General features: G+C 38.7%; 2 protein-coding genes across 7 annotated transcripts; both read left to right on the forward strand.

The window, feature by feature from the left end:
- Nucleotides 1-2,362: 2,362 nt before the first annotated feature.
- On the forward strand, nucleotides 2,363-7,686 carry LOC120494778 (peroxiredoxin-6). Its single transcript, XM_039694109.2, has 5 exons — nucleotides 2,363-2,478; nucleotides 6,070-6,226; nucleotides 6,300-6,446; nucleotides 7,097-7,243; nucleotides 7,336-7,686. The coding sequence occupies exons 1-5, from the start codon at nucleotides 2,387-2,389 to the stop codon at nucleotides 7,477-7,479; spliced, it is 687 nt and encodes a 228-aa protein (XP_039550043.2). The 5' UTR covers nucleotides 2,363-2,386; the 3' UTR covers nucleotides 7,480-7,686.
- Nucleotides 7,687-11,505: 3,819 nt separating this feature from the next.
- On the forward strand, nucleotides 11,506-57,708 carry LOC120492437 (NACHT, LRR and PYD domains-containing protein 3). Of its 6 annotated transcripts, none has more exons than XM_089122933.1 (16): nucleotides 11,506-11,774; nucleotides 12,569-12,652; nucleotides 17,032-17,139; nucleotides 17,313-17,397; nucleotides 17,649-17,844; nucleotides 17,939-19,835; nucleotides 20,149-20,319; nucleotides 28,035-28,208; nucleotides 33,595-33,765; nucleotides 47,524-47,697; nucleotides 48,173-48,346; nucleotides 51,736-51,909; nucleotides 52,371-52,544; nucleotides 53,003-53,176; nucleotides 55,433-55,587; nucleotides 56,985-57,708. In XM_089122933.1, exons 1-16 carry the CDS (start codon nucleotides 11,650-11,652, stop codon nucleotides 56,996-56,998), a joined length of 4,050 nt encoding a protein of 1,349 aa, XP_088979059.1. In that variant the 5' UTR covers nucleotides 11,506-11,649; the 3' UTR covers nucleotides 56,999-57,708. The 6 variants fall into 6 exon arrangements, 5 of the variants coding, with proteins under 5 accessions (XP_088979059.1, XP_088979070.1, XP_088979083.1 ...); XM_089122940.1 differs by having other exon boundaries at nucleotides 11,686-11,774; nucleotides 12,536-12,652; XR_016147381.1 differs by lacking the exons at nucleotides 51,736-51,909; nucleotides 52,371-52,544; nucleotides 53,003-53,176; nucleotides 55,433-55,587; nucleotides 56,985-57,708 and adding an exon at nucleotides 46,951-47,089 and having other exon boundaries at nucleotides 48,173-48,264.
- The last annotated feature ends 14,381 nt before the right edge of the window (nucleotides 57,709-72,089 follow it).

Consider the following 72,089-nt stretch of genomic DNA (forward strand, 5'->3'; position numbering starts at 1 on the left):
GATGCCTGGAAGATCAATCCTGAGGCGGCTGGAGACAGAGTTGTGTTTCCCCATCATTGTGTTGCAGCCATCTGACCCGACCCCCACAATATTTTCGAGTGGTACACCTGCATCAGTGAATGACTTCATCATCTCGGCGTAAAGTCGTTCTGCAGTGGCTCCCTCTTTAGCATGTCTGTGGTCGTCTGTGTTCGAGAAGATTTGTACCAGTTTCCAAAATTTGGTCTGAATCTTCCTTGGTCCCTCATCAAAAAAACGAACATCTACACACAGCGTTTTTACATTGCCTATGTCAGTTGATTCGTCAATCAGAACACTGAATTTCTTTCTTTTAAGAATTTCTGTTAGACTTTCAGAATAACAATCCCCAATGACATGCTTGGTTATAGCAGTCGTCTTTGTGCGCCCAAGGGTCATATTTTGGGCTATTTGTGAATCGTGGAAAATATCTTTTAACACCAAGACCAAATGGTCTGAGATTCTCAGAGATACGTTGTGCTCTGCCATGAACCCTGTTAATTTGATTTCAGCATTCTTCACAGATTCATCTAACTTTTGTTTTTCAGACGGTTTCTGTAGGCATTGTGCTATGGACCTTTGTGATGGGGCAAGATTTTTCTTTTTTTTCTGTATGTTTCTTGGACTTTTCGTGGTTTTTTAAAACCGTGATCTCTGCCACCATTTGGATGTTGCAACAATGACAGACTGCTTTCGCATCGTTTCCTGGGACCGGTTTTAGCCATCCTGCAAAAGTTGGATCTTTTTCCCACTCGGTCCTATATGTTTGTGGCCTATGCTTACTTTTCCGGTGCTCTTCAGACTCTGCCTTTCTCTTCGCTCCTCCACTGTCCTCACCTTTCCTTTCTGAGCTCATTTTTTTATCACTTCACTGCTTCGTTTTGTTTAGACTGATTTAACTGAACTGTCTTCTTCAGCAAAACTGTAGTGTAGTGTTGACGTGCGGGCGGACACCGTGTGGTGTGTGTGTGTGTGTGTGTAGGTGTGTGTGTATTACGTGCTTGCGTGCTGACAGGGGAGCCTGCAAAATGATTCGGGGTCAGAGAGAGAAGCGGTAGGATGTGTGTTTGGACGAACGACTGAAAACTCTGAAATTATCGTACATTATGGGATTTTTTTCATTATTGATCGTACATTGTACAGAGGTCAAAATTATCGTACAAATACGATAATTATCGTACATCTGGCAACACTGATCAGTGCGCGCCCACTTCAAACTCCTGTTTATGTTCAAACTTCGGCAGCGCTGTATCCGGAAGTGTCAATATATAAAAACTACAAACCCATGAAGCATTGCGGTTTAGGCGCGCTGACCTGATTGGTAAAACTTTTCTTTTTTTTTTTTTTGGCATATTAGGACGTTGTAAGAAAGAAGAAACGATTGACATTCTTGTGCATGAAATGAGACAATCAAACAATTAAACTTATATTGTATATTTAAAATGTATGGTGTTTCATAATTTAAATTATTATAAATTAAACCTTGTTAATAGAGAGCAATGCTGCAAACAGGAATAGGGGAAACAGCTATGTTTATGATAATATTATCAATTATATCAATTATAAAATATCTGAAATTACATTTTAACTGTGGGATAAGTCTGGCCAGACATATGTGGGCCATATTTCTATATTTTATGTGTGAGCCAAATAAAACATTTAAACATGGCCCATTTTCTGTTTGTTTTCCCATACAGCCATGGCCCAAAAGAATGTTTTCCCATACAGAAAAGTCATATATTCACAAATATGTGAAACACAGTAAAATATATTGAAATACATTTTGAAAATATATTTTTGTTAAATAACATGTTAACATGTTCACTGTAAAATATATTTTACAGTGTTTCACATAATATATTACTTTTCTGTATGGGAAAACATTGGGATTTTACTCAAAAACATTTTAAAAGGATTTTAAATGTGGCTCAAGATTGGCCATATACGTATGGCCCACATATCTATATTTAACATCTGGGCCAAATACTCCATTTGACATCTGGCCCATGTCATGGGTGCCGTCTTAAATCCAGTGCCATCTCTGCCAAACCCGGGCCATGTTTGGCCCACATGCTGTATGCCAGTGCCGGATGAATGCCAGCTGTGCCAGACACATGCCAAATCTGGGCCAGAATTCTTTGCTACCTGGGATGCTTCCCCTGTTGAAGATCGGTAACACACGGCCCAAACCACACCAAAAACTACCACAAACTAAAAACAAACAAAGACAAAAAAGGCGGAAAACACAAAGATATTTCGACACAGAAATCAACTTCACTCACCACACTCACAATACAACACTCACACACTCAACACCCACACTGGAAGAGAGAGAGAGAGAGAGAGAGAGAGAGACAGATGCTGCAAGATGCCGGGGTTGCTGTTAGGAGACATCGTTCCCAATTTTGAAGCCGATTCCACTTTTGGAAGATTAAAACTTCATGATTTTCTGGGGGATTCGTAAGTGATGCGATCATGTGTGCTTGTGAAATGAGTGTGTGTTGTTTGTTATGTGTTGTTCATCATAGATTACAATACCGCAGTTTTATTCTCAAGAGCAACTTCCTGAGGTCACATCCAATATTCCCTCTTTTCTCTCCTCCTCTGAGTTCTTCTGATTATTCAGTATTGGTTATTGGTGAATTGTGTGGCTTTGGATATAAGATGCGTTTCTCTCGTAATGTCCTCACAATGGACAACATGTGCTAGTCAGGACGCTTTGATAAAACCGTACATGGTCAAAGCCGTTGTGTATTCCTGTGTGGTGATTGTGTTTGTAGGTCAGGCGTACGTGACTCGAGACGCCACTGTTACCGCATCTTCAGCTTCATGCAAACGCTGACACGGCTTGACACACATAAAGAGCAGAGTCAACAAAACACTCTGTGTTGAACGCTATTTCTGAGAACACACACACACACCTGTTTCTCATTCCCTGGACTAGCGTAGCACTGAGCATGCTTGGCTCACTGAAGTTTTGTCTTATCACGGCTAATATTTGCAAGCATAGTTTCACCTGTGTTCTGCCCCTTGGACTGTTTATGATTCTTGCTGGCTGTATTTTTACCCTCCTCTGTTTGATATTGACCCCGTTTGTTTGATCCCTGCCTCAATTTTTCTCCTGTTATGTCCTCGATTGCTGATTTGCACACGCTGCTGCTTGTAGATCTCTCTGTTAATCTGTATTACAGAGGCCTGCATATGTCCTCCGAGTCCTCGTCACAGTCTGACAAACTGAATCAGCTTTTGGCCTGTCCTCACTTTCTGAGACCCTGTTTCAGGGTCAAGACTGAAACATCCAATAATGCAGAATATGCAATGATAAATATTTAATTGATGAGTTGTTAATATATATAACAATACAAATATATGTGTATGGTTTTACAGCTAAATTCAGCATATTGACACACAATGATAACTGCAAATCCACCTTTCGCTGACTGGAGTCCAGTTGTTTCTGTGAATTGCAGCGATCCATTTGCTCCTCTTTCTATAGCAGTCTGTAAAAATATACCTCCGATATTTTGTCAAATCTAGTTGTACAGTAAATCGCAAAGCTCTCTCCCACTTTATATGTGTTGTGTTTGTTTTTCGCGGCATTCACGCTGAAAACAAATACAGCCGCTCAGTCTTTTTGCCGCTCACTGTGAGGAACCGCAGGCACTGACGGTGACGTCATGACCCTCTATAGGTAAGCGTTTGGGACTAAGTTTTGGGTTTAGTGACATCAGACTCTGTTATGCTGAATGTTTTGCAGTGATGGTGAAGCTGTAAATGATGCACTAAACAGCTGCTCTTTACTAGAGTTACTGAAACAGAGAAACTCAGTCACAAATGCTCATGGTGTTTTTATCTCTCTAAGCATGTGTTCACAGGCCTTTCCGCTTTTATGACATTCTAGGAATCTTTTATTAATCAATGATCTTGGGTTGGTTATTCATGTATTGAACATCAAAACACTCATAGTCATAAGTCACTGATAAAATGTCTTCAGCAAATGGAAATGGACCCACTTCACATTTCAGTTCTCAAAGTTGTAGAAACTTCTATAGTGGCGAAAGTAAACTACAACAAATACGATTTCTGAGTTCCCATTTGCTCTAGTCTCTATGACATTACAGAAGAGGAAACTGTGGAGAGATTGATTGTGTTGGTCAGAGGAAAGAAAGATATTTCTGTCACTCCCTCAGCCGCTGTGTTAGAAACACACTGCCAGCGTTAACTACTTTACTGACATTTAATACCAACTTTCAAAAATAATCTTTTGTGATTTCTTTATTTAAAAGATACAACGCACATTAATCAACATGAGTACAAAGTCCAACATGTAAATGTGCCAGATTTAGCCATACAGGCTAATTTTCATCGGCAGTCCCTATAGCAGGTTGATGATTAAAACAATAAATGCACTAAAACAATACAATAAATACATTATATATATATATATATATATATATATATATATATATATATATATATATATATAAAATAGACAGAAGTAAAAGTGTATAGACACACATTAGAATGCATCAACAACACATAAGCACACTATAGCGATGAATACAAACACATTATTCTGTATTATGGCAGCTGTTTTATTCTGTATATAATAATCTTTTTACGTAATTATATAATTAATAATTATTCTGAATAATCATTTAAAAATGTAATGTACATTTATAACACAAAGTATAGCGTTATAAATGCACATTTATACATCAATGAGTCAGACTGAAAACTCCTGTAATAATCTAGTGTTTTCTATACAAACAGTGTATATGTGTCTATGACTCTAAAACATGCAATGCACAGAAATCCTGTAATTCTTAAAATGTGTTTATGACTCTTACTCAGATATGTATGAATGCTAGCCTGACTTCGTCATTGTCACGAAACTGCTCAGAGACACGGCGGTTAAGATCCAAATGCAGCTTTAATAGGGACAATCCAGACACGTAATCCAATAAACAGGCAAAGGTCAAATACACAGGTATTATATGGAAAGAAGCGTAAATGGATGGAGAAGCATAATTTACTACAAAGTTACGTCTTAGTTTGTGCTTATCTTGGTGAAAGCCGATTACAAATCAGCATGAAGTTTTAACATCTACTCTCGTGTAATGGAAATCAAGCTTAGAGATAAAAGGCAGTTTAGAGATCGGCCGATAGTTAGTGCACATTTCTGAATCAAGATGAGGTTTCTTCAACATAGGTTGCACAATTGCTGGAACGACACCTTTGGCTAAAGAGCTGTTTGTGATAGCGGTTACCATTTGACAAATGGTAGAAAAGCATCCTTAAAAAGATGAGCCGGGATAATATCTAGAACCAGATCAAGTAGAGATTATATCAGCTATCTGAGTTGTAGAGACTGGTTTAAAGTGACATGGTTCAGAGAAAACAATGGAGCTTCTAATATCATCATTTTTTGAGTGACATATTTTTAAAAATGTTCACAAAGTTCAGAAGAGATAAAATATTCCTAGTTGGTGAGTTTAGAATAGAGTTATGAATCAAACAGGACTTTTGGTCGCTTTGCGTTGTCAGAAATTAGTTTAGAAAATAAATTTTGCCGCCTTTTCTGCTGTTTGATAGTTGATCAAACTTGATTTTAAAATGTCAAATGAAACCTGTAGCCTATCTTCTTTCCACTTTCCCTCCACTTTTCAACACTCTTGTCTGAAAGCGCTGGTGACATCATTTAACCACGGCTGGCCAACAACCTTCATCTTTTTACGCTTATCACAATTTTGACTAAGTCATAATCATGAGATTAGAATCTAAATTTTGAAATTAAAAGACAAAATTAGGACATACTAATTATAAGATTATAATTTGGAATTATGAGAAAGTCAAAAATATAACATCAATTTATACTTTTGACTTACCAAATAATTGTACTACATACTTGTATACTAAATACACACTTTCGATGTCGTAATTTCATATTTGTGATTTACAAAGCATGATTTATTGTATTGTTATGTGGCGTAATGGGCTTCTGTCCCAGTTCTGTCATTCCCCTTGAGTGACCTGAGTTCTCCTCGTCAGCTGGGGCGTCCTGTTCTCTCATCCTCGAGACTTCACTCCTGTCTGCACCACTGAACTCGGCAGAGCAGCTCAACTCAGTCCAGAGTTCAGCAGACGCAACGTCAAGCTGATGGCGCTCTCCGTCGACAGCCTGGAAGACCATCACGGCTGGAGCAAGGTTCGCTTCCTTCAATCTGTAGCGTCTCTCTCTGAATGAAGCGCTAATGATGAGTCTCCATGGATGATTTCAGGACATCTTGGCTTACAATAACGCGGAGTCCGGAAGCGAGTTCCCTTTCCCACTCATAGCGGATGCTGGGAGGCATCTGGTGGAGACCCTGGGCATGCTGGATCCGGAGGAGAAGGATCAGACCGGGATGCCGCTCAGCGCGCGATGCGTAAGTGCTCTGCACATGTGAAGAAAGCTTCAAGAACAGAGCAAATTACAGTAACACTTTAGTTTAGGGTCCAATTCTCACTATTAACTAGTTGCTTATTATGTCTATTATTAGGATATTGGCTGTTTGTTAAGCACATATTAATGCCTTATCCTGCATGACCATATTACATCCTTAATTCTACCCAATACCCAAACTTAACACCTACATTACTGACTATTAATAAGCAGAAATTAGGAGTTTATTGAGGCAAAAGTCATAGTAAATAGTTCATTAAAATTCTGATCACAATCAAGGACTTAATCAAACCTGCACTTTCAGTCCGTCAGTGTCTGGTGTCCAGAAGCATTCAGACTCTTGTCTCCATTGCTGTCTTCATTGAAAAGGTCCTGTAAAGGCATTATAATTATCTCTGTGAAGGCCTATTTATTTTATATATGTATTATTATATATATTATTTCTTCAGCCCATGAGATCAGACTAACCGAGGCTCCTCCGCCATGTCTACTCTCCATCCTGCTTCGCATGCTTGATGGTTTACTGTATCAGAGTTGAACAGAACTGAGAAGGCTGGGTCATTGGTTTGGACAGAGCCATCAACCCTTCACACTGCACCGATTGATTTCTTAACGTGTGCATTTTTCGTTCAGGTATTTGTGATTGGTCCAGATAAGAAGTTGAAGCTGTCCATTCTCTATCCTGCAACAACGGGACGTAACTTTGAGGAGATTCTGCGTGTGGTCGACTCTTTGCAGTTAACGGCACACACCCGTGTGGCCACACCTGTGGACTGGCGGGTGAGAAATGTCAAGCCTGGTGTGTGTGGAGTGTGTGTGTCTGTTCCTTCATCAGTGTGTAGTGAGTGACGCTCATCTGCTGTTGTTTGAAGCCTGGAGACAGTGTTATGGTGCCGCCCAGCATCCCTGAGCAGGAGGCCGTGACGCTCTTCCCCGCTGGAGTTTACACCAGAGACCTGCCCTCCGGGAAGAAGTACCTGCGCTACACACCTCAACCAAACCCCCATCAGGAGTGAATGTGCAGACGGCGGATGTGTGGCTTCAGTAATGCTGTGTGTGTGTGTGTGTGTGTGAGCAGCTGTTCGTAAAACACCAGCGCTGTTCTCAAAGCAAGAGGCAAAGTCCTCACATGTTCCAGACGCAAATTACAGGTTTAATAAACATCACTGACACTTACAACAAAATAAAAATAAACAATACAATTAACATTTTTTACATTTTAAATGTTATGTTTTATTTATTCAAACTATGTATTTCATCAAATTTTGTATTTCATAAATAACAAATTCTACTTGAAATAGTTAAATATAGTTCAAGTATAGATTTTAAAATGCATATATCTCACATATACGTACAGTATACATCTCGTGTGTGTGTCAGGGTTCTCAAGTGCCAATGATTGAGCGTGATAGTCACTCATTTCGGTGTTTTGTCACGCACTCTCGCCACATATTGTATTTCTCACGCAGAAAAACTATTTATTATTTAATATGACTGCAGCGCCCCAAATGTCTCTGGCTGCTTCTCTCGCTGTGGACCCGGCAGGAATCAAGCGCGTCTCCCTGGAGTTCTTACTCGAGCCTGCTCAGCCAATCAAAGAAAAGAAAGGGGCTACACAATAGAGTGCCGAAGTTACGACGTCACTCTGTAGGCCAAAACGCGGAAGTGAGTTAGCATTTTAGCACTACGGTTCCCTCGCTCTAAAGCCTATGGGATTTTTGAATGGGTTTTTTGCTAAATCACCTGAAATAAGGTCTGTGGTGAACAAAGCCTCTAAATATTTTCACGTTTTGATCTATGACATAAAACACACAGTTATAACCTGCTTGTGGTTTTTTAAACTTTATTGTGTCTGATTGTGTTTTTTAAAATCTTTATATATAGGCTTCAAAATGCATAAATTTTGGATTAACTTGTAAAGATTATCTTGCTAGACAAAACCTGTAAGGGTCACAACTCTTGAACACAGATCTTATTTTTTGCGATTTTCCAAAAGTCTATGGGGAAAATGCATTGCTTTTCGACCGAGGGAACCCATGCGCCGCTAGCTTCCGAGTTGTCCTACAAAGTGACGTCATCACTTCGGCACTCTATAGCCAATCAGAAAATAGCACTATTGTATCTGGGTAAGATTTAACCCAACAACCTCTGAAAAAAAGCATATCCTGGAATTGTTCACGTGATTCTACTATAACATCTTCGAAAGTTTCGTTCCCCCACAGAGGAAACCACTGGAGCTCGAGCATCACTATAGCACTGAGTCACTCATGATCTCCTGTTTTAATGTTACAACAAACTCACAACCTGTTTGACACAAAATGTTTCCCAGATAATTAGCATCAGTTTTTCACGAGTATCTGTAACTTAGCAAACAGTTTTACAGCCTGTTCACTGACAACACCTGCTCAGAACTAGTCATATTTACATTGGCAATCGTTGACTGAAATATTATAAACATATCTCTCCAATTAGCACTAAATAAATTAAAGTGTCGATGTCGATGTTATAGGTCACTTATAAAATCATGTCATATTTTATAATTATATCCTGGCCATTGTAGGATTGAAAAGAATCCAAGACATTTGAAATGATCTTTACTGTGTTCCACCCCTTCTTTTGTTCACAAGGACCATTGGAGGATCAAAGACAGAGGAGCTGATAGTGATCAAGGCCTGTAGGCCAAGATTGTGTACTTTGTGGGGTCAATGAATTGTCACACCTTTAGAACACTGGGGGAAGTGTAATTATCTGATTGGTCAGTTTAAATGTCTCACATTTGGGTTTTAGTCACATGGTCAGGGAAAGGATAAAAGAAGACTGTAACTGTTGCTCTGTCTCTCGTAATGCTCTGCTCTTTCTATGCTCTGGCTCTCTCCCTTTCTTGGGGTTCTCTCCCTTTGCCTCCTCTGTTCTTTCCCTCTCTCTTTCTCTCTCTCTCTCTCTCTGTCTCTCTCTCTCTCTCTGGTAATATTTTACATGCTGGGTAAGATTATTGGTATAAGTTATCATCATTTCATACATCTATTTTGTAACAATTTTAAGTGTAACCATAACCATATTTTGTCATTAAACCTTTTCAATTACAACTAAGATGCTATCTAGTTTTGATTTGGTATTGACTTTGAAGTGCTACCTATTGCAATACAATACTGTCACTCTCTATAGCAAAGCTCTCCCACATATTAAGCTATTGTAACTGCGCTTATTTCCGTCGTTGGTATAAGTTGCAGTGGGTGGAATAGACAAGAAATGTGCATTTTTCTACCATCTTGCTAATAACGTTTCTTTAGTCATTCGGCAGTCTTGCAGCCTGAACCCCTGCAGGAAATCCACCCTTACACCATGGATGCATTAATCAGGGCATCTTTCTTTCAAAGATGTCAGGTAAAAAGCAATTAAAGTTCCCATGAACCGGAAGGTGCAAACGACGGTATCAAGAGAAGATAAGCTTGATTGGTGTGTGGACCCACATCAAAATTAAATAATAGCATTAAGTAAAGATCCGTCCTTATTGCCAGCCGTAACCTATCCGGATATTTATAACGATCTCGTTCAGTATCCGTATAACGTACAAACTACAATTTACCTCAACAAGGCAACATGAACGACACTCGTCTCATTCGTGGAGGTGGAAAAACAAGTGCTTTGTGACATGCAAGATTTGTTGTATTAAAATGTAAGTGCTAAAGAAAAGGCACGAGAGTCGGTTGTTTTTGTCAATTTTAAGTTTTCGTTTAAATTGTTTGTGATTTTAATATAAGTACATGGTTACATATTTGACCAATTGCTTGAGCAACTTAATATATAGCACATCAAGTTAATTGTTAAAAATAAGCAATGCACAGAAATTGAGTAAAAATAATGTCCATCATCTCATTTAAATAAACTGTACACAACTTAGTTTTTTCATTTAAAAATTCATAAAATACGTCATTTAATTGAACTTCGAGGAGTGGCTCTGTCCCAACACCTCATCCATGAGGACAAATCAGGGCCAAGTTTCAGCAGTGTGTTTCCCACACACACCCTCACCTGTCCCAGGACACTTGCAGTCCTTCAGACACAGCTTGCATGACAGCACTAGACAAACACATAAAAGTGAAACCGCATTGCCATAAGACGATATAAAATAAAAATAAATAGGTCTGGACATTGATTATTTAATGATAAGTGCAATTTGCAAAAAAAAAAAAAAAAAAAAAAAAAAAAAAAAAAAAAAACACTTCAATATATATATTCTCATAACATTTGAAAATTAAAATAAATACTTATATAGATACATACGAGTTTAAAACTATTCACAACTTATGTATCATCTGAAATGAAAAAAAATTCAATTCATTTTTTTAAAACAGCTTTAATTAATTTCATAAGACACCATATATGATGATTTGTATTAAATCATAAAACATAGAATCAAGAAAAATATAATATAATAAAAAAACACAATTTAAGAGAAAAAAAAAATGTTGGTGCCTAAATAAAAGCTTACTCTGTGAAGTTTAATTGTGAACAAACAGATTAGTTAACTACATTAGTTAACATTAACTAAGAATGAACAATACTTCTTCAGCATTTGTTAATCTTTATTAATGTTAATTTAAACATTTACTAATACTTTATTAAAATTGTTAACATTAGTTAATGCACTGTGAACTAACATGAACAAAACAATAAACTGCTGGATTCGTATTAACTAATGTTAACAAAGATTAACAAAAACAGTAACAAATGTATTGCTCATGGTTAGTTCATGTTAGTAAATACATTAACTAATGTTTAATAAATTAACCTTATTGTAAAGTATTACCCAAAAGGATTGAATATAATAAATACAAACCTCAGGATGTCAGTCATTTACAATATCCAGCATCTTAGATAATAGTCCAGAAACAGGGAATATAGCAGATGCACGGTTGAAATGTCTAAAGAGGTTTTAAACAGGATTTAGAGATATACATGTGGTATATTATCCCGCTCCAGTGCAGTAGGTGTCACTGTGACACTGTTCAGCTGTTCCAAACCCTCCTGAAAAACACACGAAGAACAGCAAAACGAAAGGAACACCTGTCCTCACCTTAAACTGTCGGTCACTGGATTTGATTTCATCTATGATTCAGAAAACATGTCTATAGATGTCGATTTAGCACAATGCCTACCAAATCTAATAAAACTCGCGGACATTTATGTGTTTAATCCACAATCCATCGAGACCAGCAAGAGATTCTGAGAACGACGCGCGCGGACTGACAACAAGCGTTACTGAGTTTAAAATACTGATAAATTATCTTCTTAGTGGACAAGACTGCAAGTAAGATTATTACATTCTCCATTACAGTCATTATTTATTATTAGTAACTTCATATTGTATATTAAGCGAGATGTAAATGTGAAGTTACAGAAGGCTGTTCTTCTACTACTCCGAACAAAAGAAGAATCTGCCAGAAATTACAATCTTTTGAAGTAAAAACACAAAGACTTTTATTGAGAAAGGGTTATTGAAAACAAAAATGTTTTTGAAAGTTTTCTCCCATTTCCTCTTCCGTGTTAGGCTGTTGTTGTTTTTGTAATGTGAAATCGAAAGTATTTTTGAAGCAGGCATTTACAGTAGACAGAGAGATGAAGGCTAACGTCAATCAACAACAATCTGCTGTTATTAAACTCAATATTTCAGTTCATATAGCAATTATGATTAGTAGTATTACAGTATGTATATTATAATTGAGGTTACTTTTACTTAATCAGTTATTTTAGGATAATTTGAAAGTAATGAAATCAATGATTGTGAACTTGAATATGTTTGTAAAATGATATTATAATAGAAAATATGTCAAATTGAGTTCAGTTTTCACAGCACAGTGTACATTTCTGTTCCCCAATGAATTCATATTTAGAGTCAGTTAAACTCATGATTAAACAATCAGAAATGATTAAGACCATTGGGTTATTTTCCATGGCAATATATTTGTTTGTAACTCCCTTTATTTGATAGATTGTTTTTGCTGTTGTTGACGATAAGTCTTTATTCTTCAATAAGATGTTGTTGATGTGTGTAAATGTTGTGATTTGCAGGTGATGCTGAAGGATTGAGTGTTTTCTGATCAGTTTTCAGGGTCAGTTTAGCTGCAGTATGTCAGAGGAAAGAGGAAAGGACTCTCTCTCTCAGATGAGTCTCTCAGAGAAACACAGGTGAGACTGCGTCTGTTTTCACACTCTCACTTTAAACTCCACTGGACTTTGTGTTTCTCTGTCAATAACACAACTTTAAGCATTGCGCTGTATTTGCAAATGTTTTGAACAACTTCAATTTTAACTTCTTAAATTAAAAGTGACATTATTTATAAAGCCCTGTTTGCTCTATAGAAAATATCACAGTTAATAGTTTGTTAATAACCTTCTGACGCTGAAGTAATCCAAATAAATTAATTTAGCATTTAGATCATAAAATTATTGACAGATATTAGAAAACAACTTTACTTACAGGTCCTTCTAAAAAAAATTAGCATATTGTGATAAAGTTCATTATTTTCTATAATGTAATGATACAAATTAAACTTTCATATGTTTTAGATTCATTGCACACCAACTGAAATATTTCAGGTGTTTTATTGTTTTAATACTGATAATTTTGGCATACAGCTCATGAAAACCCAAAATTCCTGTCTAAAAAATTAGCATATTTCATCTGACCATAAAAAAGAAGTGTTTTTAATACAAAAAAAGTCAACCTTCAAATAATTATGTTCAGTTATGCACTCAATACTTGGTCGGGAATCATTTTGCAGAAATGACTGCTTCAATGCGGCGTGGCATGGAGGCAATCAGCATGTGGCACTGCTGAGGTGTTATGGAGGCCCAGGATGCTTTGATAGCGGCCTTAAGCTCATCCAGAGTGTTGGGTCTTGCGTCTCTCAACTTTCTCTTCACAATATCCCACAGATTCTCTATGGGGTTCAAGTCTTACCCATGATTGCGGTTTTGAGTTATGAAACAGGCTGGGAGTTTTTAAAAGCCTCAGGATCTTTTGAGGTGTTTAGAGTTAATTAGTTGATTCAGAGGATTAGGTTAATAATTCGTTTAGAGAACCTTTTCATCATATGCTAATTTTTTGAGATAGGAATTTGGGGTTTTCATGAGCTGTATGCCAAAATCATCAGTATTAAAACAATAAAAGACCTGAAATATTTCAGTTGTTGTGCAATAAATCTAAAATATATGAAAGTTTAATTTTTATCATTACATTATGGAAAATAATGAACTGTAGCACAATATGCTAAATTTTTGAGAAGGACCTGTAATTCAATTTAATTCAAGTATGCTAACAAAACTGTTGCACAGACATTTCTGTTCTCTATTCTGTCAATAAATAAAAACTTGAAATGTTCTCTTAAATTATGGTCAAGTATATTATATATTCTTAACATATTTAATCTCACTCATGTATATTAAAGAAATTGTTAAAGGGACACTCCACCCATTTGCATTAAGATTTCCTTTGTTAGAAACCCAGTTATACTATTGAATGTTCGTGCAACACTCTCTCATTTTCCCGAGACGAGAGAAATCCACTATTTACCTTTTTCACTTCCTCCTACAATGACGCAACAATCGTAATTTTACGTCATTGTAGGAAGTGTAAGGGGGGGGGGGGGGATTTCTGTAAAGACTACAAGCACTAGTTCCCACCCTTTCAAACCCGCCCATAGGGGGTTGGGCCTAATGCCTTAACAGACCTATCACAGATCAGTGCCAGTGCATTTGATTTCACCAAAATATGGACAACAGTACTGAATACATAGACTGATGCATTATGGATAGGATTGGGTACCGAAACGCGGTGCCAATAGGGAACCGGTTCCGTCGTAAACGGTAATAACCAGGCCGAATAAGAATGAAAACCTCTGTGTCCCGAGGTGCACACACGCAAAGTCTCTCGCTCTCTCACTCTCTGCAGTGCGTGCATTATACGGTTTGGAGCACAGTCTGATCTGTCTCGCATGCACACTCTTGCTCACTCGCTCTAGATTCCCGGAGATTTTAACTAATTTGCGGGCATCAGGGAGCCTTTATCAATATGCAGGAGACTCTTAGCGAGGGGATTAATGAAGATGCCGAAGACGGCTGCATTTCACATGTAAAACTACGCATCAGAGTAAGTGTAGCGATTGAAGCCCATATAGAATCACGCCAGTTCATTGACTGATTGGGTGGGCGCCGCCTTGACGCTCTTACATCGTCATATTATATTAGCATACATTATCTGATTTCATTGTGCGAAATGATTTCCAGGCGGTAGCGTAGAGTGGACTCTCTCAACTCTAGTCTACATTGATGGGTGGAGTAGTGGGAGTAGGGCTGAAACGATTAGTCGACATTGTCGACAACATCGTCAATAAAAAATTGTCGACAAATATTGTTGTTTTCGAGTAGTCGTTTGATCTCACTTGACCTAATGTAAGGGCGTGCAATATCGCGATATGACCGCTAAGGCGCTAGAGTGTTATGGGGCCCTTTACAAATGCTATTGCGGTAAAAGAAAAAACAGTGCAAATGAATCCGAACTAGCAAGGTTTGGGAAAGTTTCACAAAACTTAAAGCCAACAATGCTGTCATGTGCATTACATGCAAGGCAGAACTTGCTTTTCACGGGAGCACAACATGCATGTTGGAGCACTTAAAGAGGAAACATCCCGTCAAAAGAGGAGCCAGTGAGAATTGAGTGTTCTCCAGCTGGAGCTAACTAGCGGTAAATCTCTTTATTAGATAATGCAATACTACTGATAATATTAATAATATTATCAATACTAATATAATTACACTAACGTGATTATTTATTTTGCATGTAAAGCTTGATCGAGCTTAGGAGTCCTGGCTGTTTTTATTATTGTAACACTATTAGGTAGTCTTATCACTCGCCTGTATTTTGTTCCATAATAATGAAGACTTACAAAAGATGTTAGGAAGAATCTCATGGCAGGTACTTTTTCTTTTTCATACTGTAAATTAAAAGGTAAATGAGAACAACGTCCTTGTCAGCTCAATTGTCATGTAAAAAAAAAAAAAAAAAGAATAATTTTTTATTTATAATAAAGGTTTGCAGATTAATATTTTACCATTTTTTGTCCTGAAGTAAATTACCCTTTTTCTGTTTCAGTTCTAAGAAAAGCAGTGGGCCTATTAAACATTTAGAGAGCATTTGATCTTTTGGATGTGATTTGAGTTGGACCAGAATCTGAAACTTAAAGAGAATGACCTGTTTAGTTGGCTCTAAGTTAATTAAAACAACTATTTTAAAAGCTGAACTGATTTTCTTTTTAATATTATAGTAAGAATATATATAACTCAATATTTTAAGTAATTGAAAAAGCTGAATAATCGTTCCAAACTTAATGATTAGCCGACAAAATAATCGACGATTAGTCGATTAATTGTTCTAATAATCGTTAGATTAATCGATTATCAAAATAATCGTTTGTTGCAGCCCTAAGTGGGAGTGGCCTGCGCAGCTGAGCATTGCAATGCACTATGGGGATTGTTGTCTACAATGCACAAGTAGGGCACTAACAAGTCATTTCTGCCTTTTATCGGACAAGAAGGACCCAAATTAGAAATTTATGAAATTATTCTACTACTGTACATAAATGACCCACTTTCAATACATATTCATGTCTCCATCGGTGGAATTACCCTTTAAACCAGGGGTCACCAAACTTTTTTCTCTGGGGGCCACATTATCGTTCCTGACTGTGATGGGGGGCCGGGGCTATATAAAATAGAATTGTGTGACCAAGACCAAACTGACCACCAGCAGGCCTCATAGTAGAGATTACTAGCCTGGCACAGCCATATTTGTTTATCATTAATAGTTGTTTGCAAAAGTAGTAATCGAGTCTTCACACTTTTTTTTTTAATTTGAAATACCACAGATTTTCCATTTATTTATTTTCGAATACAAATAACATCAAACCTGTCAAGGTAAGAAACATCTGCCTAGTTGAGGTGAGTGGCACTGGTAAGGATGAATGAAAAATTATAAATTATAGGTAGGCCTGTTACTATTTATAATAATTGCGTACAGCACTTAATAAAGGTAAAATAAATAGGCCTATAAAATAAATAAATAAACATTGAAATTATAACAACAACATGAGTAATAGAACTAGTCAGCTCTTATGCCTATCCAGGTGAGCATGCTCAATAAACAACAAAATACCAAATGCAGACATGTTATTATTTTCCAAAAAGCAATTTAAAAAAATAGGCCATGACGACTTTTGGGGATTGCCGGTTCAAGTAGTGGGGGGCAGAGGGGTTGGGGGGCCAGTCAAAGGGGTGTGGCGGGCCTGATTCGGCCCGCGGGCCTTAGTTTGGTGACCCATGCTTTAAACTATAGTTGCACATTACAATGTGAGCCAGTAAATAAAATGATGGTTAACTATAAAACTGTAAATTGTGTGAGTGTTTGTGTTTCTGTGGAGGATTAGATAAAGACACAGGTGTGTTTCAGACACAGTTGATCCTCCTTTACTAAAGTGTTTTCTCTCTCTCTCTGTTCTTTGTGTCATCAGTGTAAGATCAGGCTCACATGTGTCCAGCTCTGTGTCTCTGAAGAGTGATCGGTCTAAAGGTGTTGATCCACCAAACTTCAGTGAGAAAACACCATCATCTAATGAAAGGTATTTTGTGTTACTCATTGTGTGTCACGTGTTGACCGTTTAAAAGTTGTATCAGTGAATACCAATCATGAAACATGTTTAGATCAAATATTTGTCAGAGTATTTACAGCTAATGCTTATTTCTCTTTCTGTAAAATATCAGTTAGTATTTTATTTTACTAATGTGATTACAGGCTTCAATATGAGACATTAGACTCAGACTTTCAGACTCACAGGAACCACGAGAATTTCAAAGACAATCTTCTTGGGATCTTCCAGGTAGGAAAAAACATTTTTATAAATGTTTAATATTTATAACAAACAAATATGTTATTGACCAAAGAAATTTAATTAATCTTTTTTTTTCCTTTTAAACACATTTTGGCACAACTTGGTTAGCATGTTATTCTTTTAACTGGATTTTTTATATATATGGATCATAATTATTGAATAAATTGTTGATACCAAATGTAGATGAACAATTTGGCTTAAATTGGGTATTCTGCCTTTTCTTTTACTTTTGTTTGTAGGATCTTGAGAGGAAAATAATCACATTTCTGAAGAATGAACTGGAGAAGTTAAAGAAAATATTACAACATGAGAACACACAACACTTTGTGAAGGACTTTAATGAGAACAGATCCAGTATCAAATCAGCAGCTCTTGATCTCACACTACATTACCTGAGAGAGATGAAGCAAGATGAAGCTGCTGATGCTCTAGAAGGCAAGAGACTCGTCATCATCTGTCTGATTGTCTCTTATAAATGTAGGAGAGAAAATGAAGACTAAAACTATCTATTTTGTGTTCCTGTGTTTAGGTGAGCTGTTATTCATTCATCAGCTGAAATGTGGCCTAAAGAAGAAGTATCAATGTGTGTTTGAAGGAATGGCGAAGCAAGGTGACTCCACACTCCTGAATAACATCTACACAGATCTCTACATCACTCAGGGTGGCAGTGAACATGTCAATACTGAACATGAGGTCAGACAGATTGAAGTTGCTTCCAGACGTCATGAAGCACAAGAGATACAGGTTGAATGCACACATTTGTTTGAAGCGCCTAAACAAGACGAGGAGATCCGAACTGTACTGACAAAAGGAGTCGCTGGCATCGGGAAATCAGTCTCTGTGCAAAAGTTTGTTCTGGACTGGGCTGAAGGAAAAGAAAATCAAGATATCAGCTTCATATTTCCTCTTCCATTCAGAGAGATGAACTTAAAGGAGAAAGAAAAACTAAGTTTGATGGACCTTATAACTCAGTTTTTCCCAGAGACAAAAGGACTGAACCTTACAAGAAGGAATCAGTTCAAAGTGCTGTTCATCCTTGATGGACTGGACGAATGTCGCCTTCCTCTGAAGTTTGATTATAATGAGACGTGGCGTGATGTATCGTCACCAGCCTCTCTGGATGTTCTCCTAACGAACCTCATGAAGGGAAATCTGCTTCCTTCTGCTCTCGTCTGGATCACCAGCAGACCAGCAGCGGCCAGTAAGATTCCTCCAGACTGTATTGACCGGCTGACAGAGATACGAGGATTCAGCGACGCACAAAAGCAAGAGTACTTCAGAAAAAGATTCAAAGATGAGAAAATGGCCAATGAAATCGTAGATCATGTTAAACAATCAAAGAGTCTCTTTATCATGTGCCACATACCAGTCTTCTGCTGGATTTCAGCCACTGTTCTCCAGAACATTCTGAAGGAGAAGAGAAATAATGATGTGAGAAACACTCAGGCTGATGAGATCTCTAAAACACTGCAGGAATCAAACACTGAAGACACTCCCAAGACTCTGACACAAATGTACACACACTTTCTCCGCTTTCAGATCCAGCAGAGCCGCCGGAAATATGATGGAGAATACACACCAGATGTTTCCTGGGATAAAGACACCATCCTTTCACTGGGGAAACTGGCATTTCATCATCTGGAAAGGAACAACCTGATCTTCTATGACACAGACCTGAAAGCCTGTGGTCTTGACGTCTATAAGGCATCAGTGTACTCAGGCATGTGTACCCAGATCTTTAAGGAGGAAACAGGGATCGTTCTTGGTACCATGTACTGCTTTGTTCACTTGAGCATTCAAGAGTTTATTGCAGCCCTTTATGCACATCTGTTTCTAGACATCAACAAGAAAAGTGTGTTTGATCATGAGTCTACAGAACAGGAAAACAGAAATGAAACCATGATAGATTTTCTCAAGACTGCAGTGGACAAGGCGCTGGAGAGTGACAATGGACACCTGGACCTTTTCCTTCGCTTCCTCCTCGGTCTGTCACTCCAGTCCAATCGACGACTCTTACAAGGTCTGTTGACACAGCGAGACGGCACTGACCAGAGCAACAAGGGGATAGCTCGACTACTCTTAGGAGGTTGGTTGACACAGCGAGACGGCACTGACCAGAGCAACAAGGAGATAGTTCAGTACATCAAGCAGAAATTAGCAGATAATCTTCTTGCAGAGAGATCCATCAATCTGTTCTACTGTCTAAATGAACTGAACGACCAAACTCTGGTGAACGAGATTCAGACCCACCTTAGCAAAGGAAGTCTCTCATCTGCTGACCTTTCACCTGCCCAGTGGTCTGCTTTAGTCTTTGTGTTGTTGACATCAGAGGAAGAGCTGGAGGAGTTTGAGCTTCAGAAATTCAAGAAATCAGACGAGTGTCTCATTAGATTATCGGCAGTCATCAAAACCTCCAAAAGAGCTCTGTAAGTAATTTAATGTAATTAGTCATGTTTTGGTCTCGTCTCCTTTATCTACACTGCTCTATAGTGATTCTTAATCATATACCACATATTTTCAGCAAAACATGAACTTCGGTTAGCAAAGGATGAAGCACACTGTTTGTTTTATCTAAGATGTAGAAAAGACTAGTTGACCTGTTATGTCAGTGTTGCTCACCCTTCTCACTGTATATTTACTGTAACTGTAAAAATAATGGAAAATATTTATGTATTTTATACAGAGAATGTATTTTATATGTTTCATTCAATTCTTTTATGTGATTTCTTTATATTGTAGGCTAAATGATTGTAACTTAACAGACAAAAGCTGTTCAGCTCTGGCTACAGTTCTTGGATCAGATACCAATCTGAAAGAGCTGAACATGAGCAATAATAATCTACAGGATTCAGGAGTGAAGCTGCTCTGCACTGGACTGAAGAATATAAAGTGTACATTGGAGATACTGAGGTAAGTGGTGTGTCAACAGACAAGAAAACTCAACAAAAATGGTGTGATTTGTTTTAGATATTCTCTTTACAAAATATATGTATAAGAATGTTTTGTGTGGATGTAAGGCCACATAAACACTGTAAAGTTTCAGGATTGACAACTGCATTTAAATGTGAGAGTGAGTCCCTTAAATTATCTTTCCATGTTTGTAAATTATCGTAAATAATCGTTCCCTTAATAATCTTTCCATGTATATACAGAACACGACTCACTCCCAATGAATAGCACTGTGGTAATCTGACCGCTATTCTGACAGCAAAAATATATATATATATATAAAAGCGAAAAAAAAAAACTTTTAGTATGTTAACTCTGAGCCTTCACGAGGATGTCAACGCACTGAATCGCTCTTGGTTTAAATAGTTCAAAGTTGATGTCAGATTTAATGTTATTTTTTTGACAAATTATACATCATTACAAAGATATAAGATTCAAGTTTCAGTATTTCACCACTTTTATTTTGAGAAACTTATAGTGACAGTTATCTATTAATTTGTGTCAGGAGTTATGTAATGAAAAAAATCTGTCGCTACCTTTAACCCTCTGGGTCGGCAAACACGCCAGTGCGTTTTGCTCAACTTTTTTTTTCTTTTCTTTTTTTCTTACAAAGCAGCAAAATAGACTTAAAATACTCTGTTGGTTATGGTTGTAAAGACTTCAGACATGTGAAAAAAGAAACTGTTCAATGTCTACTTTTTTATGTGACCACTTACGATCAAAATAAAACATTGTGCTTTTGTAAAATAAAGTAAATAAACAGGGTGTGCTTTCTGCCTCTCCATCTCCGTGAACTTTTTTTCTCTAAATTTACATCTCACATCTCTAAATTTAAACAAAACTCAGCGAATACTATTCACCCAGGCACCAGCAATATCTTTATAATCATTTAAGTGTCTACTATTAAATTATCTAATTCAAAAGGAAAACAAATATTCTTTGTTTGTGTAATCTTTATGAAAAGAGAGTGATGTCAGTCGTTCTCATTACAGCTCATTAATTGCTAATGTGAACATGCCCACGGAGAGCGCACGCTATTCAAATCAAATGAACTGAGACGATCCTCCTCCCACATCAGCTCGATAAAACACATTCAAGTCGTCTTGCGATGCTGTGAGGAATAATACTATTGTAATAATAATCCTGGTAAAAATTTATGTCAGAAGTGCTGGTTTAGTTTCATTTCGAGGAACAAAAATATTTTGTCAAAAATAAATGAATCAACTAACAGATGTTATTATGGTGTGTGTTCCAGTGTAGGCTATATTCCAACTAATGATTCCTTAAAGGAGAACTCCGGCGAACAATGAACCTTTGGTCTAATAAAACGTCTGTACCTAGTCAACCATTCTCTGAGTTTTGTTTTCATGATAATCGAATGTAAAGAGTTTTATCTTTAAAAACTGTTTAGCGTATAATGCTAGTAATGGGGGCATTAAGTAAGTAAAAAGAAATCGCTAGTTTATACCACTAACAAGGCTCAAAATAGCCCCACACTCACACAGTAACATAATGAGGGTCCATACATGCAAAACGAAGCACTGAGAACGTTGTAAGTGTACAGACCGTTTAATAAGAAGATACTTTATGAAGACAGTTCACTTCGCGTATACAGACAGGAGCCATCTTAAAAAATAGTCTCGATAAGTCGATCCCCGAACGCCATAAATACAGTTCAGAAGTTCGTTGAACTTCATAGAGTTCAGATCACTCAGCACGACGTTCGTGGTTCGACTTATCGAGACTATTTTTTAAGATGGCTCCTGTCTGTATACGCGAAGTGAACTGTCTTCATAAAATATCTTCTTATCTTCTTTAGATTCGATTATCATGAAAACAAATTTCAGAGAACGGTTGACTATGTACCGATGTTTTATTAGACCACAGGTTCATTGTTCGCCGGAGTTCTCCTTTAACTTTGAAAAGCGTATGATAAAATGTATACTTTAAAAAAAAGATTACGCTTAAAATATTTTTAAAATTGTAATTGTTGATTTACATGTTGTGATGGATTTTCACGATTAATACCGTTCCTAATTATACAATATCCCTTCCTTGATATTAATATAATCTTGCGGTAACTAAAGAGCCTATCCTTTAGTCGTGTCCTCAAGAGTTAGGTGATCAGTCTATATAAATTCGTATTCTATTATCAAAATAATAGATTTCCCCTTTATATTATAAGTCTACCTTTTGCGGTACTCTTCAACCTTAATCACATCATAACAATCAGTCATACATATATGCTTATATATATATAAACACTTGTTATATGCTGCCTCTTTGGCTAGGCTATTTTGATCAATCAATTCTCATATGGGTTATTCTTATCTCAGAATAATTCTCACCCTCTGATGTCGTTCTCTTCAGATAGGGTCCTCCCGGCCCCGTTAGAAGAGTGGGACTACCACTCAATGATCCAAGGTCCAGTCAGATGATTATAATAAATGTTACAAAATTTATTACAATAATCAAATGAAAATGAATACTTGTTACAGATTATAAATGAGTATTAACTAACAGATGTGTGCTAGCTAGGCTTAAAGCTTCTTGCGCCTGATAACTGCTGGCGTACCAGGTTGTTGCTTGAAAGGAAGAGCAAAGATCTCTCCTTCATCTCCTTTCTTTTATACAGAAAAATTAACACATACACAAAGGCATCACTGTTGCACAGACGCAGTTCACATTTTCCTTTTAAGGTTACACATGTAAAAGTTTCACTAAAGACAAAAACACAACTCATGCTTCCTTTGCTTTGCATACATCATATTTCTTCACAGATGCTTATCATCTCTTGACACATCGAAACTTCAATGAATCATAGTTCAACTTTAGGTTATAACCTTGTCACCCTTTCAACACAGCATTATCTTTTACATTTTTATCCTGTCCATTATTTCCAATAACTCCGACAGGTCTCTCATACGTGTCTCTTTACTTGGTTCTCCCCATTTTTTATTATGCCCTTTTCGATTTTTTTCCTTTGGGATAGACCTAGATTTTGTTTGGGAATCCTGGGGAGATGGATCAATGTCACTCTCCAATGGGCTTTCATTCACAATGTGAAAACATTTTAAAATGTTTACAAGATATAAGCCTTCTCATTAAATTATTTATTATTGTTTTTTTTAAGTGACGCATTTGGGGAGATTCCAAAACTTTCTGAAAATACAGTATGATAATGAACTGCATAGTTACTACACAATTTGCATGCATACAAAATAAGTCCTCACATTCTTTCTTGTGGTCTCAACACCTGAATGAAAGGCTCATTATGCAGGTCATTGTCTGCCTGGTGTGAACCACATCATTATTCACAATCATTCACGCCCCCATGTATATTGCCTTTCCAAACAAAACGTTTCTTAAAAGATTTCAATCAATGTATTGTTTTATGTGAATGATTAGGCAGGATGATTTTCAGATTTTTGTTTTTTTCAATAAACGTGCCATGCTTAATCATAATTCTCTGAAAATACAAACATGTACGTACATGTTGCTCCCATATAATGGTAACTAGGGATGTCCCGATCAGGTTTTTTTTGCCCTCGAGTCATTTGATTTTGAGTATCTGCCGATACCGAGTCCCGATCCGATACATCTATATACAAAAAAGTAGAGCGAAAAAACAGACCCAGATTCCAAGATGTTCCTTGTTTTAATTTAATTTGCCTTATTTTAACATTTGACAACTCTAATAACAAACATCACTTCTGTGAGGTAGCTTGAACAATCAGGTAATACACATAAATTCTTCACTTTTGGACTTTAGTGGAAATGTATAAAAAAAAGTCTAATATAAAAACAAATAGCACTCATTGCAATCATTTGTGCTATCTTGGCTGTGATGTCCTGCGGCCCATCTCACAATCAAGGGGCATTTTTCTCTCCTCTTAAAACTCTTAAAACTGTATAAGGTTTGCTGTGTTAAATGTTGCCTTTTTCTTTCCACCTTTTGAGATCACAAGTTTACATATCTCACAGTTTGCTATGGTAATATTGTTACAATCAACTTTAAAATGCTAAGCAAATATACTGATAAAGACACTGTCAGCAGTATTGACAGCAAAATAGACCACAGAATATTTAGTTCTGTATAGACAGATACTGAAAGGTATAGATTTGTATTGCAATATTTGAAAATTGATATTTATTTATTTTTAAATTATATTTATATCAAAATTTGTCAACCATCAACATTTAATTTATCAATATGTATTCGTGTACAAAATAACATATAAACATATTTTCCTATTCTGTTTTACCTGGAAACACTTCTAATGCTTGTGTGTCGCGTGAAAAATAGGCTTCGGTTCTATTTCTGGCATGCACGCGATTTCCGCACGGCTCATGTGCGCCTGATATGCGCGTGTCACTCAGGCAGTGTGCAAGCTCTAACCTGTTAACATGGGAGCCGAAATAAAAACGGATACGCCGGACAGCAACAGCTGGCTGTTTTGAATGAGACGACCCGGTTACTGTGAACGGTGAGCGCTTTATGAACATTCTGTAACGCAAACAGGGTTAACGAACCCAAAAAAAACCCTATACATCAGAGGGTAAATATGAATTATGAGTGTCAGCCGCTCCCATTCATAAAAAAAACCAAAAAAAAACAACTCCTGTGCAGTCATCATGAAAGCGCTTCACCAAACAACCAGTGGTGGCCAGCAAACTGTCTTAGGTGGCACAGAAATCGTAATTATTTTAATACACGTTTTAATAATGTATTGGACTGTTTTAGTGCTTACCTACACAACACATTACACAATATTACACAACTCAATACAGTTCATTTGTACTTAATTGTAATTGAGATAGTAGTGAATTAGTAATCATGAAGTACTGAGTGAATTTGACCTTTTTTAGGTGTTCAGGCACGAAGTGCTGAAAACCTATTGTATTTGCTAGAAAGAAAAAAAAAATCCCCTAAAACGCATCGTGCAGGCCAAACGGTAAGGGCTGGAGCTCTGAAACTTTGTCAGATGGTAGGGCCTCAAATTGTGGAGAAGCTATCAGAGTATGAGGTGCATAGGTGCATAGGTGGATAGGTGGCGCTACAGCAACCAAAGTTCCTCCGCAAAGTTCTGTGAGGATCGGATTATAGGTGGCCAATGAGTGGTGTTGTACTGCTGTTTAAATTATTTTTTTTCACAATACTCAACTATAATTCATAGTATAACTTTATCAATTCAATCTTTTAACATTTACAACCACGTTTAGTAAAAAATGACTATTATCCTGAAGTTGAAAATGAGTGTGTGAACTAAACTGTAGTAAATCATATTTTAACATGGTAAATTATGATAAATCATATTGGAACATGGTTAATTATGTAATATCACGCTGAAATGTAGTATATCATGAAAAATCATGCCTGCTACATACAACAATGCCTTAAAGATCTGAACACCGATAAATGCTGCTTGCAGCTTTAATTTATTATTATTATTACTCCAGGCATATTAATAAAGGAGCACACACTATAGCTAAAGTTCAACTTGCTCAGTTAGCTTGGCTCTCGTTCTCAAAACCCCCAACATTGTTGAGCCTTCATGGATGAGACATGCAGATAACTACTGTAGTTCAAAGATTATTCAACCTTCACTGAATTTTATATAATCAATGAACTCTTCAACTTTCTATATTAGTTGTCAAAATAAATATTCAAAACTGGTCTATCATAGCTAAATTAAAAAGGGGGGAAAACATCTCTTTTGAATCCCTATGAGCAAGAATGTGAACAAGGAGGAAGTCAACGGCACATAAATGCCAGAATGTTAAATTAGTTATTTTATGGATTTAAAAATTATCCATTTTTGTTTGTCCTTTACAAATTAATCCAAAATTAACACCTATCTTCTAGTACAAATGCACAGTGCTCACATTTATTTGTACATTAAAAATGACATAGCCTATCAGTTTGTGCCTTAAATTGTGATCTTGCATGGTAGAATATTTTAGTCGAGACATATGTGATGCATGTATAACAAATATGTGCATGCATGCAGTTTTGAGACAGATTTTATTGCCCTTTTAATTATTTCATGAGTTAATTGACGACAGTTAATGTATAATTCTGTGTTATAAATTTTAAGGCCAGACAAGTAATTTGTTGATGGTTGGTTTTGTTGGGAAGGACTACATTTTATGCTGGGGTGCCAGACAGATATATATTCTGGCAAAATATAATTAAGATATAATCTTGTTTAGGGTCGTTAGTCACGTCAAGAAACACAGGACACAAAGCAAAACCCAACCCAAAACCCAAGCAAAACACAGGACACATATTAATTAATTAACATGAACCCTTAATGTCGCAAGAGTAGACTCTAAGAAAACCCAACCACTATGATTCAATATGCAAATATTTTAGTAGGCTATATTCACCATGACAGAGTACCAATTTCATCACACCACACATCACCATTGGAATAATAGGAATAATAAACATACACAACACATAAACTATACAGCAAACAACGCAGGTTTCATTCATATCAAACCTTCTTCACACAGTTCACATAGTCTTAGTGTGGAAAGATTGTGCGAAAAGAGGAGTTCAGAGAAACAGTCAAAGTCCATCAAGGTTTCCACAGTGTATCAAAGGGGAGCAAATAAACTATAAAGTCAGTTAGTCCTGCAATAACCGCTCATGAGTTTATATATCCTTTTACTCACACTCCACGACTTCACACGAGTTAACGATCAACTCCGGCTTTTCTCAGATACTTCAAATACCTTTTGGAAGAGATCGCTCGAACTGAAGTCTCTCTGGATGACTGGGACGTCAACAACATCGCACATATAATTCAGACACTCATACCTATAGAATGAACTCTTAATACGCATGTGCACGGATTTCTCAAAAGTGGGGTTGCTGGCTAACAGGTTAAGCAATTTTAACTAAAGCACCGTCGACGGAGGCATCGTGTTTTTATCCTTGTAAAGGCTGTTTGAAAGAGTGTGCTTTTACAGTGTTGCCATGTCCACTTATTATAAGCATATTTCGGGTTGCTGTTAAAGCAATCGACTTTATTATGTAATTAAAGTGCGGGTCACTATATTTTGGTGACAATACAAATGAGGTTCCAACCGCTTTTGCTGTGATTTCTTGCTTCGCGCATAAGAAGATTTTTTTATGCATGATAAAATACGTCATTAACAACTAGCTGTTCAGTTCTGTTCTATACACACTGCATAGCATTTTGCGGTAGTCACTACCTGCATTTTTAGGGAGTTAATTCAGCTGTTGAATGTGGTTGTCATTCTGTACAGTCTGTGAGTACAAAACAGGATTAAGCACTAAAAGGTGAACTGACAAACGAATTTAGCTGCAGTGTATACGTGGAATTTTTTTGTAAAAATAATGAGTTAGAGTGAGAGAGGTAGTACTGTGTCAATGCGCTACGGTGCTCTGAAATCAAATACGATTTTAGATAGGCTAAGTAAAAAAAATATATATTGAAAATCAATGTGTGGTGATAAGTGTTAAGATTGTTTCTTTGGGGCCTTTTGTTTGACTGCATTTCCATTTGTCTCTTTTTGTTTTTCAACTGACTATATTTTTTTGTACAAGGAACAAAATACAATTCAGTTTATTTAATTTAATTTGTTCAGGTACTTTCTAAAATAACAGATTACTTATCTAAATATAACATTGTCTTTTTTCCTAGACTTTCAGACTGCAGTATCACTGAAGAAGGTTATAAAGCTCTGGCTTCAGCTCTGAGATCAAACCCTTCACACCTGATAGAGCTGGATCTCAGAGGAAATGATCCTGGAGAATCAGGAGTGAAGCAGCTCAGTGATTTACTGCAGGATTCAAACTGTCAACTGAAGACACTGAGGTGAGACATGAGGAAATACTATTATTTAATTGATTTTTAATGAATCAAAAATTCATTATTGTCATGATCGAATAGAGGAAGCAAGTGCAGTTAAACTCTTTTAATAAGAATGATGATGAACACACAGAGACAGTCCATAAACAGGCACAAAGTTAGTGACGCAGGGGATCCGAAGGTCAAGTGCAGCGTGCAGTGGTGAAGGTGGTGAATCCAGCGACGAACAGTATCCAGAACAGCAAACAAGAACCAGAGTTGAACACGACAGAGCGAGACAGGAGACAACACACCAGGAACCACAAACAACGATCTGACAAAGGGGATGAGAAGTTGATGAGAATATATACACATGATGATAGACTGCAGCTGGTGATGATGATTGCTGATGAGCGCTGATAGAGCGGCACGCCCCCCTATCAGCGCACACACACACAACAATAACAGAAGCACGAGACGAGAAGTAGACATAGGATTTACCAACCGTGACAGTACCCCCTTCCCTAGGAACGCCTCCTGGCGTTCCCAGACTCCCTTACCTGCCGATTGTAATCATCGATAAGGGAGTGATCCAGGATGTCTCTAGCCGGTACCCAACTTCTCTCCTCCGGACCGTAACCTTCCCAGTCCACCAGGTACTGGAATCCGCGCCCCCTCCGTCTCGAGTCCAGCACACGATTGACCGAATAAGAGGGTTCCCCGTCTACGAGACACGGCGGGGGGGGAACCGGGACTGGCGGATTAATACGAGCATAAAAGACGGGTTTAATTTTGGAGACGTGAAAGACGGGATGAATCCTCCTGTACACTGGAGGAAGATTCAGACGGACTGTCACCGGACTAATGATTTTGGTGAGAGCAAACGGGCCAATGAATTTGGGTGCAAGTTTATTCGAAATGGAACGGAGAGGAATGTCCTTAGTAGAAAGCCACACTTTAGAACCGACGACGTATACGGGAGGTCTCCGCCGGTGGCGATCGGCTTTGACCTTGGTGCGCGCCCCCACTTGGAGTAGAGTCTCACGGGCTCTAGTCCAAGTGCGGCGACACCGCTGGGCGGAGGGGACCGCGACTTCGGATTCCAGACTAGGAAAGATAGGTGGCTGGTAACCTACACTACACTCAAATGGTGATAGGCCCGTGGATGACACTGGCAACGTGTTGTGGGCGTACTCCACCATAGACAACTGCTGGCTCCAGGAGGAAGGATTCTTGGACACTAAACATCGCAACGTTCTCTCCAAATCCTGGTTGGCTCGCTCAGTTTGACCATTGCTCTGGGGATGGAACCCAGACGAGAGACTGACAGTCGCCCCCAGCAGTCTACAAAACTCTCGCCAAAATTTGGACACAAATTGGGGTCCTCTGTCAGAGACCACGTCCGTCGGGAGGCCATGAAGCCGAAAGACGTGGTCAATGACACTCACCGCTGTCTCCTTGGCTGAAGGTAATTTGGGCAAGGGAATAAAATGGGCCGCCTTCGAGAACCGGTCCACCACGGTCAAAACTACCGTGTGACCCTGGGAGGGTGGGAGGGCGGTGATAAAATCAGGCGCGATGTGGGACCAGGGTCTCGAAGGCACCGGCAGCGGTTGAAGCAACCCATCTGGGGGTCGATTGGAAGTCTTGCCTGTGGCACAAACTGAACAAGCCAATACAAAATTTCGAACGTCACGAGACATGAGAGGCCACCAGAATCGTTGCTTAACCAAAAACATGGTACTCCTGGATGACACGCCACATTGGAACAATGACCCCACTGAATGACGCTGGACCGTAAACTCTCCGGCACGAACAAACGGTTCGGTGGGCAACGAGTCGGAGGCGTTACCCCTTCTAAGGCCTTCTTGACCTTCGATTCGACCTCCCATGTGAGTGTAGAGATGAATAGATTCTCTGGTAAAATGCACTCGGGAGTAGACGGGCGATCGGAACGGTCAAAAATACGCGATAAAGAATCGGGTTTGATGTTTTTGGAACCCGGGCGGTACGAGAGTGTAAAGTCAAAACGTCCGAAAAAAAGAGCCCACCGAGCCTGCCTGGAATTGAGTCTTTTAGCAGTGCGAATGTATTCCAGATTCTTGTGGTCGGTCCAGACGATAAAAGGTACCCCCGACCCTTCTAACCAGTGGCGCCACTCCTCCAATGCTAACTTGACCGCCAACAATTCTCTGTTGCCAATGTCATAATTGCTTTCAGCGGGGGATAACTGGTGCGAAAAAAACGCGCAAGGATGCATCTTGTCGTCTGAAGGAGAGCGCTGAGATAACACCGCACCTACCCCCACCTCTGACGCGTCGACCTCCACCACGAACTGACGTGATGGATCAGGGGTTATCAGGATGGGGGCCGAAACAAAGCGACCCTTCAGTTTGGCAAACGCAGCTTCCGCTGCGTCTGACCACCTGAACGTCGTTCTGGGGGAGGTCAAGGCAGTCAGAGGCGCGGCTAGGCGGCTGAAGTTGCGAATAAAACGCCGGTAAAAATTGGCGAACCCCAGAAACCTCAGTAGGGCCTTACGGGAATCTGGACTTGGCCAATTCACCACAGCCTTAACCTTGTCGGGATCCATGCGCACTCCGTCAACCGAGATGATGTGACCTAGAAAGGGAACAGACTGTGCATGAAAAACGCATTTCTCCGCCTTGACAAAAAGCCCATTCTCTAACAACCTCTGAAGCACTTGTCGAACGCGTTGCACATGTTCCTGGAGAGACGAAGAAAAAATCAATATGTCATCCAGGTAGACGTATATGAATTGATCGACCATGTCTCGCAACACGTCATTGACAAGTGCCTGGAAGACCGCTGGGCTATTGGACAAGCCGAAAGGCATGACCAAATATTCAAAGTTCCCCCTAGGGGTATTAAATGCAGTCTTCCATTCATCCCCCTCCCTGATGCGGACCAAATGATAAGCATTCCTTAAATCCAGTTTTGTGAAAATAGATGCTCCTTGCAACCTCTCGAAAGCTGAAGACATCAACGGCAAAGGATAAGTATTCTTCACCGTGATGTTGTTCAGCCCCCGGTAATCAATACAAGGTCGCAAAGATCCATCCTTTTTCCCCACAAAAAAGAACCCCGCCCCCGCTGGAGAAGAGGAAGGGCGGATGAATCCCGTTGCTAGAGAATCAGAAATGTATTTCTCCATGACCTCTCTCTCTGGGACAGAGAGTGAATATAACTTGCCCTTAGGCGGAGACGTACCTGGCAATAAGTCTATAGCACAGTCATAGGGACGATGCGGAGGAAGAGAATCAGCCCGAGACTTACTGAACACTTCCTTCAGATCCCGATACTCCGTGGGCACATTTGACAAATCCACTGTTTCCTCCTGTAACACATGAGCAGAGACAGACGGACAAGCAGACACAAGACAAGACTTATGACAAAAACTGCTCCATGATGCTACTGATCTGAGTTGCCAGTCTATTTTGGGGTTGTGACGGGTGAGCCATGGGTGACCAAGAACGATGGGGGCTACTGGAGTGTCCAAAATGTAAAAGGAAATAGTCTCTGAATGATTGCCGGATGTGATGAGGGTGATATCTTCGGTGATCCATGAAATAGTGGGGAGTCTTTGGCCATTGAGAGCTTGAACGTCAATCTGATGTGAAAGGGGTTTGAGGGGAATGTGAAGCTTTTGTGCGAATGAATGGTCCATGAAATTACCCTCCGCCCCTGAGTCCAGTAGTGCTCGACAATCGTGAAGGTGAGTTGACCATCGGAGCCTTACCGGGAGAAAAGTAGATGTCGATGAGGTCTTCTCGGCAGAGATCCCACCCGACAGTAGCCTCATATTTACTGCCTGGGCTGGGCCTTTTAACAGACAATTAAACGCCAAGTGTCCCGCTCCACCACAGTACAGACAAAGGCCCAGGGATCTCCGCCTCTCCTTTTCCTCCCGGGAAAGCCGGGCTCGACCCATCTGCATGGGCTCGTGATCGTGGGTAAGGCTGACCGCTCCCTCGCCTCCTGAACGCTGCCCCTCAATGCCTCCAGAGAAACGATCGTGTTGACCTCGGCTCTTGACTCGAGAAAGGCGGGCATCCACTCTTAACGCCAGCGCGATGAGGTCATTCAGCTTGGTGGGCAGGTCCAGGGTGTAGATCTCCTTTTGGATGCGGTCAGCCAACCCATGCAGGAACATGTCCCACTGCGCCTCCTCGTTCCATTTGCTCTCGGCTGCCAGGGTTCGGAACTCGATGGAAAAGTCTGATACTGATCTCTCACCCTGACGTAGTTCCGTCAACACCCTGGCAGCCTCTCTTCCTGATGCGGCCCGATCGAACACTCGCCGCATCTCGTCGGAGAGTTTCTGGAACGAGGAACAGCAGTCGTCTTGGTTCTCCCACACCGCTGCCCCCCATAGCGCCGCTCTCCCAGTCAGAAGCGTCAAGACAAACGCTACTTTGGTTGCCTCCTCGCGGAACGTCCTGGGTTGCAGGGAGAAATGCATGGTGCATCTGGTCAGAAATGCTCGACAAAAATTTTCTTCACCTGCGTATGGCTCTGGAGTAGGAAGGCGAGGCTCTGACTGGGATGGGTCCGCTGGTGGTGGTGGTGGGGGAATCAGCGGTGCGGGTGGCGCAGTGGGAATACGAAGGTGTTGAATCTGTTGGGTGAGCCCAGACACCTGCGTCACTAACGCCTGTACAGCGCGAGCTGTGTCGTTGAGGTTCTTCTCCTGCATGTCCATCCGTTGTAGACAGCTTCCCACAAACTCGTTCAAAGATCGCTGTGAGTCTTCCGCTGCTTCCATGCTTTGGTCAGATCGTTCTGTCATGATCGAATAGAGGAAGCAAGTGCAGTTAAACTCTTTTAATAAGAATGATGATGAACACACAGAGACAGTCCATAAACAGGCACAAAGTTAGTGACGCAGGGGATCCGAAGGTCAGGTGCAGCGTGCAGTGGTGAAGGTGGTGAATCCAGCGACGAACAGTATCCAGAACAGCAAACAAGAACCGGAGTTGAACACGACAGAGCGAGACAGGAGACAACACACCAGGAACCACAAACAACGATCTGACAAAGGGGATGAGAAGTTGATGAGAATATATACACATGATGATAGACTGCAGCTGGTGATGATGATTGCTGATGAGCGCTGATAGAGCGGCACGCCCCCCTATCAGCGCACACACACACAACAATAACAGAAGCACGAGACGAGAAGTAGACATAGGATTTACCAACCGTGACAATTATATGCAGCCGAATTATTTATAGAAATATTATTTCAATAATACAATAAGCTACATAATATGTTGTTACATCAAAGTTGATTAAGTGATTTCAAGACAAAAATCATGTAAAATAGATTTTGTCATTACACCAAGTGTAGTTGAGAATTTAACTGAATCCTGCTTCATCTTCTCTTCTGCAGGTTTTTGAGTCCTGCTGCAGATGAAGCCTGTCAGTATGTGACTGGAATTGTGGGTAAAAACCCATTACTCATGAGAGAGCTGAATCTGAGTAAACGTGAACGAGGAGACACACGAGTGAATCAGATCGCTGCTCTACTGCAGGATAAACACTGTAAACTCAACACACTGATGTGAGTATTTTACATGGTTAAAAATAGTATTTTTAATAGAAATGTTACAGTTGTTCGTAATACTATTTGCAGTCAGGGCTGATTTTCACTGGACACAAAACCACAATAAATTAATTTTAATAATATTTATTTTTTGACTGATACATTTTATATATATATATATATATATATATATGTATATATTATTTTTTTATCAGTTAGTAGGTGTTTTAAAATTGATAAGTAATTTTAAAATGATAAACTTCTATCAGACATGACATGGGGCATAGTCCCCCAATAACCAAAACATGCATTTAGCCTACCATGGTTAGTGTAAACGAAGAGTTCAGATGCAAAAGCCTCTAAATGCCGTTTGAAATTTTCTTCTTTAATGATGATTTTTATCAAACTTGTATATTTAAGTTCAGTAATTTCACTTAAATAACAATTAATAGGTAATTATCGTTGCAATTTAAGTGAAATCACTGAACTTAAATATACAAGCTTGATAAAAATGATCATTCTAGAAGAAAATTTCAAATGGCACTTAGAGGGTTTTGCATCTGAACTCTTCAAACATAGAATAAGGCCATTAATTATTTATATAAATCACACGTTCAGAGCTTTTATAGGCACAAAGTTCCTGTATGAATCAAATGGTTTATTTGACTGTGCATGAGTGCCGCTCGCAAATCACCGCTACTCTACGAGCGTTCACCAGCGCGTTATACCAGTGTCCAGGGGCGATTCTATGGTCAGAGCTTTAGGGGTGCTGAGCACTAGGGATGAGCGAGTACAGCATTATCTGTATCTGTATCTGTATCTGTTAACCATATGAATTATCTGTATCTGTATCTGTACTCGGACTGGGCGGGGCCTAAACCCGGAAGTGGGTCGGGTAGTCTTGAAATGGGCGGGGCTTTAACCGGTATGTTATTTTAAGCATGCAATTGATATGGGTTGATCTGAAATTGCTTTATTTTTTGCTGATAAGAAATAAAACTATTTACATGACAGCATCAGCATTGAGCTTCAGATCAATGGTTTTGATCACGATAACAAACGAACTACAAAACAAGTTTTGCAACAATGAATACAACACATGTGGCTGCAATTATGAAGTAAAATGTAATGAACAAGAGTATTCATCTCAACTACGGCTGGGTGATATGGACCAAAAGTCATATCCCAATATATTTAGGCTGAATTTCGATATACAAAATATATCCCGATATTTTTGAGAGCAAATGTTCAGTCAAAGCCAAATATGACATGACACAAGTATAGTTTTATTGAAACTTGAACATTTGCCAAACCAAATGAATAAATAATAAACAGGTTTCTTCACCTTAGGGCTGCATGATTAGCTATGACAAAAATCTTCATTGCAGATTATTCCCTTGGAATTGTAATTGTGATTTATTAATTGGTTTATTTATTTTGTTAATACAACGTTGGTATGAGCCATTACAGTCATTAAAAAAATATAAAAAATAACACAAAGAAAAATAGGGGCATTAAGGGGTTAATATAGAAACGACAGTTACTATGGTGAATAGTGAATACACAATACTAACAAGAACTGTTTATGAAACATGGAAACTGCTCTGGTGAATAGAATGAAAATCATAACTGCATTGCTTTTATTTCGTGTAATTTACAACGTAACGGTGTTGCATGCTCGTATAGTTTCTTTTGCACTTTATATACAGAGGCGATCCAGCGCGCGCCGCCGCATTTGCGCGTGCAATTGAGTGTGCGCTACGACTAACTTTACAGTATAACGGGTGACAGGACAGAAAGTCCGTTTTGCTGAGGTGAAAGACTTTATTTCATAACATAACATGCTTTAATCAAGCACGCAAAGTGGAAAAGGAGTGGCTGGGGCGCGGGGAGCAGTGCAGAGAGCTCTGGATCAGCACTCAGCAGCTTGCTTGGAGCAAGGATCACAGCGCAAACCTGAATAGCCTATCGATATGCAATATGGTTTAATTACATATCACATTTAAAAAATATATATATTCTTTATATTGATATATCGCTCAGCCTTAATCTCAACATAACTTTTTTTTTTTTTATCCGAGCACAGATATTGACTCGTATTACTCGTATAATATTCGTACTCGACAAAAGTGCTTTATCCGTACCGGATACTCGTTTCAGCCGAGTATCCGGCTCAACTCTACTGAGCACTCAATGAGCCCCACCGCCACCACCCACATTTTACACCTAGGCCTACATACGCTCCCTCTCTCTCTTCATTTTATTTATTTATTTGTAAGGGGGACAGTGTACACATTAATCAACATTAGAACAATGAAAATGTACCCGAGTTAGCTAAAATAGCTAATTTTCATCGGTAGTCCCCCAGCCAGGAGTAAAAATAGGCAACCTTAAAGATCTTAACAAATTTGTAAAACTATGTTGGTTGGCCTCTGTTCCTAGGGGGGTTCGGGGGCATGCTCCCCCGCTAGAAAAATTTGTACATTTTAAGGTTAAATGCATCAATCTCGTGCTCTTTGAGAGATCAAAATTAAGAGCTTCAACCTTCAACGAACTGCTCATTGAACAAAGAAAAAGCATTGATTTGTACTAGGACAATAAAGAGGGCTCAAACATCTTTTTAGTTGAGTCTCAGTCTACATTACATTATCAATGGTGTTTTAGGATCCCAAACAATTATAAAAATGTAATAATGATTTATATAATTATTCCTATGATGTAAAATCCATTTAGCCTATAAATGTACTATATAAGTGAAAATTAATATTTCAAAAGTATATTTTAGTCAACATTACACTATAGGAAAATTAAAATACTTTTGTCATATTTCTACACTTGCAAGAAATAAACCCAAAGCTTTTATTTAGGAGAAAACACCAGATATAACCATGCTGATCGCGTGAGCAAAGTGCACACTTTTCTTTAAATCACCCAGCAAAATTGGATGCCTATTAAAGTCTTGTGCTGTTTTATATAGGCACACAGCCATATGGATTCGATTTTTTGCTTCCCCTCGCTTGGGCGCATGGCGAACTTGAAATGTATACATTTTATCAGACCGGCGCTCGCAGCCTCGAAACACCACCGGCTCACCGGGAAAACTCCCAACTCTCCCGATTGCCACTCTGTTAACGTTACTCCACAGCGGAGGCGACCCGCTAGACTAAAACAGTCCGAAAATAAACACTTATTATAGGTGTACACCAATGATTCAGGATACTGACTCCAGTACTCACCGATATGGTTTCGGAATCGGAACAACTGAAAGAAAAGAAGTGTGAGACACAGCTCTGGAGCGTCTCAATTGATTCACAAAACTACCTAACGGCCCGGATTCTCACAACTCTGCGTGTGTTTCGCGCTGGATGACGGCCTTGCTGAGCGGTGCAGGTTCAAAGAAGTAACGTTAGAAGAAGAGAAATGTTTTCATTTTCATTTCATTTTAAACCACAAACTACTGAGTATGTTTTGGACATTATTTAACCGTGTCAAAGACGAACAAAATTTTTAGAATAACAAATTTCTTTCTCCAAGTTTTAGGGGTGCTGAGCTCCTTTTTAGGGGTGCTGAAGCACCCCTAAAAAGGGGCTAGCCTCGCCCATGCCAGTGTCATAAGATATGCTCGAGCCGTTCCTATCGTGACACTGGGGATAAAATGTGCAACTCATCTGAATTCTATTGCGGATTCACCGCTTTAAAACACAGTGGAGAAAGTCAAACATTATCTATAACAGCAGACCTGCCAATCTGTACACATTTTGCATAGCGGATACACATTTTGACCTCAAAGTACGCTGGTACGATTGATTAAACTACACAATAACCTGGTGATGCCTCTGTACACGCGCAGTCCTTAAATAAAGCAACAGGAAAAAAAGAAGAGTTCGTCCAATCATAGCGCTGTGTTCATTCCCCAAATAGCAAGCGAGAATGATTGACAGATGCGTAAGCCCTTTCATTAAAAAGAGACTGAAAATTGACAGACATAAAGAATCCCGCTAGATCCCCCTTCCACTCCCGTGGCCCGCCGTCGAGTTCATAAGTGAGGACAGTAACTTTACAGTAATTACGGGTGAGTAGCTGAGTAAATACTGACGGAATTTTCATTTTTAGGTGAACTAACCCTTTAAGTATTGATGAACAATAAATCTAAATAAAATTAAAACCGCTATTGGCCTTATGCACAGCTGCACTACTTCCTGAACTTAAGCCAGCTCCTTGTTTCCTGTCTGCTATTATTGGCCAAACTTGATTAATTCAGGTGTGTCTGATTATTGTTGCCGTGACTACAGAGGTCAGGCACACCTGAATTAATCAATTTGACCAATAATGGCAGACAGGAAACAAGGAGCTGGCTGAAGTTCAGGAAGTAGTGCAGCTGTGCATAAGGCCAATTGTTTAGTGATTATGAAAGTTCGGTGATTTGTGGATTACTGATAAACGCGAGTCTGGAGAAACTGGCATTTCTTAATTCATTCTCAGTGTTGGGAAACATAGCCTGCATGTCTTACGTTATTGTGTTAATAATAACTAAGTACTAATCATGTTACATAACAATTTTGTATAAAAACTAGCGCGTTATTTACTTATGGATTAAAAAGTACTGTTGTATCAGTGCTGTGCGATAGTGATGCGCGGGTCGGCTTTTTTTCCAACCCGCGGGTCCCGCTTTTATGAAATTATTTGGCCCGCACCGCACCACTGTCTCTATTTTTACAACCCGCACCGCACCCACGACCGTTAAATAGACATAGTAGCTACTAGGCATTGTAATGTAAATGAAAACAGCCTTTATTTCAACCTGAAAGTGCTTGGAAACATCGCCCTGTAAACTGACAACAACAGACGATCATGAATATGAACCATAAATCAGGTCATATTAATAAACATTTTCAACTTTTACAAAGCAGCATTTGTATTCATCTAATAGGCTAAACCATTTTTTTTATTTCTTAGACCCCCACAAATATGTCTTGACATGCTGGAAGTGCCCATTTTGTGGCGCTACTGTTTGTATTTGTATTTTTCACACGAGTTGCACTTTAGGTAGCCGAGATTGTGCTGCAACTACTTCTGAGAACCGCTCCCAAACATTAGATTTAGCAGCCTGACCTTTTTTTCTTTTAATCATGTATATTCCCGACCTCAATTTCTCCCGCACCTCGTCTTCCATCTTCACTTTTATTTCTGCATTGTTGTTGTTGTCGAGGCTGTCGCGTCTGTCAACGGGAGCTGCTTGACACGCTTTCATGACGTGTCACGTGACACCAAAGGTTTGGGAACCTCACGCAAGTTACGTTGCTACGGCAATCGTATTGTAACCTTATAAAATATGAAAATAGATATTCCCAAATATTTAATATAGGCTGGAAATTGCAAGTAACATACATGGATAAAAAAATAATAATAATAAAACTTAATGACCCGCCCCAACCCACCCCGCAAATAAAGTGACAACTTCTTTACCCGCCCCAACCCGACCCGCGGGTTACCCGCGGGGTCCGCTGTCAAGAGGAGGGAGGAGGATGAACCCAAGCGCAGACAGATTGCTAGACAAACGATTTATTTAAGAACAAAACAGGGAAAACAAAAACCCACGAGGGGGCAAAACATGAACAGGACAACGAGTGACTAAACTAGTCTATGACTGACAATTAACTAGACAGTAAACAAAACAGCAAACACAGAATCAGAACTTCTCTCTGGACAATACTATAAACAAGTACTCACAGTGGATGACACAATGTTTCACAATGAACCGGCACAAGACAGCAAACACAAAGGGATTATAAAGGGGAACACTAATGACGAGGACAGGTGAAACCGACTAGACAATAATGACTAGACGGGGATAACAAGGGGGCGGGGTAACGTAACGAGACAACACAAGCACATGGCCCAAACTGGCCATGCGCTTGCACACAAAACATGATTCTGTCATGATCCTGCCTCACGACTAGAGAAAATCAAAGACAAGAAGGCAGAATCATGACATCCGCGGGTTACGAGTCGACCCGTGCATCACTACTGTGCGAGCTCTCTCTCTCGCACAAACACAGACCGTGCAGAGAGAGCCCTTCAATTTTCAAGTTTACATTTTTTTCTTGGTTGTTTTTTTCCTGTTAAAATGTCAGAAAGCATTTCTTAATATCCATCCGTGTTTTTAAAATTTGTTTAATGACGGACGTTTTACTATTAACACAGCCCTATATGTCAGATTCGTCTAACTTATACTTCATACTCTTTTTAGAATAAGTGATTCGTTTTGCTATTATTTGCTATTAGTATTAACTATTTTCTATAAGTATGTTTGTATCGGCTAACGTTTATCCAGCTAATGCGTGTCCTGTTTAAAATGTGCAATGTTCAAATGCAAAGACTGCATGTCACAAATAGAAGCCCTTTTCCCTGTGGGATTTAGTGTCAAATTTGGATATTGAAATAATAAAATAGCCAATTTAAAATAAATCGCATGTAGACCCTACACACAATGGGCCCTATTTTAATGATCTGAAACGCAAGTGTCAAAGCGCAAGTAACTTTGTGGGCGGGTCTTGGGCGCTGTTGCTATTTTCCCGCCGGGATAAATGCCTCTTGCGCCTGGCCCAAATCTAAAAGGGGTTGGTCTGAAGTAGCTTCATTATTCATAGGTGTGGTTTAGGCGTAACGGAAATAAACCAATCAGAGCGCCATCCAACATACCCTTTAAGAGCAGGTGCGCATGTTGCATGACTGATTGTTATTATTACGGCGGGTTTACCAGGCGCGCGCCAGGAGCGTTCACAGCCGAAACACGCCTCTTTTTTGCGCCGATCTGCCCAGGGAGCGCAAGTTTATTTCCTAGTTTACCGACGTGCGTCTGTGGAGGGGAAAATCCCGTTTTGCGTGCGTGCAAAATAGGAATGAGACATGCGTTTGTGTATAAAGCCCATACTTTGATAAAGTTTGCTACGTACAAGCGAAATTACATTTATGCAGGGACCTGTTGCGTCATGTTTACTTGTCATACAGGTGCTTCTGTGGCAAATGTGAGAAGATGACTAACTTACAGAACAACAACATATATGCCGTTTTTAATACAATATTTTTAAATATATATATATTTATAAACGTGTGGTTACAAACTATACAAACAAGGTTTAAAATACAGTGGTATGGTTTTACTTCAGTTAGCCTAATAGCTGGTTTGATTTGCATTGAAAGATGATCTTATGGAAAGTACCCCATGCCAATCTCTAGGTGTGGTGGAAGGTGTTTGATGATGTGGGGATATTTTAATTCCAAAGGCCAAGGAAACTTTATCAGGATGCATATTATCCTGGATCCATGAAATAACTGGCTTTTAAAAATAAAAATCTGCCTGACTCTATGGGAATTTAACATAGGGGTGCCCAGACTTATGCACCCTGTATTTTAAGGAAACACATTTATTTATGTATGATACATTATTCATTCACAAAGAAAAGTAGTGTCCTTAAAGGTTGGACTTTTCCTCATTTTTCTAATTAAGGCATTAAGATCAATATCCAAAAGATGATTATTTATTCCTCTTTTTAGGCAACTTTAGCATGGGTGCCAAAACTTATTCATACCACTGTATATACACAGACATCCTACGTCGACGACGACAACAACTTTAGACGCATTTGTTGTTGAATTGGCTGACAGACTGAAATGACTATTTGCTCAAAAATCATAAAATACAATTACTGTTACTGGAGGTGACATTGGATCACAAACAGTAGACGACGATCCACAGTTGAGGATTAACTTTGAAGCAAGACCTGCCAGTCAGTCAGAAAATGATTCGCTCAAACATAAACTTATTTACGAAGGAAAGGCACCACTTAAACTTCCAGAATACAATACATCTACTGTGTTTTCAGTGGCTCTGATGATGAAATAAGTGAAAACTACTATGTATGTCATTATTACATCCCATCCCACAGCATAACACTTATGATTCTAGGAGACATTACCGGCTGTCATTGAAACAATGGAGGATGGTGTACAGATCACTGAGGGCGGGGTCTATGCCACAACCACACTGTCAATCAAACCCCTTGCTCAATTCTACCTAACAAAGAGCTGGATCTTAGAACAGCTCGTTCTGAGAGTGCATATGATTTATTGAGATTGTAAAAGAAAACACTGGGTGGATTTTTATCATTCTAGGTTTTGCTCACACACTGCCAACACACATTAATGTTAAAACACCATGTAAAAGTGAATTTTCCATAATAGGTGCCCTTTAAAGGGTACATATCATGCTTTTAAATCATTCATTTTTACTTATAAATCATACATTTGTGGTCTATATTAAGCATAACTGCAATGCTTGGGTCTGAATTCTTCATTATTATAGCTCCACAGGCCCCTTTTCGACCCCTTTTCTGATGTGCGTCTGTGAGCGACCCGTTTCAAAGTGGCCCCTTTAAATAAAATGGAGTTGCGTCTTTCCCCGCCCGCTCTCCAGGTCGCTGAGTTGTTCACACTCGGTTCAACTCCCCGCGTTCGGCCATTATTGTAGTTTGATAAGAGATATACGATTATATACTATAGCTTCAAAGAACATTTTTAGTCACTCGTTAACAAAATGTCAACAACGGAAGACTTGTCCATCAAGCCTTACATATTCGAGCCAGAGCGAGCAATTTGAAAAAGACGACGATGAACCTGCAGAACAACCTCTTCATAATTATGGATGCAGGGGTATGTAACATTAAGTTAACTATGTTGTGTTATTAGTGAAAGTCGACTATTTCTCTTGTTAAAACAAGCACACTGACAAGATAAATGACTACAGTCCAATCTTACCACTACAAATCTGTATTAATAATGTAAGGGTTAATGCCCGACGAGGTGTCCATTGTCAGGTTTTACTTGCCAAATAAAACATTTTTAAAACATTAGTCTATATTTTAATTAGGCTAAATCTAGTTTTTACAAATAATAACTTGCCTGACGGTTTATTTAGCAACCGGAGATACTTATAGTCCGCTCAGCTTGAACCCTTCAGGTTCAAAAATGCATTTTTTTTTTCATGAAACACAAAGGTAGGCATAGTTATTTTTTATTACACATAAAACAATTAATCAAACAACAATCAAAAAAACACACACAAAAAAAATTTGTTCTGAGCACCAGCGATTTGCGCTTATAGAGGGCAATAAATTAATCAGATCAAAGAGAGGGTCATTTGCCTACATGCTAGCTTTTTTATTTACAATTAATTTCAACGTTTCCATTTATAGTGCAATTTGAAAAAGTCGGCCAGTCAGGAGGATCCACAAAAGCTGGGTAACGTTACTGCTGCCCATAATGGGCACTTGATCAGACAGTACGTTGCTCCAGCTTCGTCTCTCACGGACAGACGGAGCCCAGTAAGCCCGCAGACTGCTCTCGCATCGATGGCCTGTCACCGACATTATTTGACGGCTCTCCAGTCCAGCATCGGAGAGTCGACCTACAGCATACCAGTCGTCAAAGTTGCCATATTCTCCATAAATGTGAAAAGAAATAACGAAGTCGCTCATTGTTGTATTAGGCTCTAGTATCTAACGTTAGATGTTTGTTTTGATAGAGCGTTTGACTGCCTGTTGCTATGGTTACTCACAGTTGTTGTAGGCAGTGCATTCATTTATAAATTTCGAATGGTAAACAGGCAGTTTCACCAGAACTACTTTACTAGGTGTCCTCTATCACTTTTTAACGGACACCCTGCAGTCAATCAGAATCGAGTATTCACCCAGACCATGGTATAAAATATAATAACTTACGTGTAGAAAAGCATCAGAAAACACAGCAGCCTCATTCAGACGAAGTCGATCGGCAAACCCTTTGGTATACTGGCGGAGGTTGTTGAAGTGGGGATTCTTGAAGTGCTTCAGGTCACTACATCCAACAACCGAACATTTTGACTTGCCCTCTCGTAACATCTGCATCATTGAGCTCGGACTACAAAATCGGAGCGAGAAATAATAATGGCGGATTGCTGGAAGTGTTGGGCCGGTAGTCAATGTCCTTATTTGTCAGTTCCGCTGCAAATACTGTGACGTGATAGTTCAAAAAACATCATAGAAAACAGAAAAATCTGAACAGGTTGAAAAATATGACCAAAACAGAATATGAAGATATAAACGAAGCACCTGAAGAGAATAATTTCATCTTTTCTGTACTTATAAACACTCCAAATATACAACAAAATGCATTTAAGGGCTAAAAAAGTGGATTTTGCATGATATGTCCCCTTTAACGTTTAAAATACAGAGTTTTGGTCGCACATACACACCCCCAAAGTGATTCTGTATACAAAGTGATGCACACACATTCAAGTCACATGGTTATCTCAATTTTAGTTTTTTTGGACTTATACGGTTGTTCGTCGCACGAACACAATTGTGGCCAACGTGTTTTGGAGAAAAATGTTTATTTCATAATGTGATTTGCTCCCCACTTTCAGTTCTTTTACTTCAATGAAAGGTTAGAATTTAGCTAATTTTTTTTAATGAAAGATCAAAAGGATAAACAATGCAGATTTATTTTTTGCAGCCAGTTTTGATCATATTTACCAGGTGTGCCATCAATTCTGACCATGACTGTAATGCAGGTCTATGGTCACCACCTCAAAGAGCATGCACAGAGAAGTCCAAATTAAACATGATTTAAGGACTCGTAAATTTAAGTACAGTATTTATATCGTTTTTACCTCTTGTAACCACAGCCACGTAAACTGAATCACACTCTGACACTCTCAGACTCTGATACTCCATCTAAAAACCTAAATACAATGACACTAAAAAACATCTACAATGACATTAAATATCTTTACTTATGTAGTTATGAACGCACAGCAATACCACACAAAGAAAAAAGACTTTTAGAAACGAAACAATGCCAGGAAAACTGCGCTGGATGCTGCCGATTTTGTACACGACACAACAGTCGCGTGGTGTCGTGACGCCTCCCCCCACATTTGTACTTAGATGGGCGTTCCTCAAGTTTACCGCTATGGGCGTGGTAAAAGCCAGCGGCCAGTCTAGAACAGAGGACCTGCGAGAGACTAATTACGCCCGTCTCCATATGCTCTACTTCTATTGGATAGTCTCTTTCCGTTCAAGAAATTCATTTGCATTAAGATCGACCAGCTATTTCACGTGCAGCATTTTTACAAATGAAGCTCCGCCTTCCTAGGATGCTTTGCAGGTGCGTTAAAGTCGCGTGCCGTCACCCATAGGAATAATTTAAACGGCGTCCAATTTAAAAATGTTCAATTCTTTGAGTTTTCTCCACCGTTCAAAAGCCTTCCTGATTAATATTTGTTAATCAGTCATAACAAATTACATTCATAACTGGCCTTAGTAGGCCTAAGTGTGTCCTGGCTTTATGCAGTTATTAATGCAGTTATGAGAGAGAGAGAGAGAGAGAGAGAGAGAGAGAGAGAGACTCTCTTTTCCATTAAACTGCTCTCTGTACTTATTGTATATATCTTTTTTTAATCTATTGTGGTATATTTATGCATAACATGGAAATGTTTTTTTTATTGTTGTTGTTTATTTTTTTATTTTTTTATTTTTTTTCACTTTTATTTATCTACATATATGTTTATATATTACTATTGCTTTGGCAATATTGTGCTATTTTACAGTCATGCCAATAAAGCTCATTTGAATTGAATTGAATTGAATTGAATTGAATTGAATTGAATTGAGAGAGAGAGAGAGAGAGAGAGAGAGAGATGTTGAAATAATGAGACAGAAAAGCATCTGCGTCAATATTATTATTTATTTATTTAGTACATTTGTTTTATAATCTGACTAAGGTCTATTGCATTAAAGTTGAATAATTTGATACAATGTACTGATTGTGTAGATGTCGTTCTGCAGAATCTGCTGCTGTGATAAAGAGTGAAGAAAACTGACAAAAGATATTGTTGAAAAATGAAAGATGTTGTCTGTTCGTGTGTCTGTTAAGAGTGAGCGTTCGTGAGCGGGAGACACACATAACCTGATTTATACGAGGTTGAACTGGCCGTGTGACAAAGCGGGCATATGCTGGACACGAGCGCGAGTTCGTGGGCGAATTTAATAACGCGGAGCGTTGTTAACTAATTGGTCCATATATAAGGTGCTCCGGATTATAAGGCACACTGTCGTTTTTTGAGAAGATTAAAGGCTTTTAAGTGCGCCTAGTGCGGAAAATACGGGAAAAGGATCAGCACGAACTCTATGGCAAAACCGAAGTCCCGCGGGACACGAGGGTAGAAAAAAATTTGCGATTTATATATAACATTTACCATAATAGTATTCAGTCTTTCCAGAAAAACGCAGAGTTTTTTTGTGATTGTTGCGGGCAAAAATTGATTGATTACGCAGCCCGTTTTCTTTAAAAATGCGATGGAATATGCAGGATATTTATGCAATTTTATGCAATGAAATTGCAGGAATTTGCAAAAATTGTGGTTTGATGAAAAAGAGAAAAAAGTGATTCCCCCAACATCCTGTTCTCACTAGGCTAATGTAAGAGTTATTTCTTACTTCCTTTGATAAGCAAGCATACTACATCATAGAAAGTGCCGGGAATATTTAATTTCTCATCTTGTTTTAATTCAGACTGTAACGAGTGTAAATAAGGTGTGGCCCCTTTAAGAGCTGCGCGCTCCCTGTTGAACTCTCTGCAGTGTTATATTATATGTGCGCCTCGAACACCCCATGTGTGCGGGTAATTTCTGTTTGATGCTACTTCTTTTATCTTATGTTGTTTATTAAGTAACGATGTGACGGTAGAACTTGTGACAGACAGTTATACGAGTTCGATTTATGAGATGTCAATCGCCTCCGTGAGTCTGTCTGGTGTCGCGTAATTGCGTCACTTCATAACGTTCCCATGGAAACAGGGGGAAATGGCTGCTCTTGTGTGAAGCAAACGCAACATTTTCAACTTTCTGTTAAGATACATGTGACTTTTTTTGCAACGAAAATGCAAGGATTATGAAATTATGCAAACCCTGCATATTTTGCACGGAAATCGACAATTTATGCGGCGAAAGTGCGACTTATTTGAAAAAATGCGGCCCCCGCATAAATATGCGGACTTTGGCTGATTTTGCATTGAATTCAGCGATCGCATAATCGCGTTTTTCTGGAGGGACTGAGTAGGGGCCATCAGGGGCCGCTTACTGCTGTCATTCATTTATTTATCCAGGTGCGGTTGGGTTGGAGACGCGAGCGCCAGGCGGAGTTCAAGTGGAGCTGGTGATTGGATGAGAGCAGTTGACCAAAATAAGCTGTCCGGCCGCAAAGCTTACATTGGTCAACTTCTCTGCGGCTGTACCGCCAATAGAGTGAATGGATTTTTTTCATTCTTTTTTCTATTCATATTGTTAGGATTGTACTATATAACCATAATCAGCATCTAAACGAGGATATTAATAATGAACAATCTTTGAAATCGTATACCATAGCTTTAAGTAGTTTATAATGTTTGGTACTGTAATAAAAATAGCTTATTTGCAGATCAATACTTATTAAATATCTGCACTAATCTTTCTTGTTTTACTTCAAAAACTACTTGTTAGTTGATGTTAACTAATAGGATCTGTAAAGTATTACCAAATAAAATAAAATAAAATTCCAAAAATTCCAATTAAAATAGAAGACTCGTTAATGTCAACATCTTCCAGCGCACAGAACTAGTGCGACAGCCTTAAAAACAGAGTATGGGGAATAAACTAAGTGTCTGATGAAGCATTTCAGTCTTTTCTCTTTCTGTCTTCAGTCTGAGGAGTTGCAGTATTACAGAGGAACAGAGTCCTATCCTGACTTCAGCTCTGATATCAAACCCATCACACCTGAGACATCTGGACCTGAGCTGGAATAATCTAGGAGACTCAGGAGTGAAGAACCTCAGTGATCTACTGATGAACCCACAGTGCAAACTGGAGGAACTAGAGTAGGTAACATTATACTGTACAGCAGTTACTGTGATATTACAGTTTACAGTTTATTTTAAGACAACAGGACTCAAGTAATAGTGTTTATACCTCGGCACCTTCTGTTACTCTTTATTTTAAATGTCTTTTAACTAGTAAGTAATACATCTTATTGTACCAGTGTATATTTTAATTTTTCTCACAACCTCATTTTCATTTACATAATATTCAATATGGAGTCAAATCTGACTAAGGTCTATTGCATTAAAGTTGAATAATTTGATACAATGTACTGATTGTGTAGATGTCGTTCTGCAGAATCTCCTGCTGTGATAAAGAGTAAAGAAAACTGACAAAAGATATTGTTGAAAAATGAAAGAGGAGAATCGACATCTTCCAGCACACAGAACTAGTGTGACAGCCTTAAAAACAAAGTATGGGGAATAAACTAAGTGCCTGATGAAGCATTTCAGTCTTTTCTCTTTCTGTCTTCAGTCTGAGTGAATGCAGTATTACAGAGGAACAGAGTCTCATCCTGACTTCAGCTCTGATATCAAACCCATCACACCTGAGACATCTGGACCTGAGCAGGAATAATCTAGGAAACTCAGGAGTGAAGCACTTATGTGACGTACTAAAGGATTCACACTGTAAACTGGAGAGATTGAGGTCAGTAACATTCACACTCATCAATCATGTTTCTTAAAATCACTTCTACAGTTTAAATCAAGACACTGAGTTCACAGTTTTAGTGAGGTGAGCGTCCTTATGCCCTTCTTACTCTGAAAGTCCTTGAAATGGAGACTTTAAGGGCATCAGGGCTTTTGTGTGTCGTAATGAAGCTGTTTTGAACACACTCAATGAAGACAAACACAATGTACTTTCCTCATTATCTTCACTTGGAATGTTACCATGACAACGCAGTATAACATCCAGCAGCCCATTAGCTTTTCCTACATGAACAATTTTACAATAATATGATTGTTGCAAATAAATATACATTTTATAATGAATCTTTTAAAATATGCTTTATGAGTGATGGGTGTTTTCTCTTCTATCAAATGTATAAAAACTTGCCCTCTCTTCTTTGCAGGGTTCCTGCAGGGTCTTAAAAAGTATAAAATTATGAATTTTAAATTTAAGGCTTTAAACTTTAAATTTAATTAAGTCAAGTCTAAAAAGAATTAATTAAGTCAATTTAATTAAGTCAGGTCTTTTACCCTCGTTCATTTCCAGAAGTGCTGGCCCCAGAAAATTATCACAAAGTAGCAAAAAAGCATTGAGTCGTAGCCTACAGAGCGGAGCTGTAGAGCAGGGGTCTTCAACACGTCACTCGCGAGCGGCCAGGAGCTCGTGTCTGATTGGAGGAAGCTCACCGAGGGGGCGTTCCCATATCGCGCTCAAGTTAGTTCTAATGTAGGTGCACGGCTAGCGCGCTCATAATTGAAGCGACACACTCGTTTTTTCAGGCGCAGCGAGATGAGAAAATCTATACTTTCAGAATGCCGCAATCGCACTGCAGGTCATGTGACAAAAACCAACCAATCAGCTTCACCCTTTCTGTTACAACATTAAAAGCTCAGTCAACATGAAGTATGGGGTGCACTCAAGTGTGTAATCCATCAGCCGGAAGTTGAAGCCTCGCGGGAACCGCCATTCTAGCTGAACTTCTGCTGTTAGCATCCCATTGACTCCCATTCAATTTGGCGTCACTTTGACAGTGAATAACTTTACATCTGAGGCATTTAAAGACTTCATTTGTCCATTATATATTTCTAAAGAAACACAACAATGTATAAAAGGCTCCATTACCTTGTATCTCACGTTATGGCCCTGTAGAAGCCGTTTTTGTAAAAATAGGCTAACGATTGCGTCATAACAAGCGACTCTGTCACACAGTAGAGAAATTACCGTATAGACTGGAGGAGAAGCTCAAGGCAATCTTTTACTGTCTATGAGGCAATCTGGGGGACATGGAGGCATAAAGTCAAGGCAGAAGCCCAAAGATAGAGAGTTCATAAAAGCAAAGAGATGAAATATTTCAACAACAGATTTGTTTCAGATTTCAGTTCAGATTTGTCTTGACACAGCTACTAGAAGGTCAGACCGGCCGCTCACGTCACATCTCCGTCGTCCAGCTCAGTGTGAGCAGTCGCTCGGCCATCAGGAAGAGATGCTTCTAATGGGCTTCACTTTTCTCTGTTGAAGTCTATGGGGTCGCTTTGTCCATTTCTTTTATTGTCTATGTGTGCACCCAAACACTGCGGGTGATTTTCTTTTCTCCGTTAATCAGTCTTGTAGCAGAGCTACAGCAAGCGTTTTTCAGTAGTGGAAATCCATTAGCTACTAAAACTTCTTTGTCAGTGAATGGTTGCATAGCAAAGACAGACGCAATGGGAAAATCAGACTGACTGTACTATTGATAATAAAAGATAAACTAATGTGCATTGTAAATGTCAGTAATTTGTCATTTTTGTCTCATTCTTATAAAAAATGATTTAAATGATATGTGAGGTTTATCTTTTTATAAAGCCTTTTTCGTCAAAACTTAATTTGAACTTGAACATGTTAGTAGATAACATTTTGCAAGATACTCTTTTAAAATATGGCCATCATTTTTAATGATATTATTTTAATGTTTATGTAAACAAAAACTGCATATTGATGCTAATTTCATTAGCAATTTCATTTTTGTTATTTGCTGGATTTCAACATAAAACTTGTTGAATTGATTTCATTGTGTAGTGTTAGTACTTTCTGAACATAATTCTGTGATAACTGTAATCATTTTTCTGAAGACTGATTTCATTTAAATAAAATAATTTTTTTCAGAATTTCTTTGATTTGAATATGTTTTTTGGTAATGCAAAGTTCATTTGGTATGTCTTAAATTTCAATCTTTATGGTGTTTTGTTTGTTTATTTCATTTAAATAAAGTTTTATTGGATTGTCCTCCGGTTCTGCCTCCTCCTTCCTGGGTTTCGGCATGACATCATATAGATAGACGCCCTATCGACCGCTGCTGCCTATTGGCACAAACAATCCGTGGGGCCGCCATCAAACCGGTCATCCGCTCGGCTCAGTGTAATCTGTTTGGCAGGTGATATGAGCTGTCAGCGCATTAAATGAATCATATCTCACTGAATACCGAACTGATTTTCACGCGGGGTTTTTTGCTGCAAAGGTCATACATGCAGCTATGATACAGGACACATGGGATATTTTATTCACAAAATACAACCAATAGTACAGTAATGTTAAATCTTAAATCTTACTTGTGAAAAGTAATTCCCGAGCGATAGTCTGCCGATTTGAGCAGGAATATGCTGCACAGTGCTCTGTCATCTACTGCTTCTATACAACACAATAGGAATACGACCGGTTCAAGATGGCGGCCCCAGTGTAACAAGGTTTAAGGAAGAAGGAGGCAGAACCGGAGGACAATCAAATAAAACTTTATTCAACTGAAATAAACACACAAAATAGCCTGCCTGCCAGCAGCCTCTCACGGACGACTGCTGGCTACCGAAATAAAATATAACAAAATAGAAACAAAAGCAGGCCTGTTCCTCTTCGATCGTCCACGTCGTCGCTCCCCTTTATGCTTCCGCTCGTCTGTGAGAGATGCGAGACCGGTGTGCTCACAGGTACGGCTCATTAACAATCACACTACCGGCCTCGCGCCGCTCTCTCACGCTCCTCGACTGTCCTGTTCACTACAGTCTTAAAATGTCTGTAAGGTCTTAAATTTGACTCACTGAACCCTGTCTTTGGACACTGCGGGTATAGTCACATTTACCTTACATCTACTGTTAAAAACATGTCTTACTTGTTAAGTTATTTAAACTTCATATGAAATTCAAGATGAAAATGTGTGTTATAGGCCTATATATCACAAATAAAACCACAGATCCCTGCAGATCCCTGTCCCTACAGTTCGTGTCTCCTCGGCCATTGAAGGCGCAGAAAATCAGTTTGGGATTTTTCCTTAATTTGTTATGAAGATGCTGTAACTTTGCAAAATGAACATATTGTTTTTCTCATTTCTCCAAATGTAGCTTAAGGGGCTGTAAACTGACGGATGAAGGTTGTTCTGCTGTGACTTCAGCTCTGAAATCAAACCCATCACACCTGAGACATCTGGACCTGAGCTGGAATAAACTAGGAGACTCAGGAGTGAAGAACCTCAGTGATCTACTGATGAACCCACAGTGCAAACTGGAGAAACTACAGTTAGTGTCATTATACTGTACAGAAGTTACTGTGATATTACAGTTTACAGTTTATTTTAAGACAACAGGACTCAAGTAATAGTGTTTATAGCTCGGATCCTTCTGTTACTCTTTATTTTAAATGTATTTTAACTAGTAATAATCTTAGTACTCTGCTATATATTACAATTTTTCTAACGGCCTCATTTTCATCCACAGAAATCAAATATATCATCTAACCTGACTAAGGTCTATTGTGTTCAATTTGAAGAATGTACCGATTGTGTAAATGCTGAAAAGAAATCTCCTGCTATGATAAAGAATCATAAGAAAAGAGACATAAAAGAAATAGAAGAAAAATTAAATAGGAGAATCGACATCTTCCAGCACACAGAACTAGTATGACAGCCTTAAAAACAGAGTATGGGGAATAAACTAAGTGCCTGATGAAGCATTTCAGTCTTTTCTCTTTCTGTCTTCAGTCTGCAGAGTTGCAGTATTACAGAGGAACAGAGTCTCATCCTGACTTCAGCTCTGAAATCAAACCCATCACACCTGAGAGATCTGGACCTGAGCTGGAATAAACTAGGAGACTCAGGAGTGAATAACCTCAGTGATCTACTGATGAACCCACAGTGCAAACTGGAGAAACTACAGTTAGTAACATTATACTGTACAACAGTTACTGTGACATTACAGTTTACAGTTTATTTTAAGACAACAGGACTCAAGTAATAGTGTTTATACCTCGGCACCTTCTGTTACACTTTATTTTAAATGTATTTTAACTAGTAATAATCTTAGTATTCTGCTATATATTAAATTTTTTTCTAACTGCCTCATTTTCATCCACATCAAATATATCATCTAACCTGACTAAGGTCTATTGTGTTAAATTTGAAGAATGTACTGATTGTGTAAATGCCGATAAGAAATCTCCTGCTACGATAAAGAATCATAAGAAAAGAGACATAAAAGAAATAGAAGAAAAATGAAAGAGGAGAATCAACGTCTTCCAGCACACAGAACTAGTGTGACAGCCTTAAAAACAGAGTATGGGGAATAAACTAAGTGTCTGATGAAGCATTTCAGTCTTTTCTCTTTCTGTCTTCAGTCTGTGGTGTTGCAGTATTACAGAGGAACAGAGTCTCATCCTGACTTCAGCTCTGAAATCAAACCCATCACACCTGAGAGAGCTGAACCTGACTGGGAATAAACTAGGAAACACAGGAGTGACGAACCTCAGTGATCTACTGATGAACCCACAGTGCAAACTGGAGAGATTGAGGTCAGTAACATTCACACACATCAGTGGTTCTCAAACTTCTCTTATGGACATAAACCACATTTTGGATTTCATATTTTGTTTAATATTAATATACCTGTAGTTCAGAATCACATGCTTATGAGACCCACATCTGTTATTCGACTCTTTCCTTTTGCTGATATGTGGAATCTAATAACACACACAGACACACACACACACACACACACACACACGCAGACACACACACTACAATAGTAAAATTTCACATTTTGAAAGCCAAATAAATACATTTATACATCTAGTAGCAATTTCGTCTATTTCAAAACTCTCCCCATCTGTTTAGAAGTGCCAAAGTGCTCTGTCTAGTTTAGAGATCAACTGTTTAAATATCAAATGTGCGCACAGACAGACACGCGCGCTCCGCGTTCATTCACTTTCGCTCCTACATGAGTAAGACTATATAGACTACTGAGATTTGTTCTATACTGATCTGTAAAACCAAAAAAGACTGTTTAAATATGAATCTGGTGTGTGAACGAACGAACGCACAGATGCATAGCCTACTGTTACAGACGAAAAAGATTATAAAGTTTTTACTATAAAATAGACAACAAATAAGCTTTAGTTAGACAGTTTCTGTTCATATGTAAAAAAATAGTATGTTTTGTCAAAAATAAACTAATCAACTGTTATCCAATGCAAGCTAATGCAATGCAAATATTAAAATAATGAATCCTTAACTTTGAAATATGTATGATAAAACCGTATTGGCCTACTTTAAAAATAATACTTTATATGGAAAAAGAATTTTCTTTTCAAGATGTTTCCAACTCTAACTTTGAACCAATTCTACACAATTGCCCATATAACATATTTGACCAGGATTTGTTTCCAGGTATGACTAAAAATGGGTTTTTGACTTTCATTTATATTTTGATATATATAAATATGTATGTATGTTGTCCTTTCAATTTTTTCTTGTCTGTCTCACCTGAATGAAAGGCTCATTATTATGCGGCTCTTTGTCTCTCAGGTGAGAATCACCTAATTATTCATGATGGGGCTGGCCTGTTCACACCCATTCGCATATTGCCTTGGCAAACAAAAAATGTTTTTCCACAATAAAACCCAATTCACAGTTTTATGTGAACGATTTGGCAGGATGATTTTCAGATCATTGTGAAGAAAAAAACTCTAGGCAACAACATCCATTAGTCAAAAGTCGACTCAGAAGTTCGGTTCTTTCCTTTTGCTGATATGTGGAATCTAATAACACACACACACACACACACACACACACACACGCAGACACACACACTACAATAGTAAAATTTCACATTTTGAAAGCCAAATAAATACATTTATACATCTGTAGCAATTTCGTCTATTTCAAAACTCTCCCCATCTGTTTAGAAGTGCTGGAAGTGCTCTGTCTAGTTTAGAGATCAACAGAAGCTCAAAGCCCATATATCCAGGCCTGGTTGTGCTTTGTGCCACCTGAGATCAAAACGACTAAAACAATCAACATTTTTAAAGCTACACTATGCATTCTTTTTTTTTATTTAATTATTATTATTTTAAAAATAACACGTTAATATTCTGAGAGTGCAAAAAGCTCTCTTCCAAACCGTGGCTTTACCCTTATACACGTTGATAAACCTGTAATATTGAACTGTATGTTAGAGCTGTTTGTTTGGATTTCATTGGAAATTACCTGCATCATACACACTTACACAGAGAGTGGTTAATAAACTCGAGTAGTTAATTTTAAAAAAATGTTTACCAAAAGTGTAGTGTAGTGTAGCGATAGTGTAGAGATACTCAACTAAAAATGTTATCATTTACACACCCTTATGCCATTTCAGCTTTATATGAGTTTCTCCAGATGAACTCCACGATTTTTAGATAAATAATCTGTCTCTATGAGTCTATACAAGTGTACTGGACCTCAAAGATGATTCTTCAGAAAACACACAAAGCAAACACAGCGGTTATCCATTCCACCCCAGTTGATAAATTAAAGTCTTCTGAAGCAAAACGATAGGTGTTGATGAGAGAAACTTTATAAACAATAAACCATAACATCATCTATAAACCAACTGTAACCTTGTGAGGAGAATCTCTTTAACAAACACTTCAACAAAGTGTTCAATACGTTTATTCTCAGTCTCTCCTGAAAAGACAGTTTACAGTGTATTTGTGGAAAATAATTCACCTTAGTCGTGTTTTGTGATCTGGTGAAAGTAAGATGATCTTTGTTTGTTTGTCTCGTTCTAGACTAAGGAACTGTGGCATTACAGATGTTTCTGCTTTAACTCAGTCTTTGACGAACTCAAATGCACTGCAGTTTTTAAAAGAGCTTGATCTGAGAGTCAATAAGATCAGAGACTCAAAGCAGCTCAGAGACGTGTTACGAGACTCAAACTGTACAGGTGAGTAAACATCAGTGATGTTAAAGATACTTTCATTATCTCTGACAGTCTTTCAACATTTGTGCAAGGAAAATATCATTAAGTTTTATTGAAACAATGTGGGCGAAATTTAAATAGATTGGAAACCAGTAAATGACAAGCCCACCCCACAGCTAATTCAACATCATTGGCCAATCACAGTCTCCTGCCAAGAATGATCAGACTTCAGAAAAAACATAATGCCCTCTACCATGATGTGCCACATAACATCTAGCAAGGTAAAAAACGCTGCATTATGCAGACCAGACAAGTAGTTGGCGATGTCACTTCGTAAAGAAAGAGTGTGCGCCATGCACAGAACATTCATATGCACATACCTAGACTAAACATGATATATGCATATGCACACCGTCACTATTTTCACGTTTTTGAAGTTTACACAGAGATAATGATATCTTTTTCAAAAACTTGCACTTAGAAACCTGTTTCAAAGTTTGCGTTCTCGGGTCTCAGGTTTCTTGTGTCATGGAAATGGATGACCAGAATTGATTCAAAGTTTTCTGTTAAAACTGTGCCGTGTAAATGGCCCTATAAATTATTTTTACAATGGAAATTAATCACGCCTGAACTTACTTAAACTGGACAATGGCTTTCTTCTAGAGATGCTTGTTTAAATGTTGCTTTAATTTCTTATTATGACTGTAAATCTGCTTTGTAAAATCTCTATTGTAAAAAGCGCTGTATAAATGAAGGTAACTTGACTTGACCAATGAAATCTCTTGAATCAGCTGGGGGCGGGGCTTGTACTTTAGTGGTTTCTGGAGGAAAAACTAAAGAATAAACAACTTTATTGAACAAGATTTATGAATTGCATTAGTAGAAAATCATTAGAATTTATTATAACAAAATTAGACTGATAGTTGTACAGAGATTGTAGAACGCAGGAATAATCAGAGCAGATTCCAGCTTCAGCTCACAGCCGTCCAGCCTCACATGATCAATGTCTCCGTCTCTTGTGTGTTTTTACTTTGACAAGCATCACATCACATTGCTTTAGGCTTTCTTTACTTTACAAACTCCAAGAAATGTGTGAGGATCTGATGTCTGTACAACTTAATCTAAAATTCACATTCTGTATTCAAACATAAACTGACATCATCAGTTTTATATCTTTAAAATGAACAGGGATTTTGGTGAGATTTGGCGAGACCATTTAAAACCTACATCTTATGAATTCAAAGTGATAATACAGAAATGCATGTATTTAATGGCAAATTTAAACTGCTTTAAAGTTGATCATACTAGCTCTTATGTAATGTAAACAGCATTATTAGAAATATACATGTACACTTAAGTGATATTTAATGATTATTGTTGGTGTTGTACTCTTACAAATGATTATTTTATTTTATTTACAGGTGAAATGGATTGAGAAGATCTTAGTCGGAGCTGAGATGAAGCAAGAATAAAGAAGTCTTTAGTATAAGGGCTCAATCATGATGATATTGGAATTTAACTCATCTATATTGAAGCAATCAAAATATTACTAATCATAACTGTCATTGCCAAATTTGCCACTCCAACGTTTAAAGTGATATGACATTGTTGTGTGCTACACGATTTCTTTATGCATCTAATATGACTATTATGAGTCCCTAAACAAATATTTAGTCTGTTTACAATTTAGGACTGTGATATTAATCTAATTTTATTTTTGATTTTGGCTTCCAATGATTATAAAAAGAAGATATTTGAGGTCAAACTTTAACTATCCACGTTCCATCTAGCGCAGCTTCCTTTCCTTCACAGCAGAGAGCTTTCCTTCCTTCCTAAAACACAAACTTCACGTCAGAATCAGCTCAATCTGTGATAGTTGAAACTAATACCGGCGAGAGATGCTGTTTTCAACTTCAAGGTGGCTCTTATGTGTGTGTGTGTGTGAGTGTGTGCCTCCCGAAACGGCCCGCAAAAGACAAGCAAATTATACATTAAGCTTTGTGTAAGTCTAAACCACCAAATAGAAGATGTTAGTGTATATTATTAGTATGTCATTATTTTTAAAAACTTACATTTAGATTTTGTATAGCTGATTCATTTAAGAACAAAAAATCTTGTTTTGTTAATAAAAAAGATTGTATTGCACCTGTGTCTTCCTTGTGTTGATAATGCGCTCTACAAGTTATCCAGTATCTCATAAATCCTCCAGATTGGCCAGCTGACAAACTCCCTCCAGTTTACATAATGTTCATTTATTCTGAAATCATCCTTGATTGAACTTAGAGGTTAAGTAAATGCAAGTATATTTAAGGTGAAATTCCTTGAGGTAAGTTATAACTGTTAATTCATTGTGCTTAACTATAATCTCTCAGTTCTCATTAAAAACGTTTATGAAGGTTATGAGGCAAATATTTGCCTCATGTTTCTCCTCGGGACAGCTGGTGGTCAAACTGAGATCAGTCTTCAGACGGAAGTTACCACTTTAAGTCTCAGTTTAAATGGAAAGTTGATTGTTATACTAAATGATAGTAATAACAAAGTGAAAATAGATTGGGAGCCGCTTAGTTCTCTTATGCCTCGCGCCGGCCCTGCTTCTTGGTGAGCAAGATTGTCAGATTGCAAGTTAAACTTTAAATATAGCTGCAAGGAGCAATTACCGGGGCCAAACACAATCAGACGACAAAACATGCCAACATGTGTCAGACCAACTGCAGCAAATAGCAATTGAAGACATTTAAAGATGAATTTAGGCAAAATGGCTGAAAAATCACGTACAATTATCTAAAAATGTGATTAAATGGATTATCACTTTCGACCAATAGGTGGCGTATTTACAAAATCGACCTTTTACAACCTTCAGACCAGTCGCATTAAATTATGCAGATTTATTCAAAAGTTATAAGCATTATTAGAAATTTTGTTATAACTTTGACCAAAAGGTGGCGCTGTCTTGATCTTCTGAGTACCTTCAGGGGATGGTGCTGATGGCACAAACTGAGTTTCGTAATGTTACACCAATGCATTCGTTAAGTATAGCATGTTATGTTATAGCGCAAAATAAGTCAACTACAGCCAGAGTTAAAAGCATTTGAAAAATTTATTTTACCACTAGATGGCGCTGTTTCGAAACTTCTCAGGCTCCTTCAGGACATCGTACTGATGACCCAACCCGAGTTTCGTAACAATTCGTTCATGCGTTCAAAAATACAGCTTTTTATCACATAATTCAAAATGGCCGACAGCCAAAATGGCCGAACTGGGAAAATTGGATATCAGTTGATTCGGCATGACGCCCTGAATCTAACAAGACCATGTTTATGATTTTTGGTGAATGCAATCAGTGAATGAGGTACAGGTGAATGTGATCAGTGATGATGAGTCCGGGCAGTGAGTTCTGGGAACTGTAGTTTGTGAGTGATAATAGTCTTATCTGGAGTGCCCTCTGCTGGCTCAAAAGGGCACTCCAGCTGGCGACAGTTACAGACAGAGTAAATAATAATAATTCATTACATTTATATAGCGATTTTGTCAGCACTCAAAGCGCTTTACATAGAGAGGGTAATCTCCTCAACCACCACCAGTATGCAGCATCCCCTTGGATGATGCGACGGCAGCCATATTGTGCCATAAAACACAAATGAGGTTCAAGTGTTTCAAAACTTGTATGGTGATACAGACAGAGAAGCCTGCATTTAATTTCAAAGTCAGCGATGTTGTCAGGATTTCTAAAGTGAGAGGACCGTTCGCCAAAGGTTGTGAACAGAACTAGATGGAAGAATTTTTTACCATAAAATGTGTATTCCAGATCAACCACCAGTCTACAGACTGTCGGTTTATGATGATGATGTCATTGAGGGTGTTTTTTTTTAATGAAAAAGTGTTGCAAAAAATAATTTTAAGTAAAAACAAACCTTTTAATGTAATAAATGGTACTGGAATTCAACACATACTTTTTCCATACTTTTTCAAATTATGATCAAAACCTTTTCTAATCTTGACAAAACACATTATCAGAAAGGTCTGAGTCTCAAGGTTCCATATTTTGTAACAGAAGTGATATTTGGACAGAAATATATTAATTTGCTACAGCAGAATGCATACAATTAAATTCAATGGAATTTATGTCATTTTTGGTATTAAGCCTAAACAAAATCTCATGAGAACTTCAATTTTTGTGATATCAACTTCAAATTTGGATCACAACTTTGTTAGATATATGGCTTTGATTTTATAGTAATTTTATAGGAAAAAATATTTTGTAAAATATATATTTTATATAAAAGAAAAAAATATTGAGTAAAGTATATTTGATTTAATGTACATTTAAAACTTCCATAACCTTTTCATACTTTTATTTTTTGAAGTGTTTTTACTTCAGCAATATTCTGCTGAGTGTTTTCTTTAAAACAAGACTAAACTTAGGCCTTTATTCCAAAGCATACTTGAATTACAACCAAGTTTTAATAGTGCATTGTAATATCCATTCTCAAAAAGGGGGTGATGGTTAACCGTTATGTGCCAAATTAACCATTTGGTTGAGCATGTTTTTGAAAAATGATTAAAAATATCCTAAAGTTTTTTCATAGCACCAAGTAACATCATTTTGTAAAGTTAAGGCTCTTACAGTGGAATATGTAATATGCTTAGCTTGCAAAATTTCACCAAAAACAGTTCACATGGCTGGGGTGATTTATTTGTTTCATGTTAGAAGAAGTGTTGTGACAAGTGCTGTTGATTGACGCTGTGAAATCTAGTGGATTTTTTGGCATAATACACCTCAACCAGATGATAGAGATGGCTCAATCAGTTTTAGTGCTTACTAGCTTTTTGTGTTCAAAATGTTCAAAGGTTTATATAATGAGCGGGTACATGTATCAGTTGTCCAAATCGTGCTTTGTCCTATCCTGAATCACTGTGGTACGTACACCTATAAAAAGCGTTTATATTCGGACTATTTTATACTGGTTCTGGTCTTACCGCTGCGGAGTAGCACAGGACCTGCGTGACTCGTCATTCATGTTTGGTTCAATATTAAATTATACTCTAACTTAACGTTACCTTTGGCTCGTGGAGAGAATAATATTCGTTTGAACTTTTTTCATTTCACGTGAACACACACCAGAATTCTTGTAGAGTCGATTTATCTATTTCGCTGACTCAAATCTTTAAATGTTTATGGGTAAAATGACAGCAGTGTAATTCACACAGTTCACCACAGGAGGGCGTCCAGATAAAAACAAATGTTCGTCTTAACCCTAAAACCGTATTCTGCACAAATGTGGGCAAAATAGTTTTGATTTATTTTTAAGAAATACTTCCCTTGATCTGAGCGGTACAAGACTTGGCTGTTTTTCCTAAGTTTGCCTCCTGAACACACACAATATTTTTTTTTTTTTGACTCAATTCTACAATGTTAAGTGGGTGGAAAAAAAACTTCTTAATCTTGTATTTGGGTCAAAAATGGGCACCCATAGAAATGAATGGGGAAAAACTGTAATTTAGAGCATTCTAAAATAAGCCAAAATAAGACACCGGGTGACAGCAAAGTCACTTCATCTTTAGGTTTTACATTTGCCAACAAATACTACATCGTGGATTAAAGTCCATATTTTGTTACATTCAACACAAAATAACATTAAAATGTTCTCGCTTCATTTTTTATTCTGTTGCGCTTATATTTTTTGTCTGTTATTAAAACGTCTGAATCAACGGGGCTTTATAAGAATAATTCTTAATCAAGCTAGTTTTCCTCTAGAGTTACTGCTGTAGAAAAAATGTTTCAGTGGTGTAATTAATACATTTTACCACAGGAGGGCGTTTTCAATTCAAATTTAAAAGTACGTACAATTATTATACCATAAATAAAAGGGGTCATATGTTTCATGTGGTAACGAACGATTTATTTAACACGAAATCAATGTAAAATAATGTAATGCAAAGTTTTCCTTTGACTTGAATTAACTAGAAGTAGGTAGACATTTTTAGGTAGAAATAATTAACAGGAGTGTAATTCACATGAATTCACCACAGTTCGATCAAGACATTGGACTTTTTAAAATTACATAATGTATTTGTTTATTTTAACAAATCGGGAGGCAGTATACAATACACAGAGAATGATACAATCAATTTTTCATAATTTTCCCTTAGTTTATACATCCAACAATATATTTCATTTTAAAACTACATGTTTGCCAGAGGTTTTCAATTATTTATCAAAGGATTTTAATCAATGCAAATAATTTAATAAAAGGTTTTAACAGAAATGAGATAATTAACAGCAGTGTAATGCACACAATTCACCACAGGAGGGCGTTTAGACGTGAGTCTTTAAATTGATATTACAGATATAAGAATATATTTCCATTAAACAAAAGCGAACTTTTCTAGATTTATTTACTATGTCGCTTTAACTTAACAATTTATCAAACAATGTGAAATAAATGCAAAGTAAGTGCAGAGTTTAGTGCAGTTTTCCTCTGGCGCTCTGAATACGGTTCAGCAGTGTAATTCACACAGTTCACCACAGGAGGGCGATTAAACTCCATTTTCAACAGAATATCGCAGACAGGGGCGGCGCTAGGGGTGGGCTATGGGGGCTGTTTTCAGTAAAGCCCCGAATGTTTTTATTTCCTTGCATTGTACACACCATCACTGAGAGAATTTAATTAATTAAATGTATATTTCTCGACTCTCGCATCACAGCGTCCGTCAACATACGCATTGTCATTCACAACCGACAAGAACCGCCCACTCAGGCTAGTGCTTCTGACTGACATGTAAACTGGCCAACCATCGATGAGAAGCTCGGCGGTCTTGTACGATCCAGCCAATGAAATTAAACATTTTGGAGCCAGGTGTTTGTTGATGTGCAAGAAGTTAGTAATGAACGAGTAAAATGGATGGTATCAAAGTTCTTCCAAAAAAAAAAGAAAAAAGAAAAAAGAAAAAGGAATTAAAACAACCCCCAGCCATTACTAAAACAAGATACAACAGCTTCAGCAGGTATCTGTAACTTTTAATCGTAGTATTAGATTTCTTTCTTTAGATTGTCAGATATACATTTTTTTTATTTTTTTTTTTATTTTTTTTATTATGCTTAGGAACAAACAAAGATGACAATCATAGCACATAGTATACAAGTCTGTTACAAAATAGCATACAAATCTGTTACAAAATTGCATAGAAATCTGTTACAAAATTGCATACATATCTGTACAAAATATGACAACAATATGTACAATCATCTTAACACAAGTGTATGACTATCTAAAACAAAAAAGAGAAGAAAGAAAAGGAAAATAAATAAATAAATAAATGAGGGTCAAGAGGCCAAGAAATTCTATATAAAATTCAGAGTAGGTCTAACCAAATTAAAGTCATTACAAAATAAAAGTGTTTTTGTTGCGTTCTGAGGATGAGATGGTGTCAAGGTACATTTCAAACTCTTTCAAAAAAACTATAAAAATTGGTTTGTTGTTGGAAAATTTACATTTATGGATATAGAATTTCCCAATAAAAATAGATTAAATTGGTAACAAAGCAGGCTTTTTTTTATTATCCAGATCAGAGTCAAAGTATCCAAAAATTATGTCTTTAAAGCAGGGGTCTCAAACTCAAATTAACTGGGGGCCGCTGGAGATAGAGTCTGGATCAGGCCGGGCCGGGCCGCATCAAGTATTCCAAAAAATAAAAAAAATGTATTTAAGTATTCCAAAAATGGAGCACAACTGATCCAATCTTCTCAATCTTTATTATTAACGTTTCTTCTGAACTGTTCCTCTGAATTTGAACATTCCTTTCTGTACATGATTGGTTCTTGATGAGCTGTCCTTCTGACAGTTGACAGTTTTACAAAGTTTCTTTGTCTTTTTCTTATACACAACATCTTTGTTGTGATGATAGTCATATTTGCTTTTTATTTTCTTTATACAACACTATTATATTGATTTTTTTTTTCCAAAAGGCACATTTCCTTTTATTATACTTAGAAAAACAATTACTGCTTTTGAAATACAAATAATTCTTTCTACACATGTATAGTGTCTCAGGCAAATTACTGACTTTGCACATATCAAAGCAAACCTTCTTATCAACCTGTTGGACCAAGTTCATTACATGAACTAGTTCAAAGTTCAATTCACAAATTTTAAAATGAACTATTTCAGTTCATATTTCAAAAATGAACTATAGTTCTTTTTTTTCCACATGTTGCTGCGAGCTTCTTTTTTATTATTAGGCTATTATTATTGCCACAACCCATATACAACCACAGATAACAATCATTTTATCGACGGGCAAAGTTTGCACAGACATTTTCCCATCCTCACCGACCTCATAAAAGGCTAATGATCTTACGACGCCTCCTCGCTCCTCGGTTCACAGACACTAGAATGAACGAGTTCACTGTAACGTTCATTAGGCAGTCATACAGTAGGCTACGTTCAGTTCACGTTCGCCCAAAATATGAACGAGTTCATTAACTATCGTTCATTGAACGCGTTCAGACACAAAACATATTACAAGATCAAAATGATTATTCTCACATTGTTTTAGAGCAGGGGTATCCAACACGTCGCTCGCGAGCTATCAGTAGCTGTGGCCTGATTTGGTGGTGGTAGCTCCAGGGCCGGCACTAGCCATTTGGGTGCCCTAAGCACAAATGCTTGGTGGTGCCCCCATACCCCCCACCCCACCCCACCCCCCAACCACCCATACCCATGTATTTTAGCATTGACCCTGCATTCAGAAATACAAGACAAAATATTCATGGATTCTACTGAATCATTAACCATCATACAAAAATATTGCACACATTAGTCTTTTATATAATATAGGCCTATGTGTCACTGGAACATTTAAAACTCAAAACTCTATTCTACCTTTAAAAGAGGTCTGATGAGGCACAATATAATAATTCTGTACATAATTTGTAGGGCTGGGAAAAGATTAATCGTGATTAATCGCATCCAAAATAATGTTTGTGTCTACATTAATGATATAGGCCTATGTGTGTGTACTGTGTATACTTATTTTGTATATATATATAAATGCACATTTGCATGTATGTATTTAAGAAATATTTGTTATTTATATATAAAATATTTTAATTTATATATAATATAAATTATCTATAAATATATACAGTATATACATGCAAATATTTCTTAAATATATATGTGCATATGTGTGTATATTACAAAATAATTATATACAGTACACTCACAGATCATGTAGAAACTTTTATTTTGGATGTGATTAAGCTTTTCCCAGCCCTAATAATCTAATCTAATAATAATTCTAATTGCAGTTTCACCAACAGATGTCGCCCTTGGGCCTTTCACCGCATTATCCGCATAGAACAACAACGAAAAAACGTATCTAAGCGGTCTTCCTTTTCTTCTCAAACAAACTAACTGCATCTTAAACAGCCCAAGTTGAAAAATTTCCCGGAGAAACCCCCGGACCCCCGTTAAAATAAAAGATTCTACATGCTGAGCAAAGCCCTGGATCATTTGCACAACTACTAGCGACGCCCCCCTGGACATGCATACACGAAGCAAGGGCGCCTACAAAACTAACACTTTTATTTAAAACATTGTCTTAACTGCAAGCGAGTATTATCCCGCTGTCTCTTCTTTTCCCCTTTTTCCGCCCCCGACTCTTTGTGCCTTTTCGAGGCCATGTCTGATGTCGATCAGGTGTCTGCCAAATTTGACACTGATTGAGGAACAGACCACTGCAAGGTGGGGAAGGGGGGGCACCAGAGGGAGACTGGCACAGGAGATTCACCTTTTTCTCCAATTTGGTCTAGCCTAGGCATATTACTTTTGTATTGCTTTTGTATATTAACATGCTTTAGACATATTTTATTTGTTATTTATACTAGTAGCCTATTGTGATGATTTTTCACGACCCAGATTTTTTGGTGCCCCCCCAAGCACTTGGTGCCCTACGCGCAGTGCGTGATGTGCGTGTGCGGAGCGCCGGCCCTGGGTAGCTCGCCTGTTCACATATCGCGCTCACATATTTTGCACGCTCAAGTACGTTTCAAATGTAGGCGCGCATCAAGCGCCGAGCGCGCTCATAATTGAAGGGACGCGCTCATTTTTTCCAGGCGCAGTATTTGTACTTCGTCGTTGTCTATGACAACTATTGACAACAAACCCACGGTAAGCTGTCACGAGACTATATATGGTAGCCCATAAGGGATAAAAATATTAATAATAAAAAAAACGCGGCAAACGCAACGGCGGGCCGCACTAACATTAAACTTTAAAATCAAGTAGGGGGCCACAAAATATCATCCCGCGGGCCGCAAATGGCCCGCGGGCCGCGAGTTTGAGACCTCTGCTTTAAAGGTTACTGAAATATCTTGCTGGATATTATCTTTAATAAGCTTGCCAATATTTCCCCATAGTTGTTTAGTATAAAAACAAGACCGAGATAAATGATAAACAGTTTCTGTGTGAACTTGGCAAAATGAGCATCTTGTGTCAATATTACTTTTATTTAATCACGAAATATTTAGCAGGGTAAAATGTATTTATTATTTTGAAGGATACTTCTTTTACTTTATTTGTTAGATATACATTTTGATCGTCAAACACTTTGTGCAGCACAGTCAATAGGACGTGCACGCGCGGCGCACACACAAAAGGTAAGGTAGGTAGTCTTATTAGTCTTTAAAATGTAATGTGTGCATGAAGAATGGGTCAAGATTTTTTTTTTTTTGTTATTATAAAGATTCTTTAGTCACCTCTTTTTTATCTATTCTCACAAAAATCATGTTGTTAAGTAAATGCTATTTATTAAAACAATAATAGAGCTGAGCTTGCTAACCATGTCTGAGATGAGTCAGCAAGGAAAGAAGAGGGTGCGTGGCATTGTGATTTTTAATTTTAATTCGCAAGTGTTGCCCCCTTGGACAATAACGACGACAATCAGTTCTTTTCTGTAGATTTATTTGCTCCGGTTGTTTTCTCTTTTGTTTCTGTGACAGATTTTTGAGCTCAATTTTTACATGAACAACAACATGCGTGAACTGCGCTTTTTTTTACACTTCTTCTCTCTCTTTTTCGAACCGGTCTTCTTAACCCACAGCGCCCCCAACAGTATACATATTTTCTGAGGCTTTCTACATTTATACTGTTAACATTATATTAGTACAGATTATGTACAATAAACAAAAAAACAAATTTAACAATTATTTGAGGTCATTACACCCTCCCCCACTAAAAAAAATAAAATGTTACAAAACATTTTTAATTTACTATCTCCGGGCAAATATTGAAAATGTAAGTTCCAATAACAGTGTAATGTACATGCTTTCTCACAGCTTAACAACATATTTTACTTCCAAACTACTTTGACATAATTGCAATCATCTAAACTTTTAGATCTGATGCATGTTGAAAAGGTGTCTTGTCTTTAGGTTCGCTGGTGGGCCCCCCAGAACGTCCTGTAATGACAAGTGGACACAACCACATACACCTCCACAATGTATTTAACATATTTTAAATGTCAATTCAGCAATGCATTAATTTCTTAATGTTTTCTCAGTCTACCCAATATTCCTTAGACTGCACAACCTATTACTCTACTGTAGCCTATTGCATTTTTTTTTTTTACGACTGTAGACTTACAATACCCATAACTGTTTATAAATCACTTAACAAAAATATTTTACCTTGAACATAACTATTTCAACTCTCACTAATATTACTTAATATGAAGGATACAGATTAGCTCACTGGTCTAAGTGTGGGCTCACCCAGGGTGTCATATGTGTATAGATTCCTAGGTCGCCTGGTTCTGGCAGAAGTTCTCTTCATAAGTTCTAATGTCACGTCACAATCTTCATGCCTCATAGGTTCTGATGCCTCATCACTATCTTCATGCTCGGCTTCTCCAATGAATCCTTCCTCCAATTCCTGCTCCCCTTGAAGATCTCCCAGCACTTCTTCATCGGATTTCTCTGAGTCAGGTAGGTTTACGGATTCGTCACCAATTTCTTCGATGTCAAGTTCCTTTTCAGGTTTCCTGTTTCTCTCCTCTCTTCCAGGGTGAAATTCTGCCGCACATGGATCTAATTCTGTTCTTGTTCTCCGTATTGGAATCCACAAGTCAACCTCCTCGTCACTGGAACTGTCAGTGTTTCCATGGTGAGTATTTTGTGGTGATTGTCCTTCCTGTTTTGATCTGTTCCTCTGACATCCTTTTCTTTCCAAACGAACATCGGCTGTTCTCGGCTCATCCACCAGATACGGACAAGGTAATAGAAGGTTCCGGTGCAACACTCTATCCTTTCCTGTCGTATCCAATGGTCCAACAACGTACACCGGTCCATCTTCTCCTCTCCTTTCCTTCACCACATACGTTTGTTTTTCCCAGAACGCTCGCAGTTTTCCTGGGCCTCCTCTTTCTGACAGGTTCCTCACCAACACATGATCACCGGGCTCCAAGACAGAACTCCATGCCTTCCGATTGTAATTTTTCTGCCCCTTTGCAGCAGCCTTCTTCATGTTCTTCTTTGCGATATCATATGCTTCTTGCATAGACCTTTTCCACTTTTCAGCATAGTCGGCATGAGACTGGGTGTCCTTTACTTGCTTTGTGGGGAACACAAGATCAATTGGAAGAACTGGCTCTCGTCCAAAAAGAAGAAAGAATGGGGAAAATCCTGTTGACTCATGTACCGTGGAATTATAGGCGTGGACAACTTTGTTAAGGTGTTCTGCCCAATTCGACTTCTTCGTCTCCTCTAAGGTCCTCAGCATCCCCAACAGTGTCCTATTGAACCTCTCTGCTGGGTTAGCTTGGGGATGGTAGGGGGTTGTACGTGAATGCCTAATCCCACAATAACTCTGTAGTTTCTGGAACAGGCTGTTCTCAAACTCCCTCCCCTGATCATGATGGATCTTTGCGGGGAAACCATAACGCATGATGAAGTCTTCAAAGATCTTCCGGGCTGCTGTCTTTCCAGACTTGTTTCTGGTGGCGTATGCCTGAGCAAACTTTGAAAAATGGTCTATGACCACCAGAATGTACTCTGCTCCCCCTCTACTCTTCTCCAGGTGCAGGTAATCAATCGAGATCATCTCAAATGGAGCTGTTGTCTCAATGCTCTTGATTGGGGTTCTGGTAATCCGGTTTGGTTTCTTTTGTCTTAGACATCGACACACTCTTGTGACATAATGCTCTATCTCCTCTCTCATTCTTGGCCAGAAGAAACGTGCACGAGCTGCTGCCACCATACGTTCAGCACCCAGGTGGGCCATGTCTTCATGCAGGTACTTGTATATCATACTTTTCAAGTTTTCTGGGACAACTAACTGAGTTCTGGTCATTATCTTCCTTTGCAGGATACCTTCCTCATTAATCTGCAGACGATGCCATTCTCGCAAGAGTCGTCTCACAGGTTCTGGTTCCATCAATTTGTCTTTGTGTTTGAGATAAATTTGTTTCTGTTTCAGATCCAGTACTCGGCTGATGACTGGATCACTCAGCTGAGCACTCCTGATATCCTGAGATGTTAGCCGCTGACTGTCCACTGATCCACCCTTCAGCTCTTCCGGTAAGACATCTATGTTGCAGGTGATTGCAGATATCCAGTCCACTTCTCCACGTCGTTGTGCTTTCAGAACTTCCTCGATTGATCCCAGAACTTCCGGCTCACACTCCTGAGTACATTCTCTGACTGTGACTTCAATGGGCACTGGTCTCCGTGATAAGAAGTCTGCATCTCGATTTGCCGTCCCTGGTCTATACTTCAGAGTGAAACGGTAGTCTGCCAGCTCAGAAACCCACCGTTGCCCCGCTGCGTTAAGCTTTGCCGTTTTCATGACATATGTCAACGGGTTGTTATCACTGTAGACAACGAAATGCGGTGCATGAAACAGGTAATCCCGGAAACGCTCTGTGATCGCCCATTTGAGTCCCAGGAACTCCAACTTCCCAGAATGCAGCTTGTAGTTCCTTTCGGCCGGGCTCAAAGTCCGAGATCCATAACCAACTACGCGGAGTTTACCTCCCTGTCGTTGATACAATACAGCTCCTAGCCCTTCTTCTGACGCATCGACATGAAGGACAAATGGCTTTTCAAAGTCTGGATATGCCATAATGGGTGGGCTTGACAACTCTGTAATCAGCTTCTCCAGCGCTTCCTGATGTCTCCCTGTCCACTCTACTGGCTGTGATGGAGGTGCTTGCGAGGAGTTCCCTCTTTTTCCGGGGCCTTTCCTTTTGCACGTGTTGGACTTTGTCAATAGTTCATATAAAGGCTTGGCTATTCTGGCAAAATCAGCGATGTATGATCTGTAATAACCAAGGAAACCCATGAGCTTCCTCACCTCACGGACAGTGCTAGGTGTTTCCCACTTTAGTGCTTGCACAGCCTCTTTTTCTTTGGGGTTCATGCTGTACCCATGTTCAGAGACGATGCGGCCCACATAGCAGACTTCCCGCTTAAAAAGGTCACACTTCTTTGGCCTTAACTTGATCCCACACTGCTGCTGTCGCTGTAGCACTTTCTTCAAGTCCTCTAGGTGCTGGTCGAAATCCTTGCTGAAGACTAACACATCATCAAGATAGGGAACACAGATATCATCCCTTAACTCTCCTAGACACTCTTCCATGTATCTCTGAAAGGTGGCGGGTGCATTTGTGAGGCCAAAAGGTATCCGCACCCACTCATAGAGCCCCCAGGGTGTTATGAATGCCGTGTATGCCCTACTGTCTTTGCTCATGAAGCCCTGATGATAGGCTTTACCCTGATCCAGGACAGTGAACCAGGAGTTCCCCCCTAAATTTTCCAGTATCTCTTGGATTCGTGGGATAGGATGTCGGTCAGGGTGTGTCTTCTCGTTGAGCAGCCTGTAGTCCACACATAGGCGCAAGCTCCCATCCTTCTTTCTCACACACACAACTGGCGAGGAATAGGAGGATGTCGACTTTTGAATCCACCCCTGACTCAGCAGATTCTGTATGTGGGTCTTCACCTCTTGATATAGGGGTCGTGGTATTGCATTGTACGTCTTTTGTACAGGGATTTTGTCTTTCAAACAAATGTCCATTCTGAGGTCCGGAATACATCCAGTGTCCCAGTCATCCTTAGCAAACGCTCCACTATTCTCTCTCAACAGCTGTCTCACACGTTCCTGTTGTTCTCCAGGTAAGTGACTGAGGTCCACTGGCGGGTCCCATCCTTCACTCTCCTGAACTGTAGGTTGGGTCTCTGGCGGTACGTCATTGTCACCTTGTGATAACTGAGATTGGAATTCAGACGGAGATGGCAACTTCACTTCCGGTTGATGGATGGCATCCACTGCATGCAGCCACCCCAGGACAGTCCGTGCTGTAAGTGTCACCTCTTCTCCTGTGGTATTTTCCACTATCACTGTAATGTTATCATCCTCGTTCAGAGGCATCTGAATAAGCTGTTTGTTTACCTTTATGCCTGCAGGCCAGGGTGCTTCCGAATTGGGCTCCAGCATTACGTGTGTTCCAAGGGTAACCGTCTTATTGAGCTTGCCACAACTGACGTTCACTCTCGCGCATCTTGGAAGAATAATGGATTTTCGTCCAAGTCTTGCAATATGACACCCGCTGCTGTTTTTGCGTTTCTTCAGGAGTGACAGAACGGCTTTTGCTTTCCTAGGGCTAACTTCCAGGGATGAACTCAGTGTGTTTACAAGGGAACTCAAAGGAATCTGCTGTGCTGCATTAGCTTGGACCAGTTCCTCAATCACATTAAAGCCGATTATGGGTTTCTCCAATTCACTGGATGCAATGAGAATTGGTGCCATCAGGTGTGTGCCCCTTCCTTCAGTCTCAGTGTTTCCAGACAGACAAAACTCCACTTCCATCCAGCCTTCATATGGGATGCTTGTCCCATTCGCTGCTGTCAGGTTGAGTTCTCCCTCCTCAAGCAGCTCTCTCACTGGTCTCACCTCTGCGTCAGGCAGGTGTCTTTTCTTCCACTCCGAGCCCACAATTGAAACCTGTGACCCCGTGTCCCAAAGCACTGATGTTATGACACCTCCGAGAGAACATTGCACCAAGCATCTGCGTCCCACCAAACTGGCTGTTTTCTCCTGTTTGTTCGACCACGGTCCTTCAGATAAGCAACCTCTTGGTAAGTTTTCAATAATGTGTGATGTAATCTCAATCTTGCTTGACGTTACATTGTTCACAGTTCGTTTTCGACAACCCGCTGCCCAGTGCTCACTGCTGCCACACTTGTAACAGTGTTCACACCTTCCCTCTGGGTTAGACTGTTCACATTGGTTACAGCGCCTGGTGGTTGGTCGAACAGGTGGAAATTGGTTGCGAGGGAATCTCTGGTTACTGTTTCTAGTCATCTGAGGTCGTGATGTTTGAGCAAGGCTCGCTACTTGAGACGTCAGGTTCTGAATTGCCTCACAGATCACTTTGTCTCGAGCATCCAGCTTTTCCATCAGGTTGTTAGGCTTTGGAGCTTTCTCTTTTTTCATCCTGACATCTTGTTCAGCATGTGCCTGTTCCTC

The sequence above is a fragment of the Pimephales promelas genome, chromosome 2, assembly GCF_988280905.1.
Source record: "Pimephales promelas chromosome 2, fPimPro1.hap1.1, whole genome shotgun sequence".
Lineage (NCBI taxonomy): Eukaryota > Metazoa > Chordata > Actinopteri > Cypriniformes > Leuciscidae > Pimephales > Pimephales promelas.

Bases quoted from the DNA above. Each gene is read 5' to 3' on its own strand.
- LOC120494778 (XM_039694109.2), top strand. From the start codon at position 2,387: ATGCCGGGGTTGCTGTTAGGAGACATCGTTCCCAATTTTGAAGCCGAT. The intron at 2,479-6,069 runs GTAAGTGATGCG...TCTCCTCGTCAG, and splicing joins CATGATTTTCTGGGGGATTC to CTGGGGCGTCCTGTTCTCTC. The intron at 6,227-6,299 runs GTTCGCTTCCTT...GGATGATTTCAG, and splicing joins ACCATCACGGCTGGAGCAAG to GACATCTTGGCTTACAATAA.
- LOC120492437 (XM_089122933.1), top strand. From the start codon at position 11,650: ATGTGTTTAATCCACAATCCATCGAGACCAGCAAGAGATTCTGAGAAC. The intron at 33,766-47,523 runs GTGAGTATTTTA...TTCTGTCTTCAG, and splicing joins TGTAAACTCAACACACTGAT to TCTGAGGAGTTGCAGTATTA. The intron at 51,910-52,370 runs GTTAGTGTCATT...TTCTGTCTTCAG, and splicing joins TGCAAACTGGAGAAACTACA to TCTGCAGAGTTGCAGTATTA.